Source organism: Saccostrea cucullata, unplaced genomic scaffold (genome assembly GCF_032062105.1).
Source record: "Saccostrea cucullata isolate Sc308-1 unplaced genomic scaffold, CSIRO_AGI_Scuc_v1 ctg8, whole genome shotgun sequence".
NCBI classification, from domain to species: domain Eukaryota; kingdom Metazoa; phylum Mollusca; class Bivalvia; order Ostreida; family Ostreidae; genus Saccostrea; species Saccostrea cuccullata.
Window position 1 is genome coordinate 251,515 of NW_026940997.1, and position 72,089 is coordinate 323,603.

At 33.0% G+C, this 72,089-nt stretch overlaps 4 protein-coding genes and 1 long non-coding RNA gene across 6 annotated transcripts in view; 3 read left to right on the forward strand and 2 right to left on the reverse strand.

The window, feature by feature from the left end:
* Nucleotides 1–2,950: 2,950 nt before the first annotated feature.
* Nucleotides 2,951–7,308, forward strand: LOC134256892 (lysocardiolipin acyltransferase 1-like). The gene is made up of 5 exons (XM_062739569.1): nt 2,951–3,283; nt 3,554–3,752; nt 3,894–4,006; nt 4,345–4,495; nt 6,128–7,308. The coding sequence occupies exons 1-5, from the start codon at nt 3,119–3,121 to the stop codon at nt 6,589–6,591; spliced, it is 1,092 nt and encodes a 363-aa protein (XP_062595553.1). The 5' UTR covers nt 2,951–3,118; the 3' UTR covers nt 6,592–7,308.
* Nucleotides 7,309–13,284: 5,976 nt separating this feature from the next.
* LOC134256889 (uncharacterized) lies at nt 13,285–31,350 on the forward strand. The gene is made up of 19 exons (XM_062739567.1): nt 13,285–13,545; nt 14,813–14,945; nt 16,215–16,340; nt 16,549–16,751; nt 17,195–17,268; nt 17,726–17,794; nt 18,472–18,666; nt 18,985–19,104; nt 21,862–21,907; nt 22,359–22,862; nt 23,219–23,398; nt 27,975–28,133; nt 28,246–28,419; nt 28,709–28,882; nt 28,964–29,113; nt 29,240–29,586; nt 29,695–29,791; nt 30,226–30,311; nt 31,107–31,350. Exons 1-19 carry the CDS (start codon nt 13,437–13,439, stop codon nt 31,125–31,127), a joined length of 2,967 nt encoding a protein of 988 aa, XP_062595551.1. The 5' UTR covers nt 13,285–13,436; the 3' UTR covers nt 31,128–31,350.
* Nucleotides 19,690–19,960, reverse strand: LOC134256890 (uncharacterized). Its single transcript, XR_009989807.1, has 2 exons — nt 19,838–19,960; nt 19,690–19,790 (listed from the first exon to the last, which is right to left on the reverse strand). It is a non-coding gene; the product is annotated as an uncharacterized LOC134256890 (long non-coding RNA).
* Nucleotides 31,351–31,367: 17 nt separating the features above from the next.
* LOC134256888 (REST corepressor 1-like) lies at nt 31,368–56,462 on the reverse strand. Of its 2 annotated transcripts, XM_062739566.1 has the most exons (15): nt 56,245–56,461; nt 48,562–48,621; nt 48,376–48,447; nt 48,192–48,244; nt 47,490–47,651; nt 46,750–46,865; nt 46,544–46,610; nt 46,152–46,252; nt 45,436–45,640; nt 45,063–45,140; nt 44,898–44,955; nt 36,756–36,952; nt 36,446–36,594; nt 36,273–36,321; nt 31,368–32,623 (listed from the first exon to the last, which is right to left on the reverse strand). In XM_062739566.1, exons 1-14 carry the CDS (start codon nt 56,348–56,350, stop codon nt 36,300–36,302), a joined length of 1,446 nt encoding a protein of 481 aa, XP_062595550.1. In that variant the 5' UTR covers nt 56,351–56,461; the 3' UTR covers nt 31,368–32,623; nt 36,273–36,299. The 2 variants fall into 2 exon arrangements, with proteins under 2 accessions (XP_062595550.1, XP_062595549.1); XM_062739565.1 differs by lacking the exon at nt 36,273–36,321 and having other exon boundaries at nt 56,245–56,462.
* A 6,651-nt stretch (nt 56,463–63,113) lies between these two features.
* The window catches only part of LOC134256876 (TATA-box-binding protein-like), a 34,293-nt gene continuing 25,317 nt past the window's right edge, over nt 63,114–72,089 (forward strand). The window contains exons 1-7 of the mRNA XM_062739554.1: nt 63,114–63,401; nt 67,977–68,212; nt 68,483–68,662; nt 68,988–69,051; nt 69,877–69,980; nt 70,105–70,199; nt 71,677–71,684. Of these exons, the coding sequence (XP_062595538.1) occupies nt 63,339–63,401; nt 67,977–68,212; nt 68,483–68,662; nt 68,988–69,051; nt 69,877–69,980; nt 70,105–70,199; nt 71,677–71,684 (750 nt within the window). The 5' untranslated portion in view covers nt 63,114–63,338. The remainder of the gene's footprint in view (nt 63,402–67,976; nt 68,213–68,482; nt 68,663–68,987; nt 69,052–69,876; nt 69,981–70,104; nt 70,200–71,676; nt 71,685–72,089) is intronic.

Sequence of the window (72,089 nt, forward strand, 5' to 3'; positions counted from 1 at the left end):
AGTTTGATTGATTGTACTGTATTACTTTTAATTACAATAAGCTCTAACTATTTTTTAAAAAAAATTTTTTTGAAACACTGACTCAGAGGTTTTTAGAGCAACAAGCAAATTCAAGGAATTGTGGTCCCCCGCTTTCAGTGTCTCTGTGGGTGAGATGTCATTTTTATGACATATTGTGTGTAATATGAACACTCTATCATATGTCATTTATTAAGAAAAAATCACTGAAATCCAAGGTCAAGGTCAAAGGGTTAAAGTTCTTGGTATCCAACGAAAAGTCTTCTCACAAGGATTACATATGTGAAGTATGAAAGCCCTGGCCCTTAATGATCAAAAGTTATGGTCAAGGTTAAAGGTTTTTAATAATTACAAAAATCTCCAAGGTTAAGGTCAAAAGGTCAAAGTTGTTGATATCAAATGGAAGGACTTGCCACAAGAATACATATGTGAAAAATGAAAGTCCTAGTATCTACTGTTCAAAAGTTGTGGCCAAGGTCAAAGTTTTTTAAAAGAAGGTTAAATTCCAGGTCAAAGTTCTTGGTATCCAATGAAAGGTCCTCTCACGAGAATTAAATATATGAAGTATGAAAGCCCTAGCCCTTACCGTTCAAAAGTTATGGTCAAGGTTAAGGTTTTTTCATAAGTAGGTAAATCTCCAAGGTCAAGGTCAAAGTTCTTGGTATCCAATAAAAGTCCTTGTCACAAAAAAGATATATGTGTAATATGAAAGTCCTAATATCTACCAATCGGAACTTATAGCCAAAGTAAAAGTTTGGAATTTTTGTGTAAAAGTGGGTCAAACTCCAAGGTCAAGGTCAAATTTGGTGGTGCCCAAAGAAAGGTCTTGTCACAAGGAATACACATGTGAAATATGAAAGTCATAGCTCTACTAAATCAAAAGTTATGGGCAAGGTTAAAGTTTTTATGACAGACGGACAGACGAATGAGAAAGCGGGGGACAATAATCAGGCACTAAGCAATTTTAAAAGTATGTATGTAAAGGGGGAGGGCATAGCAAGTAAAAATAAAAAAAATACCAAAAACTTTGACAAGCATAAGTCGGATTGGAGACAGACATTTGTACATGTTTTTTCAACAGAAAAAATGAATGCAATACCATGGAGTGGTTCGATGTTACTGCAACGGAAAGTGGATGTGGGTGGTGACTGCATTTTAAAACTAAGAAGTAAAGAATTCTGAATATCCTCACCCCTCCAATGTAATAAAGGTGCATGATAACATTGACACTAAAAAATGTCTTTACGTTCATGTAAATTTTATTTTCTGTCGACGCATTCATGTTACATGGAAACAAGCGTGTACTGCTCACTGGGACCGACTTTTTGAGAAGTTTTGATGAATCAAGATTTATATAAAATGAAGACCGATATAAATGCAGGTACAGAATAGAGTTATACATACAGTTATAGAGGAATGGAGTGGGGGTCCGAGCATAACCATTCACTGCAGGCGCAGATCCAGAATTTTTTTTTCCAAGGGGGGGGGGGGGGGGGTCCACCCCAGTCAAAAAAAAAATCCAATCCCAGAAATTGCTTGACAAGCCAAAAAGAAAACCTAAACTCACCCAAACGTCAAAAACCTATTTATTGCCTCATATCTTTCACTTTTCGTACTCATTTCACACAACATATTCGCGTTTACCAGGGGTGGGGGTGGTGTCAGCGTTTTCCAAGGAGGTCCATGGTAACTTTTTTCTTGCTTAATATATACATTTTTTAACCTTGTAAATTCCAGCGATAATTATTATACACAATGATTATCTCTCTCTCTCTCTTTCACTCTCTCTTTTTTTTGGGGGGGGGGGTGTATTGTGAAAAAAAATCTGACTGCCTGCTTATATTTTATATAACAATATTACGTTCCTGTTTTTCGTAGCTGCAGAACTGTAGCTCTCCGAAAAAATAATTTGACAGACCGTTCTATCAAGAATATATTTTTTTGGAGAGCTACAGTTCTGCAGCTATGTTTATCGATGCTGAAATTGCAAACTGAATTTTGATTTAATTAATTTGTTTACTTTCTCATTTATTTCGTTGATATTTAACCCCAATTCTAAAATCGGGCGTATTAAAAATAATCGTCTTCATTCGTGTTATTAGATAAAAAAAAGGAGGGGTGGGGAAAAGAAAAGAAAGATAAAACGGTAAAAAAAGAATTATATTTTTAAGCAGTTTAATCATTATGTATAATAAATTCTTGACCAATTTCTATGTTCTACAATATAATCGGCGTCAATATGTAAAGTTTTGAATTTTATTTACCGAAATAAATCAGTAAATAAACAGGCTGTTTGCATAAAGCTAGTTAATGATGGACGTAATATTTTTGTCTGAACTACAAATATGATTTTGTACTTAGCACATACAGTGACTTAGATAACTCGTTTTTTTTTCTTAGACATTAATCATCTCGCGTGTACATGGTGTATAAACCATGATAAACAGGGTAAATTAAATATTTAGATTAAAAAAAAATAGATATATTAAAACAGAGGATCGCTAATGTTTGCATTTATTTTCATGTATCAATAGAATTTTACTCGCATAATCTATATACAATATAATATTTTAGATCTAGCATTCTCTCAATTTTACCGCGCCTTATTTAACTGTGACGTCACGCAGTCAACCACGGTTGAACGAGGTCATATCAAAAGGCCTGTGGCAGCGATGATATGGAGTTGTAGCGTAACGTAATACTGAGCTGTCTGGAGCTTGTAAGAAAATGCAGCTTGTAAAATCTAAGTCAAATTTAGACAGAATCCGGAATAATGTACTCCCACTATTTTAACATAGTTAATGAAAAATAAGTATTTTTAAAAGTTTTATTGTTTTTTTTTACTTCATTGTTTCTAAAAAATATATTTTAAATTCATTATCATGATTAAAGGAATGCGATTTATATAGGCCTTGGCTGTGATGTGAGTGCTGGTTCTCATGTCAACAAGGGAAGAGTACTAGTTAATCGTCATGTCGTTATCATCACAAGCAAAGTAGAAGGCAGGAAAACTGCATATCGCGCCTACTCATATATGGTCGGCCGCATTATGTGATCACGTTTAATAAGAACTTATGGTGTAATTTATTATAGATAAGTCATGTCGCGCTTAAAGGGAATTTTGTTCTCCTTTTTAATGTTGTATAGCAGCACTTTTGGTGCAATCTTTTTCCTAACTCCTCTCATTCCTCTGGTTTTCTTTCAACCAAAAGTAGGACGACAAATGATGGATCAAATGATTTGGATTTGGCAAATTTATGCCGTGGTAAGTTTTTTGTGCTTCGTGACAATGATAGTCAACAGCTGGAAAATAATTATTTAGTCCTATTTTGTGACATCAAGACATCCTGTTAAATGAAGCCTTATTATCTGATTATATGAGAGTATAGACTAGTATTCTGTATGAAACTACATGTTAGAGTAGGAATAACAGTGTAGCATTAGTCAAGAATTCATTACTTATTAAAGAAGGAATATTTCTTTTAAAATTATTTTATTAAATTAAATTTTTGTGCATGTTTGTTCTCTGTCATAGTTTTTGATTGAGAAACTGTGTGGGGTGAAGGTCGTGATCACAGGAGAACCAGTAGGATGTGACGATAGCACCATCATTCTGATGAACCACAGGACACGCTTTGATTGGCTGTTTATCTTTTCTTATATTCTGAGACACGGACCTCTACGTAGATTTAAGATCAGCATGAAAGATGTCCTTAAATATGTTCCAGGGCCTGGTAATATTATATCCTTGGCATATTGTATATTTCTAGCTTATTCCTTTCTAAAGCAACTGTAACAACATCTGTCAGCTGTTTATCGCTTGCAGATTGTGACAATCTGTTATGAATTTTTAAATGTCGACTATATCATTTTAGGTTGGGCAATGCAGTGTGCTGGTTACCTCTTTCTGCAGAGAAAATGGGAGGCAGATAAAAAGATTATACTGAGATGCCTAACTTACTTTAGGAAGCTTGGATACAAACCTCAGGTAAATCTTAATCCATTAGAAATCGAGAAACTTAAAAAAGTTAAAAAGCATGTTGTCTTTTCTTCTTTGAAGATTCCTTTAGGTTGCCTATTAGATTGATGTCAGAGATCATGGAGATATTTGTCTTTATATGCATACCAGGAAGTGTTATATAATGTAGCCTTATTTTACAAAAGGTCCATTTTGGTCTAAATTGCAAAATATTTAGTTTACTGTTGTGCAGCATATTTGCATAGTTGCTATAGTTAAAAGTGATACATGTACCCGGTATGTGGATTTTCATAATTAGATACCATCATTTTTTTTAATTGATGCATTAATTTCTTATTTGATGACAGATTCTCTTTTTCCCCGAGGGAACAGATTTAACTGCCAACACAAAAGCTAGGAGTAACAGATTTGCAGAGAAGAACAACTTGGAGCCCTATGAATATGTTCTCCATCCCAGAACTGCTGGCTTCTCATTTCTAGTGGAAAAAATGAGAGAAGGTAACAAAGCTGTGGAAAACTTTTTCAGATAGCCAGTCATTGGGACTGGCAAGAAAACAAAACAAGCCGGTCCGAAGTGATTTTTGTTGGTCAAAAATAGTAAGTCGCAAAAATAAAAAAAAAAAGAAAAGCATAACATTTATTAAATTCGTTACACTTCTACTTACTGAGTACATGTAAAAATACAACATTCAGTCTCGATTTCCAATTCCTCTTCCGTTTTTGTTTTATTTTGCATTTAAATCAAATTAAACAATACTAGATTTCACCGCTTTTGGGCAGGTGTTAGTACTAATTCAGCATAGTGCACATAAAAACATTTATGCATTTTGGAATTATATTAACCTAGAAAATGGGTCTAAAAAATTGCAAAAACTCTGTGCTTCGATAAAAAAGATACCAACATGATCGATGAAATTATAGTTTTAATATTTTTCGTTTATACACAACAAGATTGCCACTTTTCCTCATTATTAAGAATATAAATAAAAATTTGTGAAAGTGCAATGTGTCAATCAAACCTATCTAAAAATTTGAAGTTTTTAATAACTTTTAGATGAAATAAGATTTTTAATATATACTTTTGTGTGAAATGCTATTAAAATATATAAGATGTTGTGTTATACAGAAAATATTAACTTCAGATCTCTGTCCATGCACTTTTAAGAAAATAAGTCAGCACCCACATTAGTAACCAAACACATGACCCATAAATTGTCAATCAATGTGCTGTTGATTGTACAGCAAAACTATCAAGCACTGGTGAAGTAGAAGTTTGATAACGGAAAATTGCTAGCTCTCCTTTTTTATACCCCCCACTTGAAAAGTGGGAGGGTATATAGTGACCAGGGTGTCTGTCCGTCTGATATACTTTGGGGTACCCATCTCTTATCTGCAACTTTTCCTTTACCACAGAATGAAATTTATTGATACTTTCACAGATTCTTTACTACATGATGTCTTTGTTCACCTCCTATTTTATTTTTGATCTGATACTTATTTTGGGTCTCTCAGAGCAAAATGTGGACTTTGCCATTATAATCAGGGAGACAAGTCCTCTCCTAAAAATATCAGATTCAAAATTGGAGAGGGCTACACAATTGCAGCTAGAAAATTGCTTGTCAAATGAAAAAAGAAAGTGTCATCTCATGTCTAAGTAAGCTGAAAATTTTATAGTCTTATGAATAAACAAATTTATTAGTGCTGTGTTGTTTTATAAGGCTGTAGCATTGTTAATTATACAAAAGCTGAAGATGGGCATTTATAATGCACAACCAGGTTAGAAAATTAAAAAGTAAAAAAATTCCAAAAGCAATGTTGTTTTGTCAAGAATATAAACTGGTTACATGAGCCATCATGAAAATATTTTTTCTTAAAGTGCTTGATCTGAGATTCTGCAAGATTCCAGAATAATTATTATATCAGAGATTTTTTAATATGTTTGAAGGAGCAGGTGTTAATTAAATTGTCATATTTAGGGTTGGAGTGTTGATTTTGGCATGTACTATGCCAAAATAGTCAGCCCTTGGTCTGAGTCAAACCCTGACTACTAATTAAGCACAACAATATTACTAGTATATATAATCCTCAGTGATCTTGTTATTATTATATGTACATGTTTATCTGTTTTAGTGATTACTCTGGATTCTATTCTGGACGTCACCTTAGGATACCCAGAAAACATTCCACAGAATGAAATGGACATCCTGGAAGGGAAGTTCCCTCGACAAGTTCACTTTCATGTTGAGGCCCACCAGGAGGCCGAGTTACCCAGGGACAGGGAGGGGGTGGAGAGGTGGTGTCAGGAATGCTGGCAAAGGAAGGAAAAAAAGCTGGAGGAATATTACACCAAAACCAAAGTGTTCAGCAATAAGCCAATCCAAACCTGTGTTAGGGACGAACAAGAGGTAGAACACTTGTTCAAGTTTGCCTGTTTGTTCTGGACTGTGTTTGAGATTTGTGTTATAGTGTTCTTGATATATGCTCCTGTTCTCAGGTGGTTCTCTTTATTCTCTATCATCACATATTTGTTGATTAGTAAATATGGTGGAATTGATGCATTATTAGACAGCGAGGCATCAGATTTGTGTAAATGAGAAGTTTATATCATAAATTTTATCATTATACTGGTTTTGTATAGGATTTTTAAATTTTAAATATCACATGAATTTTTCTGGAGTTTGTAAGATTTGTAGATTATTTATAATGTTAATATTCTTAATTTTATCTTTTTACTTTGTTTTATTGTAAAAATTGTATATTCTTCAGAGTGTATAGAAAATGGCAGTTTTTGAAGATTTTTATATGTACAAATTTATTCAGGGTGATTGACCACATCAGTTTGACAATTTTTTTTTTCAGCCTTCAAACTTAATTTAACAGTTAAGTTTTATAATTTACCTGCTACATATGAATGCTATCACAGGCATGTAGTAGAAAAATTAATGTACCTACAGGTAATACAAATATAAAAGTTTACTTCTGACACCCAAACATTGTCATTCAAAATTAAATCCAGAATCAGCATTAGTAGCAGAATCTACCAAAGATTTTTTTTTCCAGTCTACATGTATTACCTTTAATACATTTTTAAAAAAAACTTTAATAGTTTTTGTAAACCCATTACTTACTACAGGTGTATAAATGGATGTCTTGCAGAAAACAATTTATTACAAATCAATAGCTTTAATGTTTCATTCTTAAACAAAAGCAGTGTTGTTGAAATCAAATAATAGGCATTTTTATAATTCCTCTTGATATTAACTTTTCACTACTCTGAGAGATTAGGATCTATAAAGTTGGGGAGAGTTTTGATGAGGTATAAGAAAAAAATACAGTAAATTCTACCCTCCTCTAACAAGCATTGATTCTTTTGTTCTTACTGATCAGAAAAATGCCAATTTCTTACATTTCAATTTTACAACAGATAACAATGATTTATGTTACTTCCGATTTTTTTTCATAACAAATATTCTGATATGTCATAATGTTATATCTTCTATCCAAAATAGCCTCTCTTTTTAAAGTCTTTGCTCGCTGCATAATTTCTTTCCCTTAAGTCCACTCAGCCTCAAACAAATTGACTGGATATGGAACATTTGTGATTTTCTTCAATATTATGATAGAGGATATGCAACAATTTTCATAGAGGATACGTTTCTAAAAGTTATTTTAATTGTATTATTTTTCAGGGAGTAATACTTTTTGTCCCCTTTATCTCAAACTACTTCAAAATAAACCCTTTTCAGCTATGTTACATTTTCATGTTCATTGTTAAAAGCGGGGCCCTTTGAATGGCCACCATCTCAATGATATCTAGTTTAAGTCGGATGTGAAAAGAAAGTGCAAGAGTAAGGACTATATGCAGTCCTTACATACTGGTTTATCATAATTTTCCATTATGTACCAAAGTGGCATTTTTAAGTTCACTTACATGAAGTACTATGTATTGTGACAATTAACCAAAGTTATGGCTTTATTTAGTTTCTATATACATTGTACATTTTATTTTGCATGTTCTCCTCACAAATAATGATCAGGAGCACATTGTTACTGAATTTTTTTTAATTTTAATCTCTATCAACATGTCTCAGGCACAATGTGATTTACATATCGGATCCTACTGACATTTGTGTTCTCCATTTGTGTGGATGTTGGTATGAATGATAAAACTGTTTTTCCAACACTTTCCCTACCTGTCTGACACATAATTGCATCTTCAAAACTTTATATATAGTGAATTCGAAATAAATTGATACCTTTTGGTAGTAATTTTCATGTTCAATATTTTGTCTTTGTCTAGGTTTGTTACTGTTTCCTTATTTAATGTCCCTTTGTCAGTTTGAAATAATTCACTCATATCGAGATGCCACCACTAGACAGCGGAGGGCTGCAAATTTAGACCTGTACTTGGCACTTACCACCTGTAAGCAGTGAGGGATCTTTTTTGTGCCAGCCATTCCTTCATTTCCATGGTAACTGTAGGCCCTACCTCGACCAAACTTGCATGGATAAAGTGTCTAGGCATGTACTCTACCAGACTCACTTCTGATCCTTAATCTGACTTACCGGTATATTTTCTATATGAGTGACCAAAGTAATGTTTGTAACAATATGACCTGTTGATAATTAAACTTGAATGGATTATGCAACCAGGGATAAACACTACTAGATTTGCCGGGGATGCTGGATATTTTCTGGATGAATGAACAGGTTAATTTTTGGAACAGGTCCATTCACAGGTAATTATAAGTTTTTTTTCTGATCTAGATTTACATACTTTATAAATAGTTATTGTTGATGTGAACTTCATAATGTTTGTTTACCTATATTTGCATATTTATGTGGTTGTAATTCAAATGTGAAGAATTTTTTTTATTTTACATATTAAAATTTTAATATGCTTGTATTATTGCCTTCTTAAAAGATTTTTTACCTGTATTATTTGATTTAGTTGTATCGTTAATTTAAAGTGATGGTTTTGGATCAATGATTAAATAAGTTGTGTGAATCCATTTTCTAAATAAATTATGGGTAAATTCAAGCATAAACACTAAACTAAGTGAAGTGATCTTGCCATGTATAAAATATACCTATGCAAGAGGTAAAATTTCAGGCAAAGGTGTGTTAAGTTTATGCTGACTATTTATATTAATGCAATTTATTTTAAAGGAAATTTTCTTTTTTTCCAAAAAGCCCTGGCCTCAGGACAAAAAGATCAAATTTTGGTCTGAAGAAACCTGAACAGGTACCATGTATACAAGTTTACAAATAACACAAATTTACACAATATTTGACATGAGAAAGAGATGTTATATCCTTGCATTGTTCACCAACACTATATTTCACATAGAAAATTTTGACATTTGTACCAATAGATTTACAATGCATGTAACTGTTTAAAGTGTGTCAACAATTTCAGTTATAATTGAAGGTTGTACATGCATCCCTTGGGCTATGAATCCCGAAATATTGAGTGGAATTTTACGTTTATATGAGTCACTGTCACATTACGATGGTCATTGCAGAAAATTTATTATGTACATCCTTGAAATAAGTCAACCAAAACTTGTCAACAAATTCAACAATTTTTTTTTTTGGTTATATTCTGTATGTGTCACATGTTCATGAATGATCTAATCCAATAGCCAATTGTGGTTATTTACCATGGTAGGTAGATGTAAGTTTTGCCCTGAATAGCATTATACAGCTGCCATGCTTGACTGAGGTTCATGGAATGATCAAGTGGATAAATGATAAGAAACTGTCATGGTAAGTGGGTCTTATATTTCTTTTGTAGTTTTCCTCTTCATTTCACACTATCTTTAGTTTGATTTTGTTCTGTTTAGTTTTGATAAGATTTTACTATGCAATTGTTAGAGTGTTGATATTACTAGCTTTAAGCCGACCTAAGGTCAATATTTTGACAGCTCATTCATCTCAGAAATAACCACATGTGTTATTTACAATCACAATGCCTTTAAAAATGAATGTATTCTGGTATTGGTAAGGTAATTTTTTTTTCCATTACAGTTTTTAAAAATTTTACCTCTCCTTATCTTTTCTGTGTGCACAAAACTGTAATTGGACAGAGGTGTATTGTCTTGAGTTTATGAATTAGGCCCTTTGTTTCAGGTTTAGTGTACTGGGTTTTTAAACATTTCTGTATCTAAAATTACTTCTTTTTTAATGATTGATCAGGTTTAGACAGACATAACAAGTATGTTAATGATCGTCACAAACAAGGATGGTGAATGCTGTTTGCTGTCATTTTCTGTCATTTGAATGGACTATAATAGTAGCTTTTTGGCAAATGAGGCAAGTTTACTTTTAAAATCCTTTTTGAACTATCAGATTTACTTGGTTTTATCAGAGAGTGATGCTTATTCTACATAGATATGTGTAGTGTATTGGTCTTTTAAGCTTGTTCAGGTGGTTGACACTGGAATTAAAATGACCGAAGGGTTACTGATGTGGAATACAGTGTTTAAAAGTTCACTGATTTCTTGTGCAATTATCTCTTTTGTTTGTTTTTAAGTGGCTTTATTTTGCTTTTTGATATTTGTATGTAAATGGATCAAGTGTACACCAGGATCTGAAGTAAGGCTGTATCAAGAAGGTTTTATTGATTAATAAAATACATTTTATTGTGCCTTGTGTACCAGTATTTGACTTTTGACTTTCAATTCAAGGAGTAAATGTCTTGTACTTCTGTTAATAAACTACCACAAAGGAAGCAATGTCTAGAGTGATCAAGGACATGTTTCAGTCTAAAATTTGTTTTTTGTATAAAATTCCAAATTTGAATACTGTTAATTTTGGATTACTATTTAAGGTCAGACGATACTTTCCTCGGATACTGTAGATTCCTAAATATAGGCGTGGAATTAATTATCGCGTAATTTCACGAGAAGAACAACACGCGAAATAAAATTACTCGCCTTATTTTTATGGTACTGAAATCCATGTAAAATCTCTTGATAAACCGTCCATTCGTGAATTAATATTCTCGCGATTTGACATTGAAGAGCCCATTTGCGATAATAAGTACTCGCAAAAAATAAGGAATCTACAGTATTTGTTTTGTATATCTTCATAATACATGTACATGTATATTAAAAAAAGATTTAAAATTGTAATTACCATCTGAGTTATGAACTGGTAAGATAATTTGTAAAAAAGCATTACTTCGATGACAAAATATATATATTATTTAGGAACATATCATCTGTCCTGAAAAGTAAAAGTACTTTTATAATGTTTGTATCATTTTATGAAAAAGAAACAAATTTTTCAGTTTAGATAAAGCTATTTTGAAGTGGTAAGATATGTAATAATTTGGATTGTGTTAAGTACAATTCTTAAACACTTAACAGAACATCATTAATAAAGTGATAACAAAAGATCATGGATGAAGATCATCGACAAAACCCATACCAAAGTATACACCTGGGAAGGATTCCTCTAAAAGAGACAAGGCCCAGAGTCCCGGACAGACAGGAGAGTTTCAAGAAAGGGGAGAAACTGAGGGTAGAGTTACCAGAAAATTACCTCCAGCCATTAGAAGCCAAGTCTTTAGTTCAGCTATCTAAACAGCCCGGTTCTCCACTAAAAACTCACAACATCAAAGGTAAATGTATACAACATACTAAAATATCTGTTTTTCATATTAAAGCTTTAAGAGAATTGTGGAAATATTTGTTACAATCATCATGTATGCATCACCTATTTGATTGAAGGTCACAGCAAAGGTCAATGTCACATATTTTAAAAGTTCCCCGAAAATTAACAGTTAAAGCCAGAGGCATGTTGATTTGTGCTAGCTATACCCTGGTAATTCAAAATTGTCTGTGTCCTATGTTTATCTCTGGATGAAATTCAAAATTATGACATAATTGGATACTAATATAGATGTTTCATCTCAGGTAAAATATATATAGTTTTCAGGATATTTCCACTTGGAATTCAAATTCCTATGCATTATCAATAATAAGATTTTCAAGTTGATTAAGAGTTGTCTCCCTGAACAACACAATCTAAATAGATCATTTTCTGTATGTTCACTTTATTTTCATACAAAATTTTTATTTGAGATGAAAAATAAAAGTAGATGTTTAAATACATTGTAATAATTAAAAAGAAAATAATGGTAAGCATAGATAAATACACTGAAGATAAAATGTATCTATATTGACATTGTCCATTATTTGTCATTGTCCTTGTCATTTGTTAACTAGCTTATAAAGGATTGGACTCCTCTTGAGAACCCTTTGAAAGGATTTTTTTGAGTTTGCATCCTCGTGATATCTTGTAAAGTTCCAAGTTTGGAATGAAAAAAATAAAACGTTGAAATCTACAGTTAAACCTCATTATTTCAAAGTCATATTAAAGACAAAGATAAAAAACTTCAACTATCTGAAGATTTAAGATGTAAAGGTTAAAAACCGTAAAGATGAAGTGATTGGAACTTCAACTCACTTTGAAATATCTATCTTCAAGATATCAATATTTCTGATCTGAAGTTCAAATTTAATATATGCTAAAATTTAAAATATCAGAATATTTTTTTTCTATTGACACATATTTCATAAAACTTTTAGTAGCTAAACACTTTCAGCTTCTCGAAAATCAAAGGATTTTAAACCAGTTTTAATGTTTATCAAAGCAGTTTTGGTAAATCAGAGCAATATATTTAAATATGTGAATTTTTTGCCCTTCTCTATGGTGGGCATCAGTTGGGAAAAGCAACTTTTTCTTTTTTTTTTTTTTCTTGAGGAATTAAAATAACCAAGGCAAAAGAAAGCAGTAGAGCTACTTGAAAATGGAAGTGTCTTATGTTTGAGAATATGTAGAAATATAACAGACCTAATTTATTTAATTTTGGGGGAAATGTCAATTTTATTACCTTTTTCATTTCTTAGAAATAAAATTGAATTCTCAAGACAAATGCAGAACAAGACAATGTGGTGTACAATTGTGTGACGTACCATTTTGACAGGTTTAGACAGTGTGCTTTTAATTATTATCAGACATTATGCTGAGATGTGGTTTGTGAAGTCATTGAAGCGTCCTCTACATTTTTTAATGCCTGATTTTTTGTATTATCCACTCATTCATTTAAGAGTAGATATAGGTGTTTACGGATTTGTACCTGTGTTAAATGTCCAAGGTGTACCCCACTGAACAGGTGAGAGAAGCATGGGAGTTTGATAACAAAAACAACTCCACCAACCTGACTACTGGGTAGGTCGTTATTGTGAACTTAGCAAACAGTATTGTTCTGAGTAGAAAACCAGCCCTAGTAGTGTATTGTAAAAATAAAAATCTGTTCACAAGTAAGAGCTAATAATGCGCTGGACAGGACCCAAGTCAAGGATCACAATCACAGGCAAAGCTGTGATGTAGGGGTTTGTGTGGAAATCAATATTTCTAGTAAATATGAATGGCTGAGAGTAGTCATGATTATTTGGAGATCCTTCCTGATGAAGACGGAGAAAACACAATGAATCGGCCGTCCATTGAGATACCTTTACTGGAGGGTGCACAGTCGGGTAAAAACAAGATATCATTCGTGTGGGTGATTTACTGCGGGTCAGATTGTGACAGTCTTATGTGCTTCTATATAGAGTTAGTGTCACTGTTTTTCTATTCACTGGATGTGAGGATTGGTCTGTATTTGTTTTCCTGACAACTGTAAGTTTTCATTCATTCTTTACATCTAGAAATTCTTGGCAACTTTATGGTAGGTCATTCAATTAGTATCTTGTGTTACTATCATCAATGGACCAATACCTTTCAATTGTGTAAAAAGATTTTTCTAATTACTCCCTACTGCTCTAATCATTACATTCACGTGCTCTATGACCTCTGGGGGTTAATTGAATTGTTCCATGCAGGGATTACCACTGTGAACTTAAGAAGACAGGTTAATTGACCTGTGACCTAGATTTTATGTCAACAATGACAAAGCTAGCTGGCTACCTAAGTAGGGATTTAGCGGATACTTCAGTTATGTTTGTGACTTGCTTCTGCTGTGGGCCTGCACTCTCTCTATACTCCCTGTTAATCATAGCTCATTAATCGCTCAATTGCTGTAGCGCGTAGGCTCGGACAGTGCAGTTGTTAGCGACATGTGCTAGTGCTTTGTTGAGATGGAATACTATAATGACTATAGGTTTACTTGTAGGACCTCTGTTCCTTACTCTAAATGTGGTATGTATTAGTTTGTCTAGTTCAAATGTCACAGACATTTACTGTTATTTGTATATGATTGGGTTTGAGAAATATTAAGTACCGGTACAAAGAAGACATGTAAATGAATTCCACCTTTTTGTTGTTCATAGTTGTAGTGATACGAATTTAAGGCTGATATGCTGACTGTTTCTACAATATTGATATTTATTTGAAATAATGAATATATGTAACCCAATTTAAAACAAGGTCAACATTTTAATCAAAGGCACATGCTTTCCACTTGTGAATAACAGACATCCTGGCTTATAATTCAAGATGAAATGTAAAACTGGCTAAGAATTTCCTTTCTGTAAGTCATATGGCAACCAGGGTATGTGTTGTGGATTAAAAAATAAGAATACCAGTATTTATGATTTATAGTTGGCTTTCGTAAATTTCAGGGGGAAAAAAATTGCATGTACAGATTATTAAAAAGTGTGCCGTGGTATTTTACTTAGATAATTTTATAAATGCAAGAACTTTAGTTCTGAAAATTATTCAAAGTTGACGCCATAAAAAATGAAAAGATAAACCTTAGAAATTCCTACTGTACAAGTAATGACATGCTGATTTTTTTGTTTTAAGGATCTGTGGATGTTGACCAGGTGAGCCCGGAATTCCCCATGCAGTCCTCAGGTCAATATCGACCCGTCAGTACGGCTAAAACGTATGACTACGCCGACTGTCCACATCAATACGAAGAACTCCCACACCCACAGTGAGTACATCACATCACAGCTCAGGGCTGTCAATCATTGATTTACTCTGTCTGAATCATTTAATATTGATCTCTGTCTAATGTTGGTTATTCTGTAATGGCCTGGAAAAGTTTGATAATTCAATGTTTTGATTTTTTCTCCTCCATGTTTCATGGTAGATCTGTTGATTCAGCATAAAATATTAATTTGTGCTTTAGAGAAAGTTGATATTGCGAGATGATTTGGCAAACGGTAGAGAGTTTTTTTTAATCAGAAATTCAGGAGGTAACTTGTTGTAAGAGTTTATCAGATAACTGCATTCAGTGTTTTCTTCTGTTGCATTATGGTAGCTATCGTTAAAATACACTGATCAGTTTGTGAGGGTGTATTACATCATAGATTTTAGAGCTGAGTTTTCCTTTCTTTGCTGTAGAGATAAACATTTATATATCATCACAAGTTTTTTTTTCTCTGGGGAAACAATAATTGAGAATTTATATGACTTTTTTATCATTTGACATTTCAGTACCTGATTAATAAAACATCAATATTGTTGAATAGGATTATAAACTATAGAAAATGATATATATCATTCCCCAAGTCACCCACATATCTCTACAAAGTGTAGTAACCTTTTAACTGAGGTTCAGTAACAAACATGTTTTAGTGTAATGCCTCAAACATATGGTAAAACAAAAAAAAATTACCAGTCTCTAAAGAAAACTGTTGCTTCTGATTTATACATTATATATTGATATTTGACCATTTCCATAGCAAAGCAATAAATGTTACAAGAATCCCTATAATTGGGGACATAATTGGTAGATAACCAAGGATCATCAGATTGTGAAGTTACACAGGGAATGAAGGAGATAAAAATAACTTAATCCCCAGATAATGATTTAAGGACAAATGGTTATTAGGTACATGTATATCTGATTAAGTTGTAATCACTGTGTATACATTACAAATAAACCTGATGTAGCTGTAAAAATAGTTGATAAAGTGTCCAGGTGTCTAGTGATATTGAATCTGTATTGATTGATTATAAAATCAATTTTTTATTGAAAAAATATCTTCCAGGGTAAATTATCTGTGACCCATTACTAAATATTAATGAATTATGAAGAAAATCTTCCCTTCTCTATTGCTTCAAGGGCACACATATGCTGATATATTTTTTAAAATTCATCTTGTTACAGAAATATTTCAGAATCTAATGTAAACTGTGGGTAGTATATACATTGGTCCATCAAATACCTTACTTTGAGTTTATTTGAACTTTTCAGGCTACAGCCCAATGGCATGTCTCCGGATTCTGTGGACACTCACTCCTCTAATGGCACCACAGTTACATCAGGAATACACTCGGAGCTCGAGGAGGGAGACAGGGCTGCCCAGTCCTCAGAGGAGAGGTTTGTATGAAAGTATTGAACAGTTCCATGTTTCATAGATGTTTCATAGACTCTCCAGATAATCTTCCTGTAAATTGTTCTTAAAAATCATGTACACTTTCTTTTTCTATAACATGTGTTCATTTCTTTTTGATATTCTATAAAAATTGTCAATAAGTGTTTATGTTGGGAGTATCAGAGCAGTAAATACCTTACCTCATTTGCACAGGAAGAGGTTTAACCCGCTGTATGATGCCATGATCAACACCTCCCCTGTCATTTACAACAAAGTGAACTCGACTGTGAAGGCTAAGCAGGACCTGACAGTGATGTCACAGCTCCGCCTTCTAAAGATAGCTCTCCTTCTACTCATACTTATCTCTATAGCCTCACTCTTCATCAGTATCTATGTTGTCATCGCATTTAGTGATGGTAAGAGTTAGCTCCCTTAAAATCTCTAACACATTAAAGGGAAAAAGACACAGTTGAAAAGTAGATTTCTAGACTTTGGCTGAGATTACTTGCTATTTTGATGCACATTTTACATGTCCTTAAGGACAATTTTTTGTGCACGGTTCATCTTCTCAATCTCAGGTTCAATCTGTACCACTTAAACCTTGACCAAATTATATATATATGTATATCTGTAAATAAGTTCATCTGAGTGTAAAAGACAATGTAAAGAGAATTATAAAAAGCTTAGATACTGTAATACTAATTGGGATGAGGTAGATGGAAATGTGGGTCATCGGGTCAATCTTTATTTGACAGAGTTTCTTTAAGGTTCAAGGATATGACTTAACATGTTTTCGTCCATTATGAGGTCACAGTGTGATTGTTTTATAAGTCACTAAGTTCAGTAACATCTGTTTTAGGTCCTAATGAGGTAGCATCATTAAAGAGAGAATTACAAAGTCTACAGTCCAATTATACCAACATGAAAACAAAGGTAGGTCTCAAAAGAAACCTCAGGTTGGAGATTAAAAAATATTTATTTAGGAATGTTAAGGGCATGGAGTTAAAAAATACATATACATTGTATGGTTATTAATACATGCATGTTGTTGGATGAAAAATGGTTATGAGGAATAGGAGAGTACTTTCAAAAGAATCTCTTTGGAAAGTTTTGAGTACAAATAATTATGCTTTTGGTCTGAATGAAAAATTACACAAAAGAATATTTTTTTAAAAGTGAGATAAGTAGTAGAAGTACATTTTATTTTATATATTCAGAATCACATGTTCAGACAAGATAAGTGTTTGGAGAGGTATACTTGATATACTTAGCATGTCGAAAATTTAACCCTCTCTAATCATCAAAGAAAGTAACACGCAGTAATGTTTGTTGTTTTTGTTTGTATGTCAATATCTGAGAGGTTTAATAATATCCTAATTTGTATTTTTAGATGATGATTCTGGAGTCACTTGTTGCTGGCAATAAGTCTTTTGAATACATCAGTGACCTTGATGATAAGGTAATTATGTACTCTACATAAGAGACCATGTACAATCAGAATGCACAGATGTATCCTGTATAAAAGTGCACTGGAATTTTCTCCTTTCATTGTTTTATATTTATTTTGCCACTTGTGTTCAGGATCTGTCATGGCATTAGAAGAATTTAAAGCTTTCTGAATGTAACAACTTTATTTTTAAATACATATCTCCCATGCATTTTCATGGAATTGATTTCAGTCTGGTCTATGGAGTTATATTCAGGTAAAATGGTTTTCAAGTAAAATCTGCATGTTAGATATACATGTATACACATCTATACAAATAACATCATTTATGCATTTGCCCTTGTGCATGCCCATCTTGTAATTATCCATATAAAAGAAAAACCAAAATCCTCCATAAAACTTTCATTTATACATCATGTAAAATAGAGAAAAGTATAGTAAAGTTTAAAAAAAATTATTTAATTTTTTTTTCTCAAATCAAATATTTTTCTTAGGGAAGAATGCTAATAACTTAATGAATAATATTTATTTAGATATACACTTTTAATAAATGTCTTGGGGTTTGGGGAAGGGGTAGGGAGGAGGTGTACATTTTAGATATGAGTGTAGCTTTAAGTATTGCTTATTGCTATATTGTATTTCTGTCTGTACTTTATGACATATGACTATAGGTCTCTATTCTTTTTCAGCTGATCTTTTTTCAACGACAAACAAAGGAAAATATATCATCACTACAAACAAACCTCCAAAATACAAAGACTGATATTATCCAAGTGGAAGATCACTTAAGTTACAGTTTCCAGAACCTCACTTCCATCATAGAATCCCAGAATGCAACATTTCAGGAACAACTCCTGAATATCAGTAAAATGCAGGGACCTCAGGTAAAATAGACAAATTCTTAAATTCCTCTCTGTGTTTCTGACATAACATTGAAATTTATGTTTTCCATTTATGTCATTGTGCTCTGTCATTCTTAACATGTAAAAAATATATTAACACCTTCAAATTTACTTGGTCTTTTTCAAGTCCTTACCAGTGTTTGAAAGAATCTGCTTTTAAGGAAACATTTTATGAAACAAAAGTGATTACAAGACTAAAGGGGAGTAACTCCTGCTAAAAACTTTATTGGTTTTGGTTTAATATCTGCATTGTGAACAATAAGAAGGTTGTTGTTGATTCATAAAAGTTATTATTTACAGGGTCCACAGGGCGTGGGTAACCTCAGTGCTTGTTTTATGAAGGACAATGTTGCCACCTCACCCATAGACACAATGTCCACTTCCACATTAAACCCTTTTCCTCCCCGGGAGGATCTGGAGGTACCTTTAACTTTATTATACTGTATAAGCAGAATTTTTAGTTAATTTTGGCATTTTAGACCCTTTCACGGTAACTGCGGTACTACTCTTTTGCAGGGCAAAATGATATTTTTTGGTGAAATATGATGTAAAAGCAATTGTTTAATATACGTCATTTAATTATCTATCAACAAAAACTTCGCCAAATGTTATTAATTTGCCTGCAAAAGAGTAGTACCGCAGTTACTGTGACGTGGCTAATTGCAAGGGTGCTGAAATCGCTAAAATTGAATATCGCTAAAAATAAATTGTGGGGTTTTTTTTGTGATAGGTTCTTTAGTGAGCATTTTAGAATTGCTAAAATTACATCGCACTTAAAATAAAATTCCAATTTTTAAAGACAAATTGCTAAATTTGTTTCTTGCTAAAATTTCCACTTATATCTGAATCATACATATTGTTAAATATATTACTTAGATACTAATTGATTTTTCCTTTTCAGAAATATGTTGTGATGTTTGTGACATGTTCTATATCTGGAGGAACGCACCACACCTTACAACTTACAACTATAGACAGGCACAGAATACAGTATCAGTGTGTTTGTAGTGGAAAGATAAGTGGCGAGACTGTAAGAAGATGTCGACTTCATGTGTGGCTCTGTCCCAGACTCACGTGAAGTTAAACATGTGAACACTGGGTAAAACCTGAGGTCCACCCACAGAATCCAAAGAAATCTAACACTGGGTAAAACCTGAGGTCCACACACAAAATCCAAAGAAATCTAGTCAGAAACTAAAACCCTTAGATCTGTCTCCAGTCAGCTTTATTTATGTAACATATGGCCAGATGATTCTATTAACAGGAAGATCAGACAGATCAGTGGGACATTTATGTGTATTATGAGCTTGGCAATTAAATTTTACTGCATGTGTTCAATACGCGTCACTCTTGATGATCCTTTGACATTTTGTCAAAACCTTTTTTTTTTTTTTTAAATTGTGATGACTATATTTACATACATACTTTTTTCAATAAAAAGTCATTATAAATGTCAGAGTATTGAGAAGATCACAAGCAACATTTGGTGTGTGTTTTTTCTAAATACCTTTGATTTTCTCTTGAGATTCTGTCCTCTATTATTAGTGTCTAACATTTCTCTCTTTTGTTGAAGACTGTCAATTTATAGAATACAGCCTGGAGAGCGAGAGAATAATGACCAAGAACAGGAACGTGATGTTATGAGAGATTTAAAGGAAAATAGAATTTTGAAAACATAGACATATGTTTAAATTTGACATTTGTTATAGATATAAATTGTACTTTGTTTCGGTTAATGAATAACCTTTTTATTTGTAACATATTTTCTTATGTTTGTACTGTTTTTATCAGCAAAGGTGCTATATTGTTTCAGGTACCAATGTGCTACGTCATTGAAATAAAATGTGATGCATAATATATATCTATTTTTAAATTGATCTTTTTCAACTATTTTCTCATATTTTATTTATTTAGGTACTCTGATCCTCAGGTTCTGAAAATCAGGCATTGGCTAATTGTAATTGCTCACAAAAATGTCTCTGAATTGATTTCTCAAAGTAATGTGTTTTTACCCATGATAATTCTTCAAACTTTGTCTTTAAATTTAATCATTATGCGGGGAAAATGAGTAAATCTCAAATAAATTTTCAGGAAATGCAAATATGCACAATTTTTATACAAATAAACTTAGGTTCTTCAATTTACATTGATCATTTTATAATAAAGATTTTCCTATCTTTGCAAAGCACCATAAATCACTTTTTAATTTCATATGTTAATAAACATTGGTTATAGATTGAAAAAAAAACTCAATTTCTTTAAATATGTAATTTTAAAATACTTTTATGGGGTAAAAATTACGAAAATTGTTGCATGAAAAGATTTAATTTTTAAGCTTCGTTTCGAGACTTTTTGAATTAAATTGTAAATTAAAGAGTTATCCTTCCTGTGTGAGGATCGTAGTACCTTAAAAAGGCTGCAAAACATATTCCAGCTGTTTGTATGGAGCCTTGGAAAATATACTGAATTGGGAGGGGGGGGTTGCCAGCTTCAGTTTTTTCAAACATGGATAAATTAATGATGAATTAATATCTAACTCTAGATATATATAGTACACAAGAACTTGTACATAATATTGGACGGCCATCTGCAGGAGTTATCTCCCATGAGTCTCTCATCATGTAGACCACAAGAAAACAAATTAAACAGAAAACATATTTTTCATAAATGCCCAGCTTTGAGTGCAGTATCCCGCCCCCACAGCTCTGTGTTGTAAACCTTGGTGTGTTTCTGGTCCTTTATAACCAGTTGAAGTCGTTATCTGATCGTCTCCCGGCCCTGTACAGTATCTGATTCTACAGGAGTGTCGACCAGTGGCCCCCAGACATCCATATCTACACTCAGAATGACTACAGTCTTAATGGAAGTATAGCACAGAAAGAGAGGTATGTACAAACTGTTGTATAAATGTAGCATGTTACATAATTTAGTTGAAAATAAATAAATGTAAAATATTTGTTTAATTCTGAGAATTTACTTTACTTTTTCCGTCTTGTTACAAATAATTTGAGCTGAACACTTTGTTTTTATTCCATGACGAATTTCTCAATTAAATGGAGTTAGTTTACACGTGACCTTATTCAGTATTTAGCGGGTGTTCTTGGTACATTTTAACGTACAATGTCTATTTGACTGGCTTAATCAATTCTTCCTTGTCTTTTTTTCGGTTTGTTTTAGATGAGATGGTTTTTGTGCGTGCTTCTTTGCATTCCATTCTCACAAGGTGAGTCAGACTAGGACCCTATCGTCGGGGGGAGGGGGGATCACACTCTCTTAAAGCTAAAAGTAGGAGTAACCCTCTCAGCACAAACCCATCTCCCTTTCCGGAAACCTGGTAATGGGTGAATGAGGGCGTACCCGCTGCATAACTGTTAAGCTAGATTTTACGCTCAGTAGGCTGGTTATCGCTTTTAACCGTAGCTTTGTGTAGATCAACCCAATCTGCTAACTTAGCACCAAGATCTTGCCCTGTGTAATAATAATTCAACTTTTTGAATTAATTTGGTTCTAAACAAGAAAGTTTTTTAAATTTTATGAAGATACTTTTTGCTATCAAAATCTGCACTAAATACTATTCTTAGTGAAAACTTAAAGGAAGAAGATCGCTTGGTGCTGTGCACTTTATGTTCTTTTCACTTTCAAGCAAAGTTCATTAAAATTTCTTTGTTTTCCAGCTCAAAGTTGTTCCAAATATATTGATCTTATAATTGTTGTGGAGTCCTCCAATGCTACATCATTCGTCACCGCCGACGGTAAGCGGACATGGCACCCCGCGATCCAGATGTTCCTTACCAGCCTGTTGGACGGCATCACTCTTGGCGCCGAGTTCTTCCGTGTGGCGATCGTGCTCTACAGTTCGGCGGTGGATGATGTTATGACTTTTTCTGTTGACAGACAGTTTGCACAACACGCCATCTCTTACTTGCGTCCAAACTTTGAAGGGGCAAATTTACATATGGGTCTGGAGGAAATGAATCGAATGTATCAGTACTACTCTCGACCAGGCGCCACTAAGCGCGCTTTACTGGTCACTGGGTCACAAATTCACGATGACTCTAGCACGTTTGCTGAAGTTTGGCAAGCACGTATCATGAATGTAGATCTTCTGGCTGTTGGTTTTGGTGAGAAAGTAGTAGAAGAGGAGTTAGAGCAGATTGCTTCGGATTTTGCTGTGACAACCGATGATATAGGAATGCTGTATGCCTTAGTTAACAGAGCCCTTCAGAGGGTATGTTTAGGCAAGTAAAGATCTTTCAAAGTCTTCTAGTTCTAGTCCAGATTTTGGTAACGTGGTCTAGCGGTCAAATTGTATACAATGTATCTTTTGTATTTGTGTTGTTCACCTCTTTACTACAATTTCCAAGCCAATCGTCTACAAAGCACTAAGTAACCGTAATTTGTGATTATTTCATGAATTTATTTTTCACAATATTTTTCATACCATTCTTAATTAGCATAACGTTCTTCACATTGTTCTATTTTTTTATTTGCCTCTAATAATGTCGAAATTTGTTAATCAATCATTGAAATATTCTAGATCCAGTTGACGGCAGTTGGTCTTCCTGGATGAACTGGAGCACGTGCACGGCTTCTTGTAACGGTGGCTATCGCTCACGTGCACGTTCCTGCAGCTCACCTAGACCCTCCCTTGGCGGTCAGCTTTGTGATGGTATGCCAAGTCAGACAGAAATCTGCAACACACACGGCTGCCAAGGTCTGTATTAATTTTTATTAATACTGATTTTGACTATATGATTTTTTTAAGTTTGGAATACACAAACCTACGGAAGCGTATTAGTGCCATTTGCACACTTTACTTTTTTTTAATTTCCACACTTTAATCTGTAAATTTTACACTTTAAAGTGTAAATTTTACACTTTAAAGTGTAAATTTTACACTTTAATCTGTAAATTTTACACATTAATCTGTAAAATTTACACTTTAATATGTAAATTTTACACTTTAATCTGTAAATTTTACACTTTAATCTGTAAAATTTACACTTAAATGTGTTAATTTTACACTTTAATCTGAACATTTTACACTTTAATCTGTAAATTTTACACTTTAATCTGTAAATTTTACACATTAATCTGTAAAATTTACACTTTAATATGTAAATTTTACACTTTAATCTGTAAATTTTACACTTTAATCTGTAAAATTTACACTTAAATGTGTTAATTTTACACTTTAATCTGAACATTTTACACTTTAATCTGTAAATTTTACACTTTAATCTGTAAAATTTACACTTTAATCTGTAAATTTTACAGATTAAAGTGTGAATTTTACACTTTAATCTGTAAATTTTACACTTTAAAGTGTAAATTTTACACTTTAATCTGTAAATTTTACACTTTAATCTGTAAATTTTACAGATTAAAGTGTGAATTTTACACTTTAATCTGTAAATTTTACACTTTAATATGTAAATTTTACATTAATCTGTAAAATTTACACTTTAATATGTAAATTTTACACTTTAAAGTGTAAATTTTACACTTTAATCTGTAAATTTTACACTTTAAAGTGTAAATTTTACACTTTAATCTGTAAATTTTACACTTTAATCTGTAAATTTTACACTTTAATCTGTAAATTTTGCAGATGAAAGTGTGAATTTTACACTTTAATCTGTAAATTTTACACTTTAATATGTAAATTTTACACGTTAATCTGTAAAATTTACACGTTAATATGTAAATTTTACACTTTAAAGTGTAAATTTTACACTTTAATCTGTAAATTTTACACTTTAAAGTGTAAATTTTACACTTTAATCTGTAAATTTTACACTTTAATCTGTAAAATTTACACTTTAATCTGAATTTATAGGATTTATAGATTATATCACAATTGTGACATCCATATATTATTTATGTGAAAAAAGTCTAACAGGCCCTGGAATCTATATTGGGGGAGGGGTCCTCAAGCACCTGTGATTGGGAATATCTGCATATATGTTTGATATGCTCTTCACTTTATATTCAAAAAAAGTTTTACTTTAATATAAAACATCAATATTAAATTTTATCATGCACGAAACGCAGTCTGTTGGCTTAGATTGATTGATTGATTATATACTGTTTAACGTCCCTCTCCAGAATATTTCACTGATATGGAGACGTCTTAGAAATGTGTTACTGAGGATGTGTGAAGATGCTAAATTGACTATGTGAATAAACAAATAAAGTGTAAATTTTACAGATTAAAGTGTAAATTTTACAGATTAAAGTGTAAAATTTACAGATTAAAGTGTAAAATTTACAGATTAATCTGTAAAATTTACAGATTAATGTGTAAAATTTACACTTTAATGTGTAAAATTTACAGATTAAAGTGTAAAATTTACAGATTAAATTGTAAAATTTACAGATTAAAGTGTAAAATTTACAGATTAATGTGTAAAATTTACAGATTAAAGTGTAAAATTTACAGATTAAAGTGTAAATTTTACAGATTAAAGTGTAAATTTTACAGATTAAAGTGTAAAATTTACATTTTAAAGTGTAAAATTTACAGATTAAAGTGTAAAATTTACATTTTAATGTGTAAAATTTACACATTAAAGTGTAAATTTTACAGATTAAAGTGTAAAATTTACAGATTAAAGTGTAAAATTTACACTTTAAAGTGTAAAATTTACACATTAAAGTGTAAAATTTACAGATTAAAGTGTAGAAATTAAAAAAAAGTGAAGTGTCCAAGTGGCACTAATACGCTTCCGTACAAACCTACATGTTCTTCGAAGTTGATTAAAAAAAGGATGCACACGTTTCAGATTGAGAAAATCTTTCTTACGGAAGCGTATTAGTGCCACTTGGACACTTCACTTTTTTTTAATTTCTACACTTTAAAGTGTAAATTTTACACTTTAAAGTGTAAGTTTTACACTTTAAAGTGTAAGTTTTACACTTTAAAGTGTAAGTTTAACACATTAATCTGTAAAATTTACACTTTAATCTGTAAATTTTACACTTTAATCTGTAAAATTTACAATTTAATCTGTAAAACTTACACTTTATTTGTTTATTCACACAGTCAATTTAGCATCTTCACACATCCTCAGTAACACATTTTTAAGCCAACAGACCATGTTTCGTGTATGATAAAATTTAATCCTCATGTTTTACATTAAAATAAAATCATTCTTTGAATATAAAGTGAAGAGCATATCAAACATACATGCACATATTCCCGATCACAGGTGCGTAAGGACCCCTCCCCCTCCCCCCCAATATAGATTCCAGGGCATGTTAGACTTTTTTCACATGAATAATATATGGATGACACAATTGTGATATAATCTATAAATCCTATAAATTCAGAAAATTTGCTTAAACTAACATTTTATTGGCTTACAAATGTTTTACTGAGGATGTGTGAAGATGCTAAATGTGAATAAACAAATAAAGTGTAAAATTTACAGATTAAAGTGTATAATTTACAGATTAAAGTGTAAATTTTACAGATTAATGTGTAAATTTTACAGATTAATCTGTAAAATTTACACTTTAAAGTGTAAAATTTACAGATTAAAGTGTAAATTTTACAGATTAAAGTGTAAAATTTACAGATTATAGTGTAAATTTTACAGATTAATCTGTAAAATTTACAGATTAATGTGTAAAATTTACAGATTAAAGTGTAAAATTTACACTTTAAAGTGTAAAATTTACAAAATTCACACTTTAAAGTGTAAAATTTACAGATTAAAGTGTCGAAATTAAAAAAAAAGTAAAGTGTGCAAGTGGCACTAATACACTTCCGTACTTTCTAGTTTTTGAAATCAAGTTTTCAAACATTCTTTTGAAAATCCCATGGGTATTTATTTCACCCCGTTATTGCATGAGTCAAAATGTATTTAAAACATTCATGAAAAGAAAACAAAGTCTTGCTGTGGCCTTTTATTTTATATATTTCATGACTCAGTTGCATGGAGAACTATACATGCAATTAGTCGGACTCCAAGAACCAAACTGTATATACCGGTAGTTTCGTTCGAGGACGCTGCTCTCGAATTTAGTTTATATATGTTCAATTTTACTCCATTGTTGCAAGCCACGGGTTTTGTGTCCATTCTATTTCGACAAACCGGTAATTGTGGAAATAGGATGGACACAAAACTCGTGGCATGCGACGATGGTTTTACTCTTAGCATTTTATTTTGACATCACATACCTAGTATTTTGCGCTTGCTTCCTTATTTGCGATAACTGACAAGCTATAGCTGGCAACGTCATATCGCTCCAATATCTCGTCGTTAAAACGTCATATCGCTCCAATATCTCGTCGTTAAAACGTCATATCGCTCCAATATGTCATTGACAATTGCAGTTATCTCACTTAATGGTCCAACATCGTTTTTTAGTACAATTCTATGGTAAGCTTGGACTTTCAGTAAGGCGTGGCATTCTCGACGTTATATAATTAGCATTGGAAATTTACACATCTTTTATTCACTGTTTAAATGTACATTGGGGTAGAAATTCAGACAAATGTCAACGAGAATATCGAATAACTAACATTGTCTCTTCCTGCTAAGAGGTGGAGCTTAAGTCATCTCATCGTTGTCAACAGTAATTTAAAGTTCCTGATGTTATTAATTTCTTAACCAATGAGAATCTATTCGCCATTTGACGGACGCTAATTACGTACCGCCGAATGCCACGCCTTACTGAAAGTCACAGCTTAACTGAGAATTGTACTATGTTGTTTTGTTTTGACCGCTCATAATTTATATGAAGCAGAATTAATTCAAGAAATTTTACTTGAAAAGTGGAAGTCTTTTGCTGTGACCTTCAATAATGACGGCGTTCGAGGGGTACATACAATTTGTCAGACCCAAGAAACAAACTGCAACAGATTTGTTCTAGGGGTCGACAAAACCATGTAGCCCTCGAACTCAATTAATAATTTTTGTTAAACCTTTTACTTTTTATTGTCATATTTGAGATCTTTTCCCTGTTTTCGATAATTGATAAGCTATAATAAAGAAGCTTACCCCGCCTTATTGCGGTTCAATATCTCACTGACACTGTACAATTTCTCTCTGAATGTCCACTCCAGGTTCAATTGTACCTCTCAGTAAAACATTAAAACTATTAACGTAAAATGTTTTATTATAGATTTATATATAGGAAATAAAGTTACGTGTTTGCTCACAGATTGTTCCAATAGACTTCTGAACTTATTCAGTACTTTTTATGATCTTACATGTCATGTATATCTTCTTGAGGAACTGCTATACACATGTATTGTCCTTAATCAATTATTGTCTCTTTAGATGAATGGGGACTGGGAAGTTGGTCTACTTGGAGTGACTGTTCCATTTCCTGTGGGACAGGCAGACGAGTAAGGACCCGCTGGTGTCAGGGACAGTGCGGGGACAGGGAGGCAGACACGGAGTTCCAGTCCTGCTCCAAAGCAGACTGTCCTGTACCTGGTAGGTCTGACAATCTCATTAACAGATGTAGTCAAACTATCACCCATAATAAAAAGAGGATGCACTATTTTCTGGAGGCCCATGTCACATGTCATCAACTTTTTACTTGTAGTTGATGGTGCGTGGTCTGAGTGGGGAGCATGGAGTTCTTGTGACTGTCACACAAAGACACGTCAAAGACAGCGGGATTGTTCTAATCCTCCACCATCCAATGCTGGCAAACCTTGCTCTGGTTCGTCAGAAAACAGACAAGCCTGTCCGCGGAATGACACAGCACTGTGCCCTGGTAACAGACAGCACTTCAAATAAAATTCAGTTTACGATTACGGATGCTCTCATCCGCTTTGGGGCGCAAAAACCTGGCTTTTTGCTTATTGCAGTACGTCTTTTAGAAAAGGAAATCAAAAGAATGCAACAGCCGAATGTTTAAAAATATCAGCGTACAGAATCATTCGCACTGGTTTTGTACATTTCTGCGCCCTAAAAATGATTTTACTCAAGATTTTCTGTGTAAATAGTAATAATCTTATATTGAGTTTGGATATTTATTTTTTTTGCAATGGATTTCCTTTTAGAGAACGGTAGCTGGTCATCATGGTCTGAGTGGAGTACGTGTTCAAAGTCTTGTGGGGAAGGAATTTCATCTCGAACACGACAGTGTAACAAACCACCGCCGCGTAATGGCGGAACCTATTGCTCCGGTTCGGAGTTTGATCAACGTAGATGTAATTTATACACACTGTGTCAAGGTAACTTGGTCAAAATAAATTACCTTTATTTAGGAAGAGCTAAAAAGTGTTTGCGTTGTTATGACGATTTTATATTCCCAGATTGTCCATACAAACCCTCACAACAAGGGGACAATTGGTATTTGATGAAACTTGACGACTCGTGGGTACCACAGCGCTGTTTTGATGGAAACATCTTCTCCGCGGATGTTTGCAAATGTATAGCAGACAGAAACACCGCTGATGCCCCACGTAAGTGTACTAGTATTTGACAGTCCTCCTCCCACATTCCATCTTTATAGATTTCCATCTTTATAGATGAAAATAATAAGATATTGTGCATGATTTTTAAAACCATTCATACTACTTTTTCCATAGGATGTGATCAAGTTTTAGATCTGGATTTTCTGTCAAGTGCTGAAAACACTGGTGTACTACAATACGATGGCAGAGGGAATGCAGTGTTCAATAAAGACACTAGAATCGTTTTATGGCAGTTTTATCAAATGGAGCTGGACTCTGGATTTAGACTGTCTGCCAGAGTGAAACCAAACGGTGACCTTCATTCATTAATGACTTTAATAAGCTATGGAGACTGTGTTTCTAACATGCATCCGTCCATAACGATCATGTTTCAAACTCTTGAAGAAAAAATTGTGAAAGTGATATTTGGACTTTCTTTACAAAATAAAAGAATGATGTCTTTTCTTAATGTAACCACTATGGTAAGATTTTCATGTATTTCTTTTTTACGCTCTTTCTGAGACTTTATTTTTATATCACTACTGTTTGCATTCTTAATTAAATTGCCTGTATATCTTCATATTTTCAAGGTAGATGACCACCTTGATTTAACTCTCCACTTCAATGGTAGAAGTTTTGGAGGTGAAGTGAACAACAAACTCACAACAATTACATTTTCTAAAATAGGTAAAATATACATAAACCTTGATCCATACTTTTAATTATAATATAGGAAAAATTCAATTGTATATCAGAAAATAGTTTTTTCAAGCTGACAAGGCCTCAGTCCATTTTATGTAATTGATAGTCTCTTGCTCTCTCTCTATCGAGTCAAAATAGTCAAACAACAAGGACATCAACAGAAGACTCAAGTCAGAAAGGAAATCTAGTACAATGTATTGTGAAATTGCAAAGATGACTGTATGATTCCTTACATTGTCACTTCCCACTTCCTCACTGTCACCTTTCATTTGTTGCTCTTCCCCTTCATATACTTTCGTACCTCACTTCAATTTTTAATATAGCCATCAAAGTCCTGCCTATTTTCACTGATGTATCAATTCAAAATGGATGGGATCAAATGGCCTTATCATTAATCACAATTGTCTTCTTATTAACAGAACATTTACAAAGGCAGGGAGGGCCTTTGGTATTAGGGAAAAATGTATGTTCCCACAATCCTGGATTTCAAGGACTTATAAATCAGGTAAACTTTTTCAGCTCACCTGAGCCAAAGGCTGAAGTGAATTTTTCTGAGAGTGTCCGACATCACGTGTTGTTCATAAACTTTTCAAATTTTTTACTTCTTCTCAAGAAGCACTATGTCAATTTCAATTTTATTCATTAGTTGTATCTATATGGAAGCTTCTGTCGGTACAGTACTGTACATTCAAATCACAGGCACCTGACGTTACTTATTTTTCTTTTAATAAAAAAAATATACACATACCTAATAATGAACATTATTATATGTTCAATATGTTCAAATCATGACTCCTTATTCTAGGAAGGTGCCACAAATATCAAAATTTTACACAGGAATTTATAAGGGAAAATTATTTCCTCTCATGAACAGCAAAGCCATGACGAGGCATTGGTATGCTAGCATCTTCAAGTATTTTAGATTCGTTTGATTCAATCAGGGCCCCTGAGAATAGGTTTCAACTACAATACAATCGTGTCAAGCATTTGATTTTGGAACACCCCAATCTTGTACTGATTTAACTTTGATTAAATAATATACTGTACATGTAACCATTTTAAAACTAACTTTTGGTCCATAATTTTTCTGTGTGTCCCACAGGCCGCTATTTTTATCATTTAAATACAGTATTCTCAATAAATATGCTACAAAATGTAAAACTGTGGATATTTTGATACATTTAAAACTGGTTTTATGAATCACAGGTGCAATGAGACTGAAACTAATCACTCCTGTGTTAATCATTAACTACTCCATACCTTTAAATACATTTCCCATTTATTTACACTTTTTTTTCAGATTCAACTCTATAGCTGTTAACTTGCTGTGCATGTTTCATCTCATCTTTTCCCAAAATTTCAAGAGAAAAAAACAATAATTCTTAAACTGTAGACATTTCATTTTCCATTTTTTAAAAGAAATGTTATTACATGTATGACATGAGCATTCAAAGCAATCTCAGTGAAAAAAAGTTTGATACAAATGAAATTATAATAATTACATATAAATGTCCATACAATGCTTTTCAATGTGAAAATTGCTTGATGTATATCATTAAAATCTTTATGAACCTCATTTTAGTACAGTAGTTCATTTATGTACCAGCAGTATGGAATGGTATAAATGTACTGTTGGTATCATCACCCTGCTGTACAGATTTGGATCAACACAATGACTACAGGATTCATCAGAAGTGCAAATATACCAAACAAAATCTTGACAGTCCACACACATTGTCTACATATTATTTATCTACAATTAACATTACGTATGTGTATAATGGGACACTAAAGAATCACTTTCAGATGTGGGGGGTCAATGTTCATTGGCAAGCAAAATTTTGTGGTTCATAGGGATGTAATTTCGATAAATCATACATGTATACAGCTGATTCAATAAATAAATATGTTGACAAAATAATTGTTGGTGGGGATAAAAATTCATGGATAAGAGTGACCCACAAAATCCATGAACATTGGTCCCCCATAGACATGGACGATTCCACAGTACTCAAAATAGCAGATATGAGGCACAAAAAAGGTACAAAGCATGACAATATACACTTGAAATAAAACATCTAATATATATTTTTAAAACAAACAAATGATTTAATGATAATGTAAGTAGAATAAGAAAATAAATTAAATGGGAGCAGAATTTGATAAATCAAATTTCGTTCTTGATTTTCCAAATTCTGTTCCCACTGTGAATGTATGAAGAAAATTACACTTGTACATGTATTCACCTATTATCTACAAAAAAAAATCCAAAATGTACAAATACCAGGGTACTTGAATTCACCTACAATGAAGAAAAAAACCAAAACACCAGAATCAAATTCTAACATACATATACCGATTCAGCCTTTATATTTGCAGCATTTGAAAATTATACTAATTTTATACCAGTGTGATGACATATCAGAGAAGAAATTCATGAAAATCCAAGAGGTTCAGAAATTTGAAGTGAGCAAATTCAAAGCTGTATTAGGTATATTAACTCTACAAAAATCATATATTATATGCATGTTTTATTCTATCTCTGCAGTTTTTTAACAAAATTGAACATCAACCAGATTTCCTTCTCATTAAGTCTGATGTTTGTATAATAAAATCATATAGTAAGTTAACCAGGCATATCAAATATGGTTAAGACACTGATATACATTGTACTAGATGGGTTCTAGAGAAGGCCATCTATTGGTGTAATTATGTCGCTGGTTGTGTTAGGATGAGGTGACCGACTTAGAGACGCTGGTGGAGGGACGTATCAGGGGAGGAGGCTGCTGTAAAATTGTCCTCTGAGGAGGAATCAATCTGTCAAAAGAAACATCAAGGTCACAGGGTGTAGTCATAAATAAAAGTTCCAGTAATCATCATAGAACAATCAACTTAGGCTTCTGATATACAATATTCATTCATACATGTAACAAAAAGGTGTCAAAATCTATTACAAGGGTTTACATTAGGTATCTGTTATGGTGTTCTGACAACAACATGCTACCAATTTATCAAGAAACATAAAGTCAGTTTGAAAGTTATGGAAAAAAAATTGTAACTAAAGAGTACATATTTAATAGGGAACCTTTCTCTTCCTTTGCATAAAATGGATTTATTAAAATTTTTATGTGAAAAATACTGAAGCCTTTAAGTCATAGAGTGACTTTCCCCCTAAGTGATAAATAACAAGATCAGGAAATAATATCAATAATACCAAAGTTGAACATTGAAAAGTGTTGAGACCTTTATCAAATAAATCTTTCACCAACAAACCATTTTATTTCATTGTCAAAGTGTCATAAATTCAACACTGTTCTTTCAGGTTCATTTATGTATCTTTGATGGTGATCTTGACGTTGAAAATACTTCTTAGGCTAAGATTGCTTAATACTCTAAACTTAGTTACCTTGGAGAGAAAAAATGTGTTGGTACATGTGTACCTTAATTTTCAATATACTGGTACATGTATCACTGCATTATGATGCTTGCCAAGTAATCTATTGTAACCTTGCATTTTCACCCTTGCAATGAAGACATGACAAACACTGCATGAATGTCCATTCATTAATCAGACTGACACCTACCATAGCCCTATCCTAGCCCAAGGAACCACAATATAAAATAAATTTACAGAACGATGCTTTAATTGTTTATTATGTTCCCCAAACGAAGTTGGGGAACATATTGTTTTTACTCTGTTTCTTATTATTATTATTCTTATTATTTTTCTTCCTGGGAAAATTTTGTCCGCGAGTGATCTTGTAAACTACACATTCGACTTAGGTGAAACCTTTTTAGGGTAAGTAGGCATGTTATGTAGATTTGCGGAATCAATGTCATTTTGAGCGCACGTGCTTGCAAGAGCGTGCACGTGCAAAACTTGAAATGACCAATATATAATGGATATAACCGTAACTTTTCTATTTTTAGACGAAATGTTTTGAAACTCATAATGTAAGGATATATGAGTAGTATGCACAAGATGACATGGTCAAAATAGCAAGATCGCACGTGCAAGCACGTGCGCTTCGCTCTGATTGGCTGAAACTAAAGTCTCAATATCTTTCTTGTTTTTTGACGAAATCCTTTGAAATTTAAAACATAGGCATGTATTAGGATATCCTACAATAAATAGCAATTATCATGAAAACGCGTGCCTGCACGTGCGCTGCAATCTGATTGGCTTATGCTATAAATAGCTATAACTCCCTTGGTTTTCAACCAAACAGGATGGGATTTGGAACATGAATAGATATAATAGACTTCTACAAGAAGATATGGTCACCATGTACATGCATACACGTGCTTGTACGTGCGCTGCAATCTGATTGGCTGAAACTTTGAACAGCTATAACTCCCTTGGTTTTCAACCAAACGGGGTGGGATTTAGAACATAGATAGATGTAATGGACTTCTACAAGAAAGTATGGTCGCCATGCTCATGTGAGCACGTGCGTGCACGTGAAATGAGTAAATCAAAAATACACTTGAATTAGCGTATTTTTTAATTCTTTTGGATTAAATACTTTGATATTTAGTATATTAAAACCTATAGATTCTGAAGACAAGATTATATGGTCATTGCGCACGTGCATTCACATGCACACGCGTGCAATGCTAAAATTTGAATGAAATTGGTACGCTTCTGGGTAAACGTTGTTAAAGTCTCAAATGCATAGAGTTTGTCTTATTTAATGAAGCTTATAGGGAATATGGCACCGAAAGGGAGTTGGGGAGCGTTTGGGGAACATCCGTAACGGTCCCCGTTACAATTAGCACTAGTTATTATTATTATTATTCTTTTTTCTTCTTATTTCTTCTCCGGTACTTTTTTGTCCGGAAGTGTTCTCAGAAACTGTTCACCAAACTAAGTTAAAACCTTTTTAGGGTTAGTAGGCATGTTGTGTAGATGTGCCGAACGAAGGTCATTTTGCGCGCATTCGCATGCACGTGCGGGCGCGTGCAATGAGTAAAATGACTGATATATTTAATATGGTTGTAACTTTTATATTTTTTGATAAAATGTTTTGAAACTCATTATATAAAGATATATAAGATGTGTAGATAAGATGACATGGTCAAATTCGCATGAACTCACGCGCATGCATGTGCGCTTTGCTCTGATTGGCTGAAACAAAAATCTTAATATCTTTTTTGTTTTATGATGAAATGCTTTGAAATTTATAACATAGACATGTATTAGGACGTACTACAATATGATATATAAAATTTTTCATGAAATCACGCGCATGCACGTGCGCTGCAATCAGATTGGCTGAAACTTTAAATGACTATAACTCCCTTGGTTTTCAACCAAACAGCATGGGATTTAGAACATAGATAGACATAAAGGACTCCTACAAGATGGTATGGTCACCATTCACGTGCGTGCACGTGTGCTTTGTTCTGATTGGCTGTGAACAAAAATCTCAATATCTTTTATGTTTTTTTACAAAATGCTTTGAAATTTAAAACATAGGCATACTTTAAGATGTCCTATGATATGATATATAATAATTTTCATGAAAACACGTGCATGCACGTGCGCTGCAATCTGATTGGCTTAAACTTTAAATGGCTATAACTCCCTTGTTTTTCAACCAAACAGGATGGGATTAACAACATAGACAGACAAAATGGACTCCTACAAGAAGGTATGTACATCATGCACGTGCATATGAGTAAAATAGTGTAGACAAGATGATATCGTCATTACGCTCATATAATCACATGCGCACACCTGCATTGCTTAAATTTGAAATACTTGGTATACTTTTGGAAAAACGTTGTTACGTTTAAATGCATAGATTTTGCTTTCTTTAATGAAAATGACAGGGAATATGGCACGAGAAGGGAGTTGGGGAGCGTTTGGGGAACATCTGTAACGGTTCCCGTTACAATTAGCACTAGTTAGGTTTGATTCTTCATAACTTAAGTTGATTCACAAGATAACAAGGTAAGCAAAGAAATGTGACATAAGAAGAAAAGTTAAGTCAATATTCTTCTCGATTTTTCTCCATGACATTTGAATGTGTGCTGTAAACATACTTTTACACATGTCATGATTCTGCAGTTACAGTTTCTGTTCAATGCATGGGAACAAAATGATCCCAATTTTTAGACTGACACTGCATGTTCCTCATGTCAGTGCACTGAGACCATTTCTGCACAAGAAATTGTGACCACGTACAAAACACAAATTAATCCAGCGTAAGTAAAAATATGTACACAGTATTTTATGGCATTCAAGTTCAATCCTGATATTGTCACATTTATAACTGATTCATAGATCAATTAAAGGCACAGAAGTTAAGTTTAGACAGGAAATATAATGACTACAGCTACTACCAGAATAAACAAAACAAATAAATATACAGAAATTTGTATGGGAGATATTTCAAAAGTTGATGCTTGATGTGACTGAAGATTTGAATGGAATGACATGATAGATCTACAATTGTCCTACCTAGTAGGCTATAAATGATGGCCAGCATCAACTTTCCATGGGCTGTGGGCTGGTATAAAAGAGAAAACAAATGAAAGCAAACCCAAAAGCACATCAAAAAGAGGCAAAACAAAACAAAATGATATAGAATAAAACAAACTAGTTCATAGAGATGAAAGAGACAGCTTTCATACCTTGACTGCTGTGTAATTTGAGGAACCTTGAGTCCTGGGGCCTGGGGTTGTTTCAGTAGGGGAGGAGGGGCTGTAGAGGAGGCTGGGGAATTAGTACTGGTGGTAGAGTCCTCCACTCCATTGACCTCTTCCTTCAACTCAACCTCCATCTTAATAATTATAACAGTTAATAATAAAATAGTGAAAAGTTTTTCATCGATATTTATACGTACATGTATAATCCCAAGACATTTAACTTGAAATATATAGTTATTTAGAATTGTTATAACTGACCATTGTATTTTAAAATCAATGAAGACATAAAGTTCACCTTTTCTTCCTCTTTTTCGTCAGTGTCCAGCTTGTCTGAGGAGTCAGTTTTTCCATGCTCTGCTTCGTATTCAGCGAGAACTTCATCCAGGTTGTAGCGTCTTCTAAAATTGACAAAGAAGCTACGGACATGAGCTTCTGTTTTATTTCCAATTACCTCTGCAATTGCTTGAAAATCTTTTCCATATTTACGCACACCTGTCAAAAAAAAAAATTAGTTGACAATGATATTTTTTTAAATTTATACACATAAATAAAAGTATTATATAACCCCATTATATTTATTACCAAAGGCCAAGGTCTGAATGAGGACCTTGACATTATATTCTTTTCATGACTATTTTTTTTCTACTGTCAATATGGAGAAACGTACTCTTATTTACATGGACCATTGCCATAAAGTATGGTTACTATATTGACATGCTTGCCACATGGGATTAAATTTATTTTATCCAGACAAATGCCAACAGACTGTTAGCCCCAAAAAGAAAGATCAATTACCGTATTCGGCCGAGTATAATACGCATTGATGTAAAATATGCACCCCTCTTTTTGAGTTTAAGCAACAGAAAATTTTACTAAGCGATGTTCTGAACTTTGAATTTTGTTACGAAAATCAGCACAAAGATTAAGTGTAAAAAATTTACAGAACACACTTTTTTCAAATACACATTTATCATTTTCTCTTATTCCTGAATTTCTATATCGCGGCAATCTGGAGAAAATTATTTATTCATTTATTTCAACGAGGCACAAGATAATGTTGTGTAAAAGTATTAAGAGTCATTCTCTGTAAGGACCACAGATGCCGTTCAAACGAATACCACAGATTTTAATAAAACATATATGAAAAAATTAGGAATGTGTATGAGATTAATTAGGTATATTTAAAATTTTGAGATGTGACCTATCCTCCAGGTTATGGCCCCCTAACACATTTTGTGGCTACCCCCATGTTTGAAAAGGTCAGTTTTCTCCTAATTTGACATAAAAAATTCAAAATAAGTAATGCACTATGGTTGGATTAAGTGCATTAAATTGTGAAAACAAGGTGTGAAGTAAAGATAAAAAATTATTTTGCTTCATCACTAACTCCCCTTTTTATTTTAAAGAAATTTAATTTCCTCCTATTTTTAACCCTTAACCAACACGCTAAATAACCATACTTTCAGTGCCATTTTATAAAAAATCCCAAGATAGGTTTATAAAATATTAACAATATTTTGAAAGCAAACATACTTGATTATTTATTCATAATTATTCTGGATGTGTGTTTTTTGCTTTAAAAAAATAAAATGCATTTGAAAATTTTAAAAAACTAGCATTTCACAAAAATATTATCTCCCTTTGTAGAACTCTCTAGTTCCGACAGTGAAAGAAGGTAAAAACAAAAGTATTTGTAAGCATGACGATTTGCCGGTTTGGAGTTCCTTTTCACAAACGATGTGTTTTACTGATATTTTTATACAAAACTGCTTAGATTATACAGTATAGATTCCTTGGCAGATGTGATATTGTTTATTCTGAAGACAGTCAACAACTCGTGAGTTTTAGCAATGGCCATGTATTGTCTAAAGTAGGTCGTATGCCATGTGTTACACTTGCAAAATTATTTAGTAAATACAGTGAATGACTATCGAATGTGGACGTTATTTTAACTTTTCTTCAAAATAAAATACAAAGAGGTGAAGAAGGAAGTTTTGTCAAATTCCAAATCTTCTAAGTTCACACCTGCATATTGAAAACACCAGAGGAGATGGACCAAGAATTCCCCTCCAAACAGAACATGTGAAAATTTGAAAGCAGGTCAATTGATTGGTCAAGCCGGTGCAACGCTACCAGTGTTATACACCATGCATGTACTCGTAAGTAACTACAATTTCTGATACACAATATAATAATATTTGTTCGTAGAGTTATGAGTAGATGAAATTATTGAAAAAGAATTAAATCGAAATGAATGTAAAAAGGTACAGTCCAAAGACTATACTAAAGCATTTCTATCTATATGTGTAGGTCTTAGAAGTGGGTAAAATAGCTACTTTGGGTAGCTTTAACCTACATACATGTACATTGTAGCTATTAATAGCTATGTGGGTAGAATAAGAAATAATCTTTGGACTTGACCTTGTAAATTTCATTTTCCTTGTTCATCTTGAACACTCTATAATGATGTAGGCATTTAAAGTTTAACAAGATATTAATTAAAAAGTTTCTCCAATTTGAATTATTGTACACAGTTATTTATTTTAGACCTGTCAACATACAAAACTAAATAAAAAGTACCGTTAAATATGTGGTGAATGGCAAAAAAAATTAACAACTCATTCTTATATACCGTATAAGTAGAATTTTTAGCGAGGATTTAATTTTGCATTATTAGCGAGGGTCCTGAGATCGCTAAAATTAAATATCGCTAAAAATTAATTGCATTTTTATTTTCAATAGCTTTTTTAGTAAGCATTTTAAAATCGCTAAAATTACATCTCGCTGAAAATGAATTACCATTTTTTAAGGAGAAATCGCTAAATTTGCGTCTCGCTAAAATTTCCACTTATACGGTAATTGTGCTTTAATTAGTACCTGTAAGGAATTGAATTATTTTTATGAAAATATACAATTTATTGTAGCATGCTGCTGTGTGACCAAGTGAGGGGCATCACAAGGAAGGGGAAGATATTTAGATCATTCATGGAGCCTTCAACATCGTATTAAAACCAAATTATAATAATAAAGAGGTATAGTGTCCATGTACTATAATTTTGACCCAATAGCCTTGACTTCTATATCTTTCAAGAAATTAGACATTGGTAATAAATTTTGAAGGATAGAGGATACAGCTTTCATGTTCCATATATACATTAACTACTATTATTGACCCACTTTTCAAGGCATGTAAACGTTCTGTGATGTTCCAATTTCTACCCATCTGAAATCATCCTAATTATTCTATACAAATATTTTTTACTTCAAATTCAATTTTTGTGCAACTTTGAATAAGAAATTAAAAAAAAACTACACTGTAAAACTTATTCATTTTATTCATTAAAACATGACCCAAGTTGTTATTTTCAAAAATTTTGACAAGAGTTTCTACCACTTTCCTTAAGAAACCTCTCTACACTGAACACTAAAGAGTTATGATTCTGTTCTATTTATCTGCCCTTAGATTTAAATGCCAATAAATATACATTTACACTATATTACTCAGTTTATAATCAAATCAAGTATTCTTAACATTTTAAAAGGGCAAGATAGTTTAAATTCTAAATTATAAACATGTTGTTTACATGTATCTTCTCCATAGAAGTAAATAGCAATTATTTCTACTGATACTGTGTTGTGTTTGAACATTTTTTTCCTGGGGTTAAATGCCATGTATCATGTATTGAAAATGAAATAGAGAAGCTTATTATTTACATCTTTATTCAATATAATTTTCGCAAAGTCCAAAAATCATTTTACACTCGTGTAGAGAGGATGTATGACCTATTACATATACAAGTGTAACTGTTTTCATGATCCAATTGGTTCCTTTAATCATTTTTAGCTCTACTGGTCAAAGACCAGAAGAGCTTATGCGATAGTAATGTGTCCGTCGTCTGTTTGTCTGTCTGTATGTCTGTCCATCTGTAAACAGTTTTTCAAAATGCTACTCCTCCTACAGTTTTGGTCTGATTTCAATATAACTTGGCACACAAGTAAACTACAATAAGATAAATAATTCTGTGTATCTGTTTTTGTCATTATTCTATTGATTGCTTTTGTAAATGTCCCAACTGCTAGTTTTCTCTTTCTTTATTATATGTACAAACCAGTAGAGCTACAGTCTTGACAGAGATTTCTGGTTAACTTAAGTCTTGTATTATCTACCTGGTAAATCTAAATACTTGTATTGTCTATTACAGAACTCAAGAAGCCAGAGTTTTACATTTAGTCATGACCAGTCATGACATTCAGCAAATGAATGAGTATCTGATGAAAATTAGTGCGAGTTTTCAGAGAATGGGAGATACCGTCGGGACACCTTCACTAAGCCTGCTAAATTATACTACAACAATATAATGACAAACATTGCTGTTATTCTCCCAAAGAACATCAAAGAAATAGTGAAGTCTTACAGTATCTGAAGAAAATCCTAGTCTTGCCTAGTATTATACCTGAGGGAAGTTTTGACCACTTATCCTGAAGTTATTCATGCATAATAACATGGGTCCACTATTCACTACTATGAATATGCTTCAAATAATTTTAAAAAAAGAATTTAATAATGTACATTCTTAAATAAAAGATAAAAAGTGTATAAACAGTAGTCTCATTGCATGTAAAATGATAATTCCATTCTTTGTTACAATTATTGAATTTTTATAAAATTGACAAAAAAATTAAAGAAATCTATGTCAAAAGTGTCTATTATTATTTTCAAGGCTTAAGGATAACGTTTACTTGGATGACAAAAATATTAACTGATAAAAGTGAAAAACCACCTATTGTACATCTATGTAATTATTCACTTAAGTATGTCATTGCCCTACTATTCCTGCTAATGGCTCTTGGGTACCGTATAAGTAGAAATTTTAGCGAGGATTTAATTTTGGCATTATTAGCGAGGGTGCCGAGATCGCTAAAATTGAATATCGCTAAAAATTAATTGCGTTTTATTTGTAATAGCTTCTTTAATGTGCATTTTAAAATCGCTAAAATAACATCTCGCTAAAATAAATTACCAGTTTTTAAGGACAAATCGCTAAATTTGCGTCTCGCTAAAATTTCCACTTATACGGTATTTCATAGAAAATATATAATTATTTTTCACAATATGACCAAGATTTGCCCCCCCCCCCTAATATTTTGCCAATATGTAGAATTCTATAATAAACATAGCTACTCTATGCTTGTGCCCCCTCACAAAATACGTCTAATGATCTTTTGTCCTTATTTTGCTTTCTAGAAATTTTTGGTAGTTTTCACTGAGAATGTATGGTTGTGCCCCCCCCCCCTTCCAACTGAAATTGCCTCTTACGAGCCTGCAATCAAGTTGAAAATCTGAATGACAGGAACTCTTATTACTTACATGTATGGTCTCATTTTACTTTTGTTGTCCTTATTCTGCTGGTATTATAATTTTATGAGCTCAATAATCAAATTATTTAGATATGTTGCTGTGAATGGTTTGTGTTCAACAGTATACATATATATTTTTGAAATTCTTCATTGTGTATCAATCAATTACAAGTATATGAAATAATGTTTGAGCTTTAATATAAATTGATAATTGAAAAAGTTATTTAAAAAAAAATAATTAGCCCGAGCTTTCTCTGCACACCATAATCTTTTATATTTTGTTTGAAAAAAATAATAATAAATAATAATCTTTTAATTTTCAGATTTATTTTCAGTTATCAATTGTTTATTTAGTCCATTTAAACCATTTTGGATTAAACATGTTGTACTTTATAGCATTCTGTTTCTGTAATCAGAAATCCTGACTTAAGGTCATCCAGTCAATTCCTGAAAATGTGGAGAAGCAATTATACTACATGTATATATATTCTTCAGTTAACTTTGAACTCTTGACCTTAGCCTTACGTTGTGATAGAGTTAATAAATTAACTTTTCATCGACTCTTTTTTTTCAGCTAAATTTGTAACAAATACGTTTAATAGCTGAAGAAGATAAAATTTGAGTCATAGAACAGGTGTCATTAATCCCCAGCCTTTTCCTCATAAAAAAAAAGGGGGGGGGGGTAAATTGAAATATCTGTGTATTACTTTTATATCTTAAATATATCTACATTTCATTTAAAGAATTGATTAGTAGCATGATTAATATACACGTCAGTATTGTTAAAATTTAGCCACAAAAGTGATTTTGAACCGATAAAAACATGAAATGAAAAAAAATCCCATGATCCCTGTTAACCACTGCTATGTTGCTATCCGCCCCTAAAATGATACATTTTCATTCATTTTTATCATTTAATTCTCTGTTAAGGTTGTTTTACATAAACAATGTCCTCAAAAGAGAAAAACAAACTCTACAAAATATACCATATACAATGTATAACGCAGTTTTCCAATTCATATCTGAGGAAATTCGGGATTATGGGTTATTTTCATTTTGATATTTCCCGAGTTATCTGAAAAACACATGTTTGGAATCTATATGAAATGAAAGACTATAGTATAGATATTTGGAATAAACAAGAAGTTTAAAAAACCTATCTTGGAATTTAAAGATAAATGTAATTGAAATAGAGGGTAAAATGGATTTTTCTGCATTTTGAAAAAATCATGAAATTTGATATTTTTAGCCTTCTATCAGCTTGAAACGCCTCAGGCAAAAGATGTAATTCTTAATTATTTTAATTATTTAAGAATGCATAAAATAAATTATATAATTGAAAGTGGTCATATTTTTCGTGTTTAAAGGGAATGTTGGGGTTAAAAATGCTATATTTGATGAAATAGAACCTGTCAAAATGGCCATATTTGTGTTAGTTACGGTTGCCATGGCAACGGACACCCCGAAACATGAACTAAGGTGGTTTTCGCAGTTAGACACCTGAGTACACTCTAAATACAAAAAATTACGTATTTCGGAGACATTCGTTTTTACGGCCTCCTTGGATTCTTTGGTTTTTACAGAGAATGACTCTTAACAGAGTTTTTTTTTTTTTTAAGCATATGGTGATTTTGAAATAATATACGTCGCCATATTCTTTGGTGAAATAATTTTATTTCAACAAAGCATGAGATATTGTTGCAAGTTTTAACAGTTGTCATATTTAATTTTGGTTCTAGGTAATCATGCTGAAAATTATGTTACTAACAATACTTTAACAGGACACAAGATTGAAACATCAAAGTATTAAGAAGACTACAATTCTCCTATTTTGAATATTCGCAGATATCTTATTTTCTACAGGGCATGAATAACTGATAACACTAAAGTTTTAGCATACTTCATATTTCAATTGTCATCTCTCAATCAGTTAAAGAAGAGGCCAATAAGTATAAGATTCTCAATCAGTTAAAGAAGAGGCCAATAAGTATATGATAAGGTAAAATAACATTTAACAAGTGTTTAATTGTTTAATGTGTCGTAATCAACACAAACAGTCATAAACCGACCCCCGATTTTTAACAAAGAAAATAATCAAAGCAATTAAAAGGACAGTAAATAATCAGTGCTCTAACTGTAAAAACATTGCTTTGGAGTTGGTAGACAATCAATTGCCAGGAGGGGTGTTGAGAGGTAATTATGCGACCAGCTCACATGTTCACAACATTGGCTTCCTTTCATTGGGACGTATAGAGGGGTGTTTATGTTGCAGTGAATTTTCACCGAGTTGTTTAAAACCTATAATAAATTTGTATTTTATTGCATTTCATTAAAAAAATGTCTTATTACTTTGTCTGGCAGATTAGGTACATGTGTACTATGATTACGGAAGCATGTGGCAAAGGAATGTGTGAACGTCTAAACATAACATTGGTAATGGCGGCCTACACGGAGAAGATAAACATGCAGCTCAAATTAATTTTAACTTGCTTTTCATGTCATTTTAGTATCAAAAGATTATGAAAGTGACATTTTTAAACAAGCATACTTTCCAACAATAACTTTCCAAAGTTTAAGATATGGCGATAAACAAAAGAAGTTGCATATGTATCTAGGTAATACTACGGTATGTACGTATGATAGCCGTGTTTCACCTGAAAGAAAAACTTATCAAAATCCCATTGTGATGTAAAATATGCACCCCTTTCTATTTCATTATAATTATTATAAATAATTATTTCAATAGTGGTCATATTTCAATAGTGGTTAAAAACTATGTTTGCTATTGAAATGCACTCTCAACCACTATTGATATAATTATTTCAATAGTGGTCACTATTTCAATAGTGGTTGTAACAACGGTATCACAAAGCCAAAAACTGTTGTGCCAGGTTGAGCAATTTTGCAGATTTTCCAGAAAGAAAGCCAACTTTTAATAAATGCATGCCTAGAAATATAAACTCATGAAAATGATGAACAGATTATAAGATTAAGAACTCAACAGAGACTTTGACTATGATAATTTATATGATTTAATACAAATAAAGTCTTCACAACTTTAACTACAAAAAAATACAACCTTGAACAGCAAGAAGAAGTTCTTCATTTGTCCATCGAGCATTGATTCTAGGGTTTGTCTACAGAAAAACAAAAATATCTAATATTTTACAGCCTTAAAAAGTGAAATAAATGAGAGAAAATGACTATAGGACAACTGGTGTCCTAAGATTTGTTCCTTGCCTACCTCTGGTGGTTTGACATCATCAATTCCAGCAGCCATCTTGTGTTTCTGAAGACTGAGCATCTGTTTATGATTCTGAACCTGAAATAAGAAGATGGTAATTATTTCCAATACTATTTTTGTAACATATTTTCTTATAAACCTAGGTCTTAGACTAAGGTCCAATTATAGTAATGGCATCTAAAATTGGGTCAAATGAACAGTATACATTTAAGATTTCATTCAATATATTTAAAATCAGATGTGCTAGCTTCCTGCCTTGTACCTACAATGCACCCTATAAAATACGTGTAAATTTACACTTTTATCTCACATCTTTGGAAGTCAGTCTAGTACTAATAACTATGACATATGATGGACATTTATTAAATGTTACCTGTCTTTTCAGGGAAACCAGTTCCTGATCTAATGATTTCAGCAGAGCCTCGGCTTGGCCTTGAGGACCATTAACAATGACCTGTAAATCTTCATAGTTCAGGAACATGCCTCTGGGGGGCTTTCTCTTGTGCTTCATTGGATTATGTCGATGCTGTCCATGGTCATGTCGTTTAGGTCCTGCCGTTCGCATCACTCCTGTTCTTCTGTAAAAAAGGAGGATTGTTTGTAAATTTTTAGCTCTCAATTTTTTATAATCATTTATTCATTCTGCATGGAATAAATTTCTGATCTTGTAAATATAAGAATATTACTTTTATTCTAAAAATATATAAAGGGTGATAAGAAAATCCATCTATGTTAAGCAAGTTTAGAAATAAACTCTAGCAATGGTTTATCAATTTTTCAACAAACAATCAACCCACTTTTAAACCTCAAATTTACATTAAATAATGTTTGACTTTGAAATACTAGCAACATTTTTGTCTAGTATGTCTCTGGTGCTTTAAAGTTGCAGCTAGAACAATGATTCAATACTTTTGTACCCTGTGTCCTTAATCCTTGATCTCGGCATGATTTTGTTTGCTGTAAGGTGGGTTTATGAAGCTTAATTTATTAACTATAAAGCAATTAATGGGAAAACAAAATTTTAACCCTATTTATGGACCTTCTAAACATTTATGTTTCAAATAATAATAAAAAAAATTATGACAATACCTCCAATACTGATAACACGAGTTACACAAGGATCCTTTGGGAGTTATATGGAGTTGTGTTGTACGAATGCCACAGTTCCCACAGGTGTCTTTCTCTTCTTTCTATTGATATATTTATCCAAGATCAACAAATAAAAGTGCATGAAATCTCAATAGTTTGTGACATCACAGAGATAAAAATCTTTACACTTTTCTCTCTATCAATAATGCATCTTGTAAATTCAATCTTTATAAATATATACGATTGTGTACATTTCAAGAGATTTTCAAAATTTCCTCTGTATTTAAAATGATAATATATATATTTGAGGACTGCAACACTAGACACTGGTCTGTGACAAATGGGCTTCTGTAGAAAATAGAAGAAGAGTAAACAATGACACACAAATTTACCCCATTCTCTTTAGGAGTTTCTTCATCATCACCAGAGCGTTTTCCATTGGAATCGGACTCTTCATCACTGAATGACAAAAATATTCAACATAAATCACTTCTTTACAAGGATTTGGAGTAGTTCACACATGATATGATGATAATAAAGAAAAGAAAACATCAATATTTCACAATTTATGATGCAATTAAAGGGAGCTAATAAGTACCTGTCTCCTGTCTTGTTCAACTTTTTGGCCTGCTTGTCCATTAGACTTGTGCGAGATCGAGTCTTCTTCCAGGAGTAGTAATACTTGACTAGACTTGCTATGGATTTGTCTGGTAACTTGAATGAAAAAAAATAATTATAAGGGAATTTATGGGAAAGAATGTAAAATGATTGCCTAGTGGAAACTTAGTGGTTAGATACATTAAGACAAAGGACAAATAGGAGATTCCCAAGAAAACCAAACCTATAATTAGACACTATAATATTAGATTAGAATGTTCTATCATTTCAAGATATTTTCCAAAGGACCATTTAACAAAAGAATTCATTCCATAAGTTAGCAATGTAGCAAAATAAACAGTGTAAGATACTGTATTCTACAGACTTCCTATGAATAATTCTGAGTTCTAAATGTGCGAAAATTCAAAATGAGATAAAACTTTGAGAAAATGAGCTGAATATTTGTCATTTCATGATATTTTTTTTTTTGGTAAAAAGGTAAAAACAATCTCAAAGAAGGTTGTTACATGAATTTTTTAAAAACTTATTTTCAGTGCAACATATATTTGTATTTGTCGCAACCACTTCTGATTGGGTCCATTTCCATTTGCTACATTGCAATTACATGGGACATATTATAACTGTGGTGAGGGCTTGTCAGGACACAGTTAGATTATTCCAACTAGTTCTAAATATATAAAAGTTTACATGACATATGACATTAAAGAATAATGTACTTACCATTTGCCTAATTCTGTGGAAACTCTTTCCATGGAAGCTAAATGCTTGCTCAAATAAAACTTTATCCTCCACTGTCCATTCATCAGGGAATGGGGTAAAATTAGGTAAATCTGCTAGAGCCTTTTCTATGTTATGCTTATGCCAAAATAACATCCCAAGTGCCTGGAAATTCAAGAAGGATTATTGGAATTTCTGGGGAATTCTTGTTCAAAAATGTTGAAAAAGTGACACATCTAGAGACCTGTATACGTTTTAATTTCAGAAGTGCAATTACTTTCTAATTATGATGAGAGTTTGGGGATAAAAATGTAAAACTTCATATTTTCCTATTTTGGTGATTACTGTAATTCATATTTTTTAGTAAATAAGCCTATTATTTGTTTTGTATCGTATAACAATGAAAGAAAACGTTTCTGACATTGTCTATGAGTTGTAAAACACAGGTATTTTATCAAATGCAGACTTATCAAACTTATCTGAACCTTACACAATGATACATTTTACTAATTGCAGTATCATATAATCATAAAGGGTTAAATAGCAGTTTGAATAAGCAGTGGTTTTTCTTTTTCTGAATCTTCATCATGTTAATTTTCATAAAATTTACAATACATTTTAAAGTCACAGGGAATGAAAATTACTTCGCTGTAAGTGTCAATTTGTTATAAGTAGTTAACTTTAGTGTGGTTTATTGTATGTTACCTGCTCTGTATTATATCCATGTTTCTCTTTTGCAATGTTGACATACTCATCAACTAAAAGCAAATCAAACGAAAATATTTTTAAAATCACATTTCCAAAGTCAATTAAATCGTTTATTACCCCTGGTACATTGTACTATAATTTTGGATATTATTAGATACTAATAGCCGAGTCAGATACTCACCTTTTCCATCTGAGAGATCTATGGCTGGAGCCCATACAAGGATGGCATCATTCCTAGGATCTGGCTTTATCTCTATTTGTAAGATACAGATAAAAAAAAATACATATATTTCTAATGATTTTCTTAACTTTAATGACAAAATTAGGATAAGTCTTTTTTCTTTCTACTTTTTTTTAATAAACTGACCTGGTTTGTATTCTGGAACTTTAGCTTGATAGTCATTTCCTACACGCATTCCACCTCCCTCTGAAAAAGTCATGTTTTTAAAAGTCATGATACCATGGTTTCACACTAAGGCACGTCCGACTGACCCAGTCTAGTAAATATGTGGTTTGGTCGTGTGGAATGTACTTGAGCTAGACCGACTTGTGGATAAAATAAATGTGCATCCTCATTTCAGACTTTCAAATAAATATTATAAACACTTTTAAGGAAGCTCTAAACACCAACAGAAACTGCTTTTTGGACTTGGAGAAAAATGTACCATATAAAGCTGTGCATACTGAAACTTTTTCATTCATTTATAACATAGGGTACCTGCTTTTTTCTGCAGGAATAATGTTCAAAGACAATGGACTATTTGTAAGCAGAAATCACTGCTGTTTACTAACATTAGAGAAATTAATAAAAATAATGAATTAAATTACTTATGCTTGGTCTTATATAATGCTGGAAATACTTTAATCTAATAAAAATCGTGTGATTAACTGTAAATAACAATTTTTATAATTTTACTTCTAAGGGCAGATCACTCTAATTGCATAAAACTACCCTATTATTGGAGCTCTTTAGTGTGCAGTGTTTAGAGTGTCCTTGAAGAAATTTTCTCATATGTCCGATTGTAAAGCACAGCCATTTGTTAAAAACTTCCTGACATGACACAATCACTATTTTTAGCCATACGGTACTAGAAAAGTTGCATCGAAGCAAGCTTAATCAGTATTAAATGGTTTAAATAATTACTGAATAATGTATTCTTTAATTAATTTATTTTATGAAATATAACTGTTACATGTATTTTATTCAAGGTCATTGAATTACTTTTAAAGCATAAAATTTTCATGTCCTGATTAACCAGACTCAATTGTCTGCGACCTATCACATCGTCAGTGAAAATAAATTTTGACATATGCTAGAGATGTCTTTATTTCTGTACATTTTCATATTTGTCCAATACGCAAGTTTCGAGATTATCTCCCTTGGTGCGCTTTTTTGTTGAGGAGGGGAGTTTCGTTGCTGCGGAACAGACAGGTGGGGCAGATATTTATATACTGGATACATTGCATCTTCGATATACTGGTTTATCATCACTACATGATTGTTAGGATGTACTCTACAACTCGAGAATAACGGAATTAATGTAAAGACATCATTTTTTTAAAGCAAATAATTCATAACAAAAGAAAATATCAGTGGATGTGAGACTTTTCAGGCCAGGGAAGAGATATGGACATCTAATAAATACGGTACACATGCATCTGATCATTGCACATCGGCAATCTAAATGAAATATTGAATATTTTCCTTATTATAACTTTTTAACAAGAGGCCCATGGGCCACATCACTCACCTGAGCACTAAGGGTAGGAAAAAGTAGAAAATGGCTTTTTATTGTAAAATTTAAATCCAAAAGTAGTCCCATGACCAATCATGGATTTGCTATTTTTTAGAAAATGATTTTTAAAGAATTTTCCTATATATATCTTTAAAAACTTTGGTCGGCCATTTTGGCCCCGCCCTACCCCTGGGGGTCATGATTTGAACAAATTTGAATCTACACTACTTGAGCATGCTTCCATATAAATATGATGAATTATGGCTTTGTCATTCTTGAGAAGAAGATTCTTAAAGAATTTTTCTATATATTTCTATGTAAAACTTTGGTCGGCCATTTTGGCCCCGCCCTACCCCCGGGGGTCATGATTTGAACAAACTTGAATCTACACTACCTGAGCATGCTTCCATATAAATATGATGAATTATGGCTTTGTCATTCTTGAGAAGAAGATTTTTAAAGAATTTTCCTATATATTTCTATGTAAAACTTTGGTCGGCCATTTTGGCCCTGCCCTGCCCCCGGGGGTCATGATTTGAACAAACTTGAATCTACACTACCTGAGCATGCTTCCATATAAATATGATGAATTATGGCTTTGTCATTCTTGAGAAGAAGATTTTTAAAGAATTTTCCTATATATTTCTATGTAAAACTTTGGTCGGCAATTTTGGCCCCGCCCTACCCCGGGGGGTCATGATTTGAACAAACTTGAATCTACACTACCTGAACATGCTTCCATATAAATATGATGAATTATGGCTTTGTCATTCTTGAGAAGAAGATTTTTAAAGAATTTTCCTATATATTTCTACGTAAAACTTTGGTCGGCCATTTTGGCCCTGCCCTGCCCCCGGGGGTCATGATTTGAACAAACTTGAATCTACACTACCTGAACATGCTTCCATATAAATATGATGAATTTTGGCTTTGTCATTCTTGAGAAGAAGATTTTTAAAGAATTTTCCTATATATTTCTATGTAAAACTTTGGTCGGCCATTTTGGCCCCGCCCTACCCCCGGGGGTCATGATTTGAACAAACTTGAATCTACACTACCTGAGCATGCTTCCATATAAATATGATGAATTATGGCTTTGTCATTCTTGAGAAGAAGATTTTTAAAGAATTTTCCTATATATTTCTATGTAAAACTTTGGTCGGCCATTTTGGCCCCGCCCTACCCCGGGAGGTCATGATTTGAACAAACTTGAATCTACACTACCTGAACATGCTTCCATATAAATATGATGAATTATGGCTTTGTCATTCTTGAGAAGAAGATTTTTAAAGAATTTTCCTATATATTTCTATGTAAAACTTTGGTCGGCCATTTTGGCCCCGCCCTACCCCCGGGGGTCATGATTTGAACAAACTTGAATCTACACTACCTGAGGATGTTTCCCCATAAGTTTCATCTTTCCTGGCACAGTGGTTCTTGAGAAGAAGATTTTTAAAATATGCCACTAAATTTTCATTAATTCCCAATTATCTCCCCTTGAATGAGGGCGTGGCCCTTCATTTGAACAAACTTGAATCCCCTTCACCCAAGGATACTTTGTGGCAAGTTTGGTCAAAATTGGCCCAGCAGTTCTTGAGAAGAAGTCGAAAATGTGAAAAGTTTACAGACAGACAGACAGACAGACGGACAGACGGACAGACAGACGGACAGACGGACAGACGGACGGACAAAATGTGATCAGAAAAGCTCACTTGAGCCTTTGGCTCAGGTGAGCTAAAAGCAAGAGGCCCATGGGCCACATCGCTCACCTGAGCACTGTGGTTATGAAAAAGTAGAAATTGGTTTAGTATTGAAAAGTTTAAATCCAAAAGTAGTCCCATGACCAATCATGGCTTTGAGAATTCTTGAGAAGAAGATTTTTAAAGAAATTTCCTATATATTTCTATGTAAAACTTTGGTCGGCCATTTTATCCCCGCCCTACCCCCGGAGTCATGATTTGAACAAACTTGAATCTCCACTACCTGAGGATGCTTCCATATAAATATGATCAATTATGGCTTTGCTATTCTTGAGAAGAAGATTTTTAAAGAATTTTCCTATATATTTCTGTGTAAAACTTTGGTCGGCCATTGTGGCCCAGCCCTACCCCCGGGGGTCATGCTTTGAACAAACTTGAATCTACACTACCTGAGGATGCTTTCTTGTAAATATGATCAATTATGGCTGTGCTATTCTTGAGAAGAAGATTTTTAAAGAATTTTCCTACATATTTCAGTGTAAAACTTTGGTCGGCCATTGTGGCCCCACCCTACCACCTGGGGGTCATGATTTGAACAAACTTGAATCTACACTACCTGAGGATGCTTTCATATAAATATGATCAATTATGGCTTTGAGAATTCTTGAGAAGAAGATTTTTAAAGAATTTTCCTATATATTTCTATGTAAAACTTTGGTCGGCCATTGTGGCCCTGCCCAACCCCCCGGGGTCATGATTTGAAAAAATTTGAATCTACACTACCTGAGGATGCTTCCATATAAATATGATCAATTATGGCTATACTATTCTTGAGAAGAAGATTTTTTAAGAATTTTCCTATAATATTTCTATTTAAAACTTTGGTCGGCCATTGTGGCCCCGCCCTACCCCCGGGGGTTATTTGAAAAAAATTGAATATACACTACCTGAGGATGCTTCCATTTAAATATGATCAATTATGGCTTTGCAATTCTTGAGGAAGAAGATTTTTTAAAGAATTTTCCTATATATTTCTATGTAAAACTTTGGTCGGCCATTGTGGCCCCGCCCTACCCTGGGGGGTCATGATTTGAACAAATTTGAATCTACACTACCTGAGGATGCTTCCATATAAATATGATCAATTATGGCTTTGTTATTCTTGAGAAGAAGATTTTTAAAGAATTTTCTGAAATATTTCTATGTAAAAGTTTGGTCGCCCATTTTGGTCCCGCCCTACCACGGGGGGTCATGATTTGAACAAACTTGAATCTACACTTCCTGACAGAGGATGTTTACCTATAAGTTTCATCTTTCCTGGCACAGTGGTTCTTGAGAAGAAGATTTTTAAAACATACCACCAAATTTTCATTAATTCCCAATTATCTCCCCTTGAATAAGGGCGTGGCCCTTCATTTGAACAAACTTGAATCCCCTTCACCCAAGGATGCTTTGTGGCAAGTTTGGTTGAAATTGGCCCAGCGGTTCTTGAGAAGAAGTCGAAAATATGAAAAGTTTACAGACGGACAGACAGACGGACGCTGGACAAAATGTGATCAGAAAAGCTTACTTGAGCCTTTGGCTCAGGTGAGCTAAAAACATTAATTTTTTAGAAAATGTTTGTGCAATCAAGAAATTCGGTTACTTTTTATAAAGACTACGACGTTTCTTTCGTTTTCAAGTACCCTGTAATTGAAAGTAGATTTGTAAATATGCATAGTTGAGCTTGATAAAATCATCAAATGCATCACTGCTTAACATCATTATCTTTCTATAACATTTAATAAATTTTAAAAGCCATAAATATTAGGGCTGGGACGATATATCGAGATATCTTTGAGGACGATACACATATCGATACATATGAAGAAATATCGAAATATCGCCCCCAAAAAATCTTACTTCTGTTTTTCTTTGTTTATTTAACATCTGGCCTGGGGTCTAATATATAAAATAAATAAGCTAAATATAACTAGTGCTAATTGTAACGGGGACCGTTACAGATGTTCCCCAAACGCTCCCAAAATCCCTTTTTGTGCCTTATTCCTATAATATGTTTTTTTATTTGCTCAGTGTCAACGGATTCTATTTAAGAATATAAAAATTACAATGATATCAACTATAAATCATTTAACGTTTCACATGCGCGCGCACACGCATGCATATGCAAGATAATCATGGCATGATGGCTGAAGAATTCCTGATAATCAAAAGAAATAATACAGATATAAATGTTACTATTTTTCAAGTATTTTAGTCATTTTACGCATTGCGCATGTGCTTGCATGTCCATGCTTTTAATTTTGATAGTAGCATAATGTAGGAATCTGTTATACCTATTCATATTCTAAATTTTATCATGATTTATTGAGAATTAAGAAAGTTATAGGCATTTAAAGTTTAAGCCAATCAAATGGCAGCGCTCGTGCATGCACGTGCTTTCCTGAAAATTCTTGTATATCATGTTGTAGAACCTTCTAATGTATGACTATATTTAAAATTTCAAAGTATTTTGTCAAAAAACAAGAAAGATATTGAGACTTTAGTTTCAGCCAATCAGAGCGAAGCGCATGTGCACGCGCGTGAGTTCTTGATAATTTGACCATATCCTGTTGTCTATAGTACTAATATATACTTATATTATTAATTTTAAAACATTTCATCAAAAAATAGAAAAGTTACGGCTTCATCTATTATATTGGTCATTTCACGTGTTGCACGTGCGCGCTCTTGCAAGCACGTGCGCGCAAAATGACCTTGATTCCACAAATCTACATAACATGTCTACTTACCCTAAAAAGATTTTACCTACATCGGATGAACGGTTTACAAGATCATTCGCGGACAAATAAGTGCCCAGGAAGAAGAAAAATAATAATAAGAAACAGAGTAAAAACAATATGTTCCCCAACTTCGTTTGGGGAACATAAATATAGATATGAAATACATAATAAATAACACCACTTAATAAAATATTTTTGTTTTACAACATATAAACAACTATTTTGAATAAATTATTCTTATTTGAAAAGAAATAATTTGTTTATTTCAAAGCAAAAAAACATTTTATAAGCAATTAAACATTTCGTGATACATATCGTATCGTGGCTCAAATATCGTGATACGTATCGATATAGAAAAAGTTGTATCATCCCAGCCCTAATAAATATCGTTCATTATTCAGGCACGTTTGTATACAGAAACAACCTGTCCCACCTCAATGCTGAAATGGATACTTTTTGCACCTCTATCGTAGGCGAGTTACAATCTCGAAACTTGCGTATTAGAAAACTAAAAATATTAAAGTAACTTGATTTCTTCATAAAGCTATAGACATGGTGCTACATGCAGGCTGAGGAAGCAAGACTTAGAGAGAGAAGGGCAGGGGATGGATCTTGCACTTGAATTAATGGAATAAAGTTAATATGAGGAAAAACTGTCAAGTTTTGGGGTTTTTTATGCAATAAGGTGTCTAGAATCAATAAGTAAAAGGTAGTTGATTCACCAATACTGGAAAGTGGAGAAACTCTCCCACACAATGTGCAAAAAATCTTGCGCAGTAAATTGCACATTTTATGCACTACGTGATCTGTAGCATTATGGTCAAAAAATAAAATATAAATCTATAACGCTAGAATTCTGTATTTAATTGTAGGCTAAAAATCAAGATGAAGTAGCTGAACTGAAAAATTCAAGTTGGCGACCGTAAAAAACTTTGCATGCAGAATTTTTTATTTATGAAAAGAAAGTTGAGAAATGTCTGTCTATGCTTAATAAGTGTTTCTATTTTACTTGTTGGGAATTTTTTTTTTTAAGGAAGCAAGAGACAAAACCATTATTTTGTTTTATAGTCACAAGCTTGATTGTCCATTTTCTATTAAATTCTGTATATGATGTATCATTTTAATTCAATATGTATATTCATATGTTGGATTTGGGATTGAACCATGTATAAGTCAGCTTATATTAGTGCCTTTCTTTAATCTGATGCTGCAGACTCAGCAGAGATCAGATGTGTAATACTAATAGTTATGCCATGCTTGGATTTGAGTTCATCTTACCCTTGCATATATTGAGAGAAATATATATAATACATGTACATGTATAATTAAACAAAAAAATATTGAATGGTAAAAAAATTATTGAACAGATAATCTATTGTAAAGCAAAAAAAAAAATCCAATAAGCTCTAGCTCTGTGTAACTCCCACCCTCCACCCCACTGCCAAAAAAAAATTATAAATTTAATATTATCAATTAAACATGTTAAAGCATTGAATACAAGATAAAAGACTGGATCAATGATCAATGACTTTTGAAAAATTAGAAAAAAAATAAAGGCATCAAAAATTCACATTTAATGGGATAAACACATGTATCTAGCAACAGCTGTATACATGGTATAAGAGTTGCCTTTCCTTCATTTTTTTCCCCAATATATAAAGTTACATAATTCTATTTCACTTATTACTTAAAATACTTTTAAGCCATTGATATTTTTAAACATTACTGTATTATTTTAGAAGAACAAATTTTAACTGAAGACCAACACCTAAAAAATAATTTCTTAAACAATATTCAACATGAACAAAAACCGTCAAGGACGACAACTCACCATGATCGGAATCATCGCTGCTTTCGTCTGATTCGTTGGGACTAGAACATCGAGATCGTCTTCCATTCCTAATATCAACAAGATTTTTCTCGGCCATAACCATCATAAAACGGGTTATTAAAGTTGACCACAAAAAGAAAAAGATCCGTTCCCCACTTTGTCTCTGAAAAAGTGTTGGTTCGTCTGAGGCACCTTACTAATTCTTCCGGCAATGACAAAATAGAACCATATCCGCTGTGCCAAAAACTCATTATTCTTTCGTTAAGAAATATATAAATGAAAAAATTAATCTGATAATACAGTTAGAAATGTTATGATATTTGATAATTTGCAAATAAAACAGAATTGTTTAATCTTTGACAAATATTGTATCCATCCGCCAAAACAAGTCCGAACTAATTTTGTTAATATCGTATAATTTCGACATTATATTGTTGAAAGTACCCGCCGTGCTTCCATATGTATAAATTTTCATTCTCTCAAAAATTTAAGAGAGATTCTAGAAATTTTTAGGAGAGAACATAAAAAAATGTATCTTAAGAATCACAAATGTGTATTTTACTGTCTTTTAATCCGTGGTAAAGAATTCTGAGGGCCTTGTTTTTTTACTGCATCGTTCATAGATTTTTCATAAAAAATACAATGTAGAAAGATTTTCTTTATATCGTGTGTTAAGTATAAAGAATATATGCGTTTGAAAGATTCCTGTAATGAAAAAGTTTCAATTAAATCTCTTCAGTGAATTTTTTTGTCAATTACCTTAATTTGTGCCCCGTTTGGGCTACCGTAGTAATCCTCTCGCTCGTTATTGTTACCCCCCCCCCCCCCCCCCCATGTATTGAGAGAGATTTTTTTTTCTTTTATTGAAATCTTAATACTAAACTGGTCTGCTAAATGAAGGGTCAATATTCCTGATAAATTTGTAATGTACTGAACGGCGGACGACCGACACGTGTAACGTGTGCACGATCAGATTATCGGGCAACGTAAACGGATGTTTCCATTCCAGAGTGTAGTAATCCCGTGTCATGCGTCACCATTGTTTTCTTGTTTTCCTTTTTGATCGTCTTATCTAATCTTGACATATAAAATATATCCGCTGTTAATCATGATGGCAAAGGCACCTGATTCCTGAAGAGCCTGACAACATTAATAACTGATCTTAAGTAATCAATGGTAATAATTAGGCCTATATATATGTTCTTTTATAATCATATGGTATATATGGTATATATCATTTAAGATGGATCATCCTCTGTTTACCGAACATAAATTAAATTTGACCCCCCCCCTCTAATTTATACATACTTTCAAGAAGTAATTAATATAATATATGCACATCACGATTTCAGACGCATACAAAAAACACGTGGTCTTTAACAATTTTATGAAGGAATAATAGAAATTAAAGTTTGAATGAACTGTTTTGTTATATACATTTATAGACTAAGATGTATACCTGAATATATACGTATTTATTTCTATAAGGAAAAAAATTATAGCAAATAATCTCTTGAGTATTTTAGAGCTAAGGTATAATATCCATGCTAGTTCAAATCGCTTACTGTAGTATTTTCATTTAATATGAACGGCTGGAAAAAGGGAGACAATGATAAAGGAGAAAGGGTTCATTTCCCTAATGGAGATTTGTAGGCACGAAGTATCGAAGTAGGGGGGGGGGGGGCTACCCGGTACTTTTCCCAAACATCTTATTTTAATCGTATCGCCCAAACATGATCAAAAAAAAGTTTGGCTGTGTATGTAAGGGAACCTATAACACACTCCCCCACACGGAAAGAAATTAAAATTTTTGTCAATGTTTTCCTTGCTGTCAAAACGATATTACGTCCCTAGCTGATACTACAGAATAATGACATAATGATATTCAAAGTAATAATTGTTGTCTTTCTTATCTGTCAAAGAAAAATTTCAACAAAAAATACACATATAAACAGACCGTTAAGTCAGAAAGACTCCTACGAAAATTATGAGGATTTTTTTTCAATTGTCATTAGAAATATTGTCATGTTCTAAATTTTGAATTTACGAAGTGGGAGTAAATAAAAAAAATTAGAACATGACAACTTTCTAAATTTTTAATTTACTCCCACCCGGTAAATTCAAAATTTAGAACATGACAATATACACTTTAAGGGTGAGATCAAACTCCAAGGTAAAAAAATCAAAGTTGTTGGCAAACAAATATCTTGTCACAAGGAATACATCTGTGAAATATGAAGGCCTTAGGAGTACTAGGTGTTCAAAAATTATGACCAAGGTTATTTTTTTTTAAGTTGGACTAACTCTAGGGTCAAAAAGGTCAAAAATAGTTTCATCCTTGGAAGGATCTTGTCAGAATATTTAAAAACAACTGTTAAGTACTGTATGAAAGTCCTTGCATCGACTGTTCAAAAGTTGTGACCAGGGTTAAAGTTTGATTTTTTTTAATTATTTTTTTTTTTGTTGGTTGCAAAAGTGGGTCAAACTCCAAGGTCAAAAGGTCGAATTTGTTAGCATAAAAAAAGACTTGACACAAGAAATACACATGTGAAATATGAAAGACATAGCGCTTACCAATCAAAAGTTATGGGCAAGGTTAAAGTTTTTGCGGACATATGGGAAGACTTTGTCTTAATAGCGAACAGCTATACATACGTAAAAAAAAAAACAGATTGAACAAGCAAATTCAAAAAATTGTGGTTCCCCGATTTCGGTGTCTTTGTGGATGAAATGTAATTATTATGGCAGATTGTGTCAGGCACGTAGCATCGTTTTTGAAAGTGGGAGGGGGGGGGGGGGCAGGCAGAGAAATTTTTTTTTTACTTGCCTGAACAAGTTGACAAGCAAAAAAAAAAAATAATAATAAAATAAAAATTGACCAAAGTCGAAAATCCTATTTCGTGGGGGGAGGGGGGGGGGGTGTAGAGGCCAACTTTTTCTCAGTGTCAACTACTTTCAGTACCAATTTTTTTTAACTACATTTTCCGTACATCACTAATTGAATATTTATTCAACCAATTTGGGCCCACAGTGGAGCATACAGAACAGTGTCCAAAATCATCACAGTTATACATATACAAAACAGAACAAAACAAACATTGTGTAATGAACAGAGAGTTAGTTATCTTCTTTTAGGATGTATAGAATGTACATTATAAGTGGCCTATGTATAATATCTGCAATATGCCTATATTGAACTATGTTGTTTTCTCTTATTAAAATTTGCATTTAAAAGTTGGCATAATAAAACAACAAACTCAGAATCTTCATTTGACATAATCCATGTAAACAGGTCAACATTGTTAAGCAGTATCAAATTAGGAAAGGTTTTAAAGATTTTATCTAAAAACTCTCTTCTTGAGTCATTATAAAGTGGACATTCTAGCAAAAAATGCAATTCATCCTCAGTTGGACTTGAGGTGCAGTAACGACAGATTCTCTCACGCCTGGGAAGAATTTCATTTTTACCACATTTATTAAGTTTCCTTTCATATCTACCCGTTTCTACCCTTAAACAATGATTACTAATTCTGAATTTTGTGAGAATTACCCGATTGTCTCGGTTTTTCATATTCAAGTATTTTTCAAAATAAAAAGACCTTTTATACTTAAAATATGTATTTAATTTACCAAAGCCTTCCAAATAATTGGTACGAATATCGTTCCAAATGTTTAAAAAACTATTATTGAGTTGTCTTTTCATGTACAATTTAAATTTGTTTTCACTTAGTTTTTTACAAAGGGACAAATTAATATTAAGTTTTTCACTGTAGAATAATATACTGGAGTACCAGTCACTGTTGATGATGTTTGATTTGCACTCATTGAGAGCTGCTTTCAGTAGGTTAGATGATGCATGTTCTAGTCTATACCAGTACATGAATATTTGTTTAACATGTCTATATATAATGGGTACCTCCCTAGTTCAGAATAGATTCCTACATTTGTACAAGATTTAGATACACCCATAATGTATTTACAGAATTTCATATTGAGTTTTTCAACTTCCCAATCTTTAAATATATCAAAAAGAGGGATATTTTTCCTTTTTGGAGTAACATTAATAATGCTCCAGTTCTCACAGACATATAAAGCTATAGGTTTAATACAGTGATCAAATATATGTAAAAATGTTTTTAAGGAGGGGTTAGCATTTTTCACATCCCTATAGAATTTAAAGCATGCCTTTAAACTTTTCTGATACAGTTGTTTTTTGGCTTCAGTAAACTTTCCATTGTTTTCAAGAGCTATCCCTAAATATTTATATTGTTTTACACATTCTATAATGTCATTACTAAGTTGGAATGCTTCTTTCAGTAATTTACGAGAGTTATTAAAAATTATTACCTTTGTTTTTTTTATGTTTACTTCTAGACACCACTCACTACAGTAATCATGGAGAAGATTGAGTTTACATTGGAGATCTTATTTTGAATTGGACAATAAAACAAGGTCATCTGCATACAGGAGACATGAAATCATTTCTTTATCTAGAGTAACAGAAACAGAATTATGATCCAAAATACTTGGGAGGTCATTTATAAAGAGTTTAAACAAATTTGGACTAAGGACATCCCCTTGTCTGACCCCAATAGACTAATATTGGGGGGGGGGGGGCAACTAAACTTTCAATTAACATTTTCTATAGTATATGTAAGGTTGGGAAAAAAAAAGTGGAGGGGGGCAGGCCCCCCCCCCCCCCCCCCCTGTTGCTACGTCCCTGTGTGTCAAATATGAACGCCCTTTCCTATGTCATTCAGAAGTTATCACCGAAGTTGATTTTTATATATAAAAACAAGATGTGTTTGTGAAACACTATGCACCCGGCGGCAACAAAGTTCTAAAAAGCAATTTTTAGCAAATAGGTCACAGTAAAGGTATACAATCATTGTCGTTGGTGTCATTTGAAAACACTTAATTAGTGGAGTATGCATACCAAATTTAAAGTCTCTATCTCCTATGGTTCAAAAGTTATGGCGAAAGTTCGAAAAAGCTATTTTTAGCATATATGTTATAGTCAAGGTCACAAGGTCATTGACCTTGGTGTCAGTTGAAAGTGCATAATTAGTGGAGTATGTATACCAAATATGAAGTCTCTATCTCTCATGGTTCAAAAGTAATGGCGAAGGTTAAAGTTGACAATAGACAGACAAACAGACAAACAGATATACAGACAAACAGACAGACAAACAGCAGACAGGACAAAAACAATATACGGCCCGAATAAATTTGGGCGCATAAAAATTAGGTCAGTCGTGAAGGTCAAAGTCAAGGGGTCAGAAATCATAGCATGCTTTGAGATATCTTGTCACAGGAAATGCATATGTCAAATAAAAAAGCCCTATTTCCTTTCAATCAGAATAAGGGAAAATTAATTTTTTTGAAAATTAGGTCAAACTTCAAGGACAAGGTCACGGGGTAAAAAATCATAGCGTATTTAGAAAGGTCTTGTCACAGGTATTATACATGTTTAATATGAAAGCCCTATCTCTTCTCTTTTAAAAGTTATGGCCAATTAAAAATAATGTTTAATTTTTTTTTTGAAGGCAGATTAAACTTCAAGGTCACGGGGTCAAAAATCATAGTGTATTTAGAAAGGTCTCGTCACGGTGATAAACATCTTTAATATCAAAGCCCTATCTCTTCTCTTTCAAAATAATGACCAAGGTTAAAGTTTTTGTCAGACGGACAGACTGACAGATTGACAGACGAATGCAGGAGATTTAATGTCCCCTTGCTTTCGCAAAAGCGGGGGACAACAAAAGGGGGGGGTCAATTTTCATTTCTTACTGAAATTCAGTATAATTTATTACTAAATAACAAAAAGATGCGTTTGTGAAACACTGATCCCCCCCCCCCCCCCCGGTATGGCAACATAGCGAATATTAAACTTTAAATTTTCTTAATGCAAATTAATTATGTTGGAACCAAAAGTCAGGTCTTCTTATAAGAAATACAATTGTGAAATATGAAATCCCTAGCTACATGTAGCACCACCCGTTCAACAGTTATGAATAAAGATAAGTTTTTAAAAAGTAGGTCAAATTCCGAGGTCAAAGGGTCAAAGTTGTATGTATCCAATGAAAGGTCTTGTCACAAGGATTAAATATGTGAAGTATGAAAGTCCTAGGCCTAAACCTTCAAAAGTTATGGTCAAGTTTTGTTTTTAAAAAGTAGGTCAAATTCCAAGGTCAAAGTTAAGGGGGCAAAGTTCTTGGTATTCATTGAAAGATTACAGATGTGAAGTATGACAGCCTTTATATCCCTTAACGTTCAAAAGTTATAGCCGATTAAAGGTTTTTTAAAGTATGTTAATCTCCAAGGTCAAGGTCAAAAGGTCAAAGTTGTTGATATCAAATGGAATGTCACAGGTAATACATATGTGAAGAATGAAAGTTCTAGTATCTAACGTTCGAAAGTTATAGCCAAAGTTAAAGTTTGGAATTTTTGTGTGAAAGTGTGTCAAATTGCAAGGTCAAGAGTTCAAATTTGGTGGTAACCAAAGAATGGTCTTGTCACAAGAAGTATGTACATGTGAAATATGAAAGTCACAGCTCCACTAAATCAAAAGTTATAGGCAAGGTTTCACTCGGCACACCTCGGCCGATTCCTACCTCATCTAATGATCTAATCCCATGATGTAGTCCACGGAATCAGCCGAGGTTTGCTGCCGGAATGGGCAAGGTTTAGGCAAGGTTATTCAAAGTTAACAGACAGACGGACGGACACGACAAAAACTATATACCCCCGAATAATTATGGGGGCATAATAATTCATGGGGGGAAATGAGCGGAAAGCCCTCCATCTGCCATTATACTGCAGTATAAGACAATCCGGATTTTCAAAGTGTTTTTTGAAAGATTCTCTACTTTATTTTCTTAGAGCTACTTCCCTTCTTGAGGAACCCGCGATAAATGCGATAATCATGATGAGTTTTGCCTATTTTATCTCGACCAGAGCACAGATAATTTGATTTTGTAATGAAAATCAAGTAGAACAAGATGTAAAACATCTTTCTAAGATAACCGCTTTCTGTTTGTCATGATATTAGTTTAATTGTTTTTCTTGGATGCGACGATTACCTGCGTAACAAAATGGACGGATCAGGACAGAACTTTGCTTCCTATGGGAGTGGACTTACTCCCCAGCACCAACAGGTAGGCTTAAATATGTTAAATTACATAAAAATAAGCACAGCCACTTGACCATAGCCCTGAGATATAAATCTCTCCTAAGAGGGTTTTCAGGCACTAACTTTACCCAAAAATAATATGTTTTACGGTGTGACCGTTGGGGCGAGCGCAGTTGAACCATCAGAACACTTGAAAAATGCATTGATCAGACACTTCAAACATCAAGTCGCACGAGACATCTCGACTAGCTGTGACGTCGCACGACATCACGGAGCTCGTCGGAGACCCGAGACCTGGTCTACGAGGTGACCTGACCTGATCGATATATATTTTAGAAATACTTTCAAAATTCTACTCTTCTTACAGTTTTGATCTGATTTCAACATAAATTGAGACTCGAGTAGACTACACTAAGGAACACAATTCTGTTTATAGCTGCCTGTTGCAAAGTTTCAATTCCTGTTCAGGGCTCTCGATTCTCTAAAATTGGGGCCGTTCAACGGCCCCGTTCCCAATGCAAAAAAGGTACCATTTTTCCCAAAAGAAAGGTGTAAATTTCCCAATTTCCATCCAGAGTAAAATATTAATTAAAAACTAAAAGTCCATCAAACCTAATCGCAAAAAAACCCCCAAACAAAACACATTTGCAAATGAAAGTGAAACTGTACTACTTTTTTATTAGTTCGCGCCAAATGCATTCGTAAACTGGTTCGGGGAACCAGGTTATTGTTTTTACAAAAATGTATACAACTATGAGTGCAGAGTATCTTGTTATGTAGTTTCGACAAAAACCAGCATTTTGGTTTCAAAAATTGACGTTTCATTTAAACATTAGTAAGCTGCACCTAGAAACATACCCGCGCTTCGGCATGTTCAGTCTCGCGCTGTATTGGTAAGCAAAGTTGCCCATGTGATCGAGGAAATTCGGGACTCTGTGACTAGCGACTGTCACGCAGTAAGACATATAACCGCAATATCAACAATGACAAAGCTAATGTACTTTCATAAATAGCCTACGTACCCATGTTTGTTCTGTTTAACTGTTTATTCAAACCAGAGTTAGGCCATCCTTAAAAAATTGTTTTTTTGCGGTAACGCGACCGACTCACCAAAATCCACCCGACTGGATTTTTTTTATCGGTTCAAAAATCTTCTTTTTTTGAGGCGCATCGTTTTCGATGCAGCCTCATTGCGATCACCTAGCATTTCTTTCTTGTTCACAGCGGCGGCAAAGGACTCAATAATATTGATTCTTAACACGCTATTGAAAATAGTGCCAATGTATATTGACAAGTTGGCGATATCCATAATCTAATTTTAAACAGCAAATAACATAAAATCACACACATAAATGTTGTTTTTACTTTGAATCAATAAAGGTTAAGAAAAACAAACAATTAAAAACAAAGAGAGAAAACATCAACAAACGAAGGAGCTTATCTGCACGTGCACTGCGCGGAGAAAGATCTATTTGCATAAGAACAGCTCGTACTATAAATTATTCGGTTTTGTAAGGTGCAATTATTTGTATTCCTATCAGGAAGCATCACTAACATAATTTTTAAAAAATGTATCACTAGCAATTGAGACATAGAAACAGAATCGTTGTTTTTTTTTTAAATAAAGGGGATGTTATTATTTTTTTACTCGAGTAAACGAATAGTAAGATGTACAGCTGAATAAATTCTTGCACAAGCGCCACCTATCGGGAAAATATTTCCACGAGGTCACAAACAGCGATATGATCGGATATTGGTGAAATGTCAGTTAAATGTGGTGATTGACTAATAAATACTGCAATTACTGTGAATTTCAATTTATAGTGTTTCTAATACCTTATAAACATAGACTTTTTAAAAGTTCAATCCTTACCGCTAAGGTTTCATAGCTAAAATCATATCGAAAATATTGGAGGGATTCGCCGCATTTGAGGGGTTCATAATAAACCGTGTACCAAGCCGGATTGTTTTTATTTAGTCCTGTATTATTTTTATGACCATTTCATGTTTATAACTATTGTGCCATTTTGATTGAGAAAAAGAAGTTAAAAACAAAGTTTTGATATTTATAAAAGTGCACATAATGAAAGAAACTGAAATAATTCAGATATGAAATTATGTAGAATTATTCAATAATCATAACTTCACAGTTATTTCTATAATGTCATTCATTATTTCATCTCCGATTCCTACTATGCTAATAGTCAAAGAATAAAATTAAAAAAAAAATTAAAAATAATGAATTAATTAAATATCAATTAATCATAATTGATATAACAGACTATTTTTTTTTCACCCTCCTGATCGACTGGCTAAAAATGCCATGGCTCAATTGTTCGAACCTCAAAGAAACCTTACTTAATTTTTTTTTATCCTTATAACTGGTTTATTTCATTCCCTTAACATTTACGTTGAATTTTTCTAAGAAGAAAAAGTTTTATACCCTCACTGCGATGCGCCTCTCAGGCCATCAGGCCTTTGATTTTTTTTTTTTACGTATCCATTTTCCGTTTTTATCCGATTGATTTTTTTTACGTATCGGTTACACCGACGCTTTATCTTTCCCCCAAGTACTATTAAAACGTCTTTGTGATCTACAAATTTAGAGATGGCGTCCTAGAAGGTTGCGGGAAATATTGACTCTATAGTTCTGTCAGTTACAGTAAATTTATCTTAATTACTAGGCAGAAAAAAATATTGTGCGTCAGTTCCACCTTACAGATACATGGTATGATGTTTACGAGATCGCCACAAAATTGGTGGCAGACAAAATTCCACGTGGGATGATTGCGGATTTGCAGCTAATTAATAAACTATCAAAATCTTAAACCTTGTAAATATCACACCCCCGAAACACTAGATTAATGTGGAGTCAGTTATTTGAGGTACGTGGCTGATGAGAGTCACTTTCTTAGAAAAAGTTTGCCTAAAAAGAACTGATGTGTTCTGATATTTGAGCAATAAAAGATTGAATTCATTTAGAATGCTTTAATTTTCCTGTTTGATAAGTACGGTGAAAATTGAGACATAGTAAATACCTCTATATCATCGAAATTTATTTCTGACATTTTGTCTCAAAAAAAAAAAAAAAAAAGCCTACCTACCTACTCACACCTAAAATGATGAGGCGCGTTACCGCAAAAAATAAATTTTTTAAGGATGGCCTTAGCATTGATGATAAAATGCTAGAAAAGCAAAATTTGAGGATTTTTTTTTAAAATGAATTTGTGTTATCCAACTTTTCCCAAAATGACGATAATTTTCCCAATTTGAACGGCCCCGGCCCCAGTCCCAAAAAGTGGTGTGAGAGCCCTGCTGTTACAGGGAATAATCTAGGGCATAGTTACTACCGATATTCGGTGTTTTTCCCCTAGAGAAAATTTCCCCTGAAGATCTAATTTTCCCCTTTTGATGAGTAAAATATTCCCCTTACAATAATAAAAACCTCAAAAAAAATTTCCCTTATAAAAACTGAAAATTTAAAGTAAAATTTGTCAGTACACTGTATATGAGAAATATGGTTTTACTTTGCTACTTTATGCGCTTTAAATGGCCATAAAATGCTGAAATTCAATTGGCCCCCAAGCAGGGCTTGCTCTGCACTTGCTCAAGTGGTTCCCAGACCCCTACTGATTTTCCCAATTTCTCCAGAAAGGGTAGTTTCCCCCAAAAACCTAAATTAATCCCTGTGTTAATTGCTTTCTGTTGCAAAGTTTCAATTCCAAGTGCTACTTTTCTTTTGTTATACGTACAGACCATTAGAGCTATAGTATCACCAGAGACTTCTGGTTAGTAAGTGCACTGAGTTAGAGTTATCTCCTGTGTTCATTTTGCTATATTGGCTATACACGGAATGAATTTTATCATTAAACAAGGTCCATATAACAATTTTATTTTAAAGATAGAACATTCTATATAATGAACTCCCAGCATGTGACAGTCAACACTAACATTCTAATATCTTTTTCAGTTTTTGGCAAGTTTTACAGATAGCCCCCAATATATAAAATACTAGCAAATTTCGAAAACCAACATGACCATAAGAGTTGGCCCCCTCTTCAAGAAAAATATTCAATTAAAGTAAAAATAATCGGATTAATAATCCCACAGTTTTCTTTAAAGCATCATGTTCAGAGAAAATTCATTTACACACAATATTCATTTATATGCAGAGTTTGGGAGGGGTTGTTGTTGTGGTTTATGGCAGTTAGTTGTAACTACATTCTGTTGGCCCACACATCACAAATAGTTGTAGAAGCTGTGACCTTAGAGTTAGGACTTCAAAAACAAAAGAAATGTTTATCACAGAGTGTCTGCAGCAGGAATTCATCCATTATATAGATTATACATGTTTGTTTGCCTTTGATCCTTTTATTTATTTCTATATTAAGTATAAAATTATTGTTTTGTTGTTTTACAGCCAGGAGAATTACATGTACTTTTAAAGTACATGTAATTCTATATTCATATTTATACCCCACCAATGCGTTACCATAACCAAAGAGATTTAATAAAAATGTTCAGTGCAGATTCATTCCTCTACTTTGAACTTTTAGCTGTGTCATTTATAGGATGTGACTGTGTTAGTGATATTTTTCAGAGTCCAATGATGTCACCTGCAGCTTTGAGCAGTTTTTCTCTTGGAGCCACTCCAAATCCAGTAATGCCACCATCAAATGCAAGTTTGTACCCCCCTCAGACCCCAGTGGCTCCTATGACACCAGGAGTACCTGTCACCCCCGGAGGACCCCCAATAACTCCAGGAGGTCCCATGACACCAGCAACCCCAGCATCAGAGGGCGGAGCTGGAATGGTCCCCCTTAGACCTCAGTTACAGTATGTCATTTATCTTCAACAGTGTCATTATCAGTTTTGTTCATACTCCTACACATTTGATGAATATTTCTTATGAGCAAAATGATTATATTTGAATAATTGCTCCATTCATATTTCTCAATAAATAAAGAAAAATTTATAATCTTTAACATCAAAGTAACAAAATTATTCTAAAGTAACCCAGAATGATTCTAAAGATATGCTTGTTTGTATATTGAATGAAATATAAAAGTAAAAGAAGACTTCTATACAGAAATATATTTCTTTCAGAAATATTGTATGCACTGTAAATCTTGGATGTAAATTGGATCTGAAGAAAATTGCTCTTCATGCAAGAAATGCAGAATACAATCCAAAACGTTTTGCTGCTGTTATTATGAGGATACGAGAACCTAGGACTACAGCACTGATCTTTAGTTCAGGGAAAATGGTCTGCACTGGAGCTAAAAGGTGTGTTTCACAGCACTTTTTTCCACGTAGTATAAAGTGTATATGTCAATTATATAACTAATAACATGTATCTTTTGGAAGGTGAGAAGTTGATAAATTTTGGTATACTTCTTGCTTGATTGTGATCTTGGTACTAGAATTTCTTTCTAAAAACCTCCTGTAGATTTAGTTAGATTGCTTTAAAACTTACCAAACAAAGAAACTAAACCAAGGATCATTATTCTATTTATTGATGATGTCTTAGTTTCAAGTTCTTTGTTTCACGTATATACATGTATCAGTAGAGTTGCAGTCTCATCAGAGATCTCTGCTTTCTATTGAACAGTGAAGATCAGGCAAAACTGGCAGCAAGAAAGTATGCAAGAATTGTTCAGAAGCTAGGATTTGCTGTAAGTATTCAAGTTAATGGCAGATTTGTAGATTTTGTTGATTTCACTGGTGTTGTTTGTTCAATTAGAAAATAACAAGTTGTTAGTAGGATACCTAGTAAAAATACAAATTCTGTAAAAACTACACCATCGCCTCTGTTAAATCACACTGTGAACAATTCTGAATTTTACAACACCTACCCCCCCCCCCCCCCCCCAAACAAAAAAAAGAACCTCTACACCTACAGTGGTTGTTTTGAGGATTATGAAAGGAAGACAACTCAAGCACTGGAGTCAAGTCATTCAAAAGCAAGATCATTGAGAACAGTTATAACAGCAATTTTCTAAAATGATGTAATCTTATGATAAAAACTGATTTTCTCTTTTATTGATGTCGAGGAACACTGCATCATATGCAATTTCATTATCATTAAAATTTCAAAGGCAGACCCGGCAGAGTATTGATAATGTTAAAGGATGTATTCGCTTTGACAAAAGAATTGACCTATAGGAGAGAACAACAAATGACATTTAAATATTAAAATGAAATATGTGTAAACTTTTCAAATTTGTATTTTACACCTAAAATTTTTTATTTACAACTTTACAATAAACCTCCAAAATTGGCTACCTTGGCATTTTTGCAAAGAGAGCACAAATATGAAATTTTCTTTTTGTGTACTGGTCATTGTCCTCCCCTGGCACTGGTATCAACACTTGAGAACTAAATCTTTAGTTAAAAAATGGATATCAATATCATCAGGACTGCATTTGAACTATTCTTACTTCGTTGACATATCTATTTATGTTCAAGAAACTCAAGATATTAAATCTGATTCTTTACAGGCAAAGTTTTTGGATTTCAAGATTCAGAACATGGTTGGAAGCTGTGATGTAAAATTTCCTATTAGATTAGAGGGCTTGGTCTTGACCCATGGTCAGTTCTCCAGGTGAGATCATTAAGGATTTATATTCATCAGGGTATTTGGAATGTTGCTCCCTTTTCTCAATTTCTTTTACAATTATTTATTTTAGTGACTTTTAAGTGATATTGAGTATGTTTGATCTTTACAGCTATGAGCCTGAATTATTCCCAGGACTGATATACAGAATGGTGAAGCCCCGTATCGTGTTACTTATTTTTGTCTCAGGAAAAGTTGTACTTACAGGTCAGACTCAACAAATATTTCTTTAACCTTTATATCAATTGTCATGGACATTATTCTTCTCTAAAGCATAGTCATTATTTTTATCATTCTTATAATGCTGAATTGAACATTGAATTCTTTGCATACTATAACTGAATTAATATTTAATTTTTTTTTTAACTGAATTCAGTTTAATCTAAAAAATACCTTCATTAGGGCCCCGCAAGGATTTGCGGGTGCCCTATAGTAATCACTCTGTCTGTCCGTCCGTCTGTCTGTCTGTCCGTCTGTCACTCTTCCGTCCACAAATTTTCTGTTTTTTTCTAATAACTTTTTTTATAGTAGCCCAATCAAGTTCAAATTTGGTATGGTAGTTCAGTAGGCAGAAATGCATATTTTGATGCTAAGTTTGCTTCTCTATGTCTTCTGGTTTGGAGCTGGGGTGGTGGGGTAGATTCCTTAAAATGAATGAAATTTTTATGGTTGCCCAATCAAGTACAAATTTGGATGGAGCACAAATAGGCAGAAATACATATTTTGATGCTAAGTTTGGTTCTCTATGTCCCCTGGTTTGGAGCTGGGGTGGTGGGTAGATTCCTTAACTTTATATACAAAAGCAGTGGCAAAGAGAGATAACTGCTGAAGATGTTGCCATTGTAAACTGAATGCTTCTATGAGTCCCTTGGGATTAATTAGCTTTCCTCCTGAAGAAAATCCAGAGCATTATCTTTATCTGTCAAATTGAGATGAATTACCACCTCTGTCTGCAAATGAAGTTTGTTTTGAAGTTAAGTCAATTTGAAATGCTATGAACACTCTGAAATGTGGATTTAAATATAAATATTTATAATTTATTTTTGTTTAAAAGTTATGATTTCTTTGAATTCTAATAACAAGAAATAGATTAAAGAAGATTTTTTGATTTACTTTTTTCACTTTATGTTAATTCAAGAATATTATTAATTTTTAGGATAGTTGTATAAAAACACCATTTTATCATTAATACTGAAAAAGTTCTTATTGTAACTTAAGAAGAAAATGATGAGAGGTACAATTAATCCCTTGGGATTAATTATCTAGCCTGCTGCAGAAAATTCAGTAGGCTTATCTTTATCTGTCACTTTAAGATTAATGAAACCCCTTGTCTGCAACTGCTGTTTGTTTGAAGTTAAGGTCAAGCCTTCATGATACATGTATTTGCATTCATTGAAGGCTGGCATTTTATATAACACATGCTTCATAATCATGATAATTGTTTAAATATACATTCAATGTTAAGTTGTTTTTTACTGCCTAATGTAAATACAAGGATATTATTTTCAGGTTTTTGAATATTCAGGAATTATCTTGAAATTTTAAGAATACAGTTGCTGTTGCTTATTCTTCGTGCATTTTTTAATCATTCTGTAAGCTGCACCCTATTAATTCTACCCCATGGCGGGGCCCTTGCTGACTGGTCAGTTTTCTAGTTATCTATTGATCTTTTCGTATTTTTCAGGAGCCAAAGTCCGTGGAGAGATTTATGAAGCTTTTGACAATATTTATCCTATTCTGAAAGGGTTCAAGAAACAGTAAATGTGTGTATCCGACATTTCATGAGAGAGTGGAAGGAGTGTAATGGGTAAATGAACTGTGTAAAAGTTCTAGAAGCTTGAGTTAAATGTTGTACATAATCAGTAATCAATGAAAGGAGTGTACATGTATCTAGTAAGAGATAAACCTATACTAAAGTCATGTTTATATGTAAAAGGTTCCTGTCAAACTACTGTATTATAGTAAATTTACGTTTTGTAATAAAGTGATTTGAAAATCTTTTTTTTTTTTGTATGTTTATGCTCCCATTATGCAACTTGATATTTCAAGTGATTTTATGTATATTGCAGTTTAGAACACTGATTTATGTTGGGTATT

Coding starts and splice junctions, on each gene's coding strand:
- LOC134256889 (XM_062739567.1), top strand. CDS start 13,437: ATGGCTGAGAGTAGTCATGATTATTTGGAGATCCTTCCTGATGAAGAC. Junction 14,946..16,214: donor GAAGAACTCCCACACCCACA/GTGAGTACATCA, acceptor TGAACTTTTCAG/GCTACAGCCCAATGGCATGT. Junction 18,667..18,984: donor GTAAAATGCAGGGACCTCAG/GTAAAATAGACA, acceptor TATTATTTACAG/GGTCCACAGGGCGTGGGTAA.
- LOC134256892 (XM_062739569.1), top strand. CDS start 3,119: ATGTCGCGCTTAAAGGGAATTTTGTTCTCCTTTTTAATGTTGTATAGC. Junction 4,007..4,344: donor AGCTTGGATACAAACCTCAG/GTAAATCTTAAT, acceptor ATTTGATGACAG/ATTCTCTTTTTCCCCGAGGG. Junction 4,496..6,127: donor AGTGGAAAAAATGAGAGAAG/GTAACAAAGCTG, acceptor TATCTGTTTTAG/TGATTACTCTGGATTCTATT.
- LOC134256888 (XM_062739565.1), bottom strand. CDS start 56,350: ATGATGGTTATGGCCGAGAAAAATCTTGTTGATATTAGGAATGGAAGA. Junction 45,641..46,151: donor TCGTGTTATCAGTATTGGAG/GTATTGTCATAA, acceptor CCTTTTTTACAG/AAGAACAGGAGTGATGCGAA. Junction 36,953..44,897: donor ACTTCTTCTTGCTGTTCAAG/GTTGTATTTTTT, acceptor TTTTTTTGACAG/GTGTGCGTAAATATGGAAAA.